The sequence below is a fragment of the Nyctereutes procyonoides genome, unplaced genomic scaffold (assembly GCF_905146905.1).
Source record: "Nyctereutes procyonoides isolate TBG_1078 unplaced genomic scaffold, NYPRO_anot_genome, whole genome shotgun sequence".
Classification (NCBI taxonomy): Eukaryota; Metazoa; Chordata; class Mammalia; order Carnivora; family Canidae; genus Nyctereutes; species Nyctereutes procyonoides.
In genome coordinates, this window is record NW_026575046.1 from 58,900,278 (window position 1) to 58,971,204 (window position 70,927).

At 50.9% G+C, this 70,927-nt stretch overlaps 2 protein-coding genes across 2 annotated transcripts in view; one reads left to right on the forward strand and one right to left on the reverse strand.

The window, feature by feature from the left end:
• PLAC9 (placenta associated 9) overlaps positions 1 to 903 on the forward strand; it is a 14,027-nt gene extending 13,124 nt beyond the window's left edge. The window contains exon 4 of the mRNA XM_055325664.1: positions 132 to 903. Within this exon, the coding sequence (XP_055181639.1) occupies positions 132 to 178 (47 nt within the window). The 3' untranslated portion in view covers positions 179 to 903. The remainder of the gene's footprint in view (positions 1 to 131) is intronic.
• A 9,731-nt stretch (positions 904 to 10,634) lies between these two features.
• ANXA11 (annexin A11) lies at positions 10,635 to 51,000 on the reverse strand. Its single transcript, XM_055325410.1, has 15 exons — positions 50,825 to 51,000; positions 27,023 to 27,085; positions 25,064 to 25,176; positions 23,828 to 24,220; positions 22,500 to 22,587; positions 22,161 to 22,255; positions 21,432 to 21,545; positions 19,652 to 19,742; positions 19,191 to 19,270; positions 18,999 to 19,055; positions 16,869 to 16,962; positions 14,118 to 14,213; positions 13,075 to 13,133; positions 12,760 to 12,882; positions 10,635 to 11,455 (listed from the first exon to the last, which is right to left on the reverse strand). The coding sequence occupies exons 2-15, from the start codon at positions 27,075 to 27,077 to the stop codon at positions 11,396 to 11,398; spliced, it is 1,518 nt and encodes a 505-aa protein (XP_055181385.1). The 5' UTR covers positions 27,078 to 27,085; positions 50,825 to 51,000; the 3' UTR covers positions 10,635 to 11,395.
• Between the last annotated feature and the right edge of the window lie 19,927 nt (positions 51,001 to 70,927).

The window sequence follows — 70,927 nt, forward strand, 5'->3', positions numbered from 1 at the left end:
GGCATCAGGGGGGCTGCCTCCGCTCCCTCCCTGTGCCCTGTGATCCCTGGCATGGGAGTTGTGGGGGCACTGGGAGGGCTGGGGGAAGGCAGGGGACTTTCAGCGCCCCTGAGCCGCCCCTTCCCTTTCAGATCACTTTGGAGCACTGGAGCCAGAGCCGCCCAGCAGCTGGAAGTGACACCTTGTGGAACAGCCATCCTCTGAGAACAGAACCCTGCATCCTGGCCTGCCTTCCTCAACTTTGTGCAAAATTAGAGCTACTCCCTTGGTCCCCGCTGCATCTGCTGCCCGTGACCCCTATAGCCACAGCCCCTTCTCCATCCAGTCCCACCCTTGAGGCTACAGCCTCCTGCAGGCGCAGACCTGCAGACCCTCAGGGGGGGGTGTGCTTCTGCCCTCCTCATTTATCAGGGGCACACAGGGTGGAGTTGGTTCACAGGTGAGGCAGCTGAGGCCCGGCATGGTACGGTGACAGGTGCACACGCCCTCAGAGTAGCTTCCCCACTCAAAATGTAGCCACTGATGAGCAGCAGTGGCATGACCTGGGAGCCTGTCAGAAATGCAGAATTGTGGGGCCCAACCCAGACCTCCTGATCAGGATCCATGGTCCAGTGAGATTCCCCAGGGCATGGATGTGCAAATTTGTGTGCAATTTTTTACAGTTCCCTACTGAGGTATAATTCACACAGCATAAATTTCAAAATGTTTAACCATTTAAAACCACATAAAGTCAGTGGCTTCACATAGTTGTACGCTGATTCCAGAACATTTTCATCATCCCCCGAAGAAACCCGGTACCTATAAGCAGTCACTTCCCATTCCTCCTCCCACCATCCCTCAGATATTCTTGTCTCTATGGACTTGCCTATTTTGGACATTTCATATAAATGGAATCATACAGTATGTGGCCTTTGTGTCAAGCTTTTTTCTCCACTGAGCATAGTGTTTTCCTCGTCAGAGCATGATCACTGCTTCATTCCCTTTCACAGCTGGTGATAGTCTGTCGTATGGCTGTGCCACATTTTACTCAGGCATCAGTCAATGGCCATTTGGCTTGTTTGCACGTTCTGGCTATTATGAATATTAGGCACAAGTTTTTGTGGGGACATGTTTTCATTTCTCTTGGGTCTATAACTAGGGATGGAATTGCTGAGTCAAACACGGATTCCATGTTTAAGTTTCTAAGGAACCACCAGACTGTTCTCTATACCACTTTACGCTCCCACCAACAATATGTATTTAAGGTTTTTGATTTTTCCACATTTCACCAGCTGTCCTTTTGATTATAGCCATCATACTAGGTGGGAAGTGGTAACTCACTGTGGGTTTTTTTTTTTCCACTGTGGTTTTAAGTCGCATTTGTCTAATCATGATGAGCATCTTTGCTTGTGTTTTCTTGGCCATTTGTCTTTTTTTGAGAAATGTCTATTCAAGTCCTTTGCCTATTTTTAAAACTGTGTTGTCTTTTTGTTGTTGAGTGGTTAAGAGATCTTTATGTATTGTGGATACATAAAGGCTTTTATCAGATCTATGACTTGCAAATATTTTGTCCCATTCTGTGGGCTGTCTCTATACTTTGACAGTGTCTCTCGAAATACAAAAGTTTAATCTTGATGAAGTCCTATTAACTATTTGTTGTTGTTGTTTCCTATGCTTTTGGTGTCATATCTAAGAATCCATTGCCAAATCCAAGGTCATGAATATTTATTCCTGTTTCCTTCTAAGATTTTTATAGCATTAGCTGTTACCTTTAGTTCTTTGATCTACTTTGGATTGTTTTTTGTATATGGTGTGAGGTGGGGCTTCAACTTCATCCTTTTGTTTGTGGATGTGCAGTTGTCCCTGTATTATTTGTTGAAGAGAGTATTCTTATCTCATCAAATGGTTCTGGTACCCTTGTCAAAAATCAGTCAGGATAGATGTTTAGGTTTCTCGATTCCATCCCATCTATATGTCTATCTTTATTCCAGTATTACACTGTTTGAATTACTGTAGCTTTGTAGTAATTTTTGAAATCAAGAAGTGTGAGATCCCTGACTTAGTTGTTCTTTCCAAGACTGTGTTTTCGCTATTTGGGGGACCAGTCCTTTGCAATGCCATATGAATTTTAAGATCACCTTGTCCAAGTCTGCAAAAAGGCAGTGGAATTTTTATAGGGATTAGCCTAAAACTGCAGATCAATTTGCAGAGTATTTGCTATATCAATAATACCAAATCTTCCAATCCATGAGCACAGGATGTTTTCTCTTTTTTGTATTTTTCAGTGTACAAGTCTTGTAAGACCTAGTTAAATATATTCTTTTGTTCTTTTTGATATTATAAACGGAATCTTAATTTTATTTTCAGATTGTTCACTGCCAGTATACAGAAACACAACTGATTTTTAGTTTTTTTTAAGCACTTTTAAAATTTAAATTCAATTTGTCAACATATAGTATAACACCAGTGCTTATCCCATCAGATGCCCTCCTCAGTGCCTGTCACCCAGTCACCCCATCCCCCCACCCACCTTCTCTTCCGCAACCCTTTATTACCCAGTCAGGAGTCTTTCATGGTTTGTCTCCCTCTCTAATTTTTCCCACTCAATTCCCCTCCTTCCCTTATAATCCCTTTCACTGTTTCTTATATTCCACATATGAGTGAAACCATATGATGTTTGTCCTTCTCTGATTGACTTATTTCACTCAGCATCATACCCTCCAGTTCCACACAACTGATCTTTGTATTTTGATCATGTATCCTATATTCTGCAACTGTCAAATTCATTTGCCTCTAATAATTTATTTGCATATCTGATTTATGATTTTCCACATAAGATCGTGTCATCTGTGAATAGAAAGTTTGACTTATTTCCAATTTGGATGCCATTTCTTTTTCTTGCCTAATTGCCTTGTCTAGAGTTTCCAATACAGTGTTGACTAGTAGTGGCAAGAGCAAACATCTTTGTCTCATTTCTGATCTTAGGTGAAAGCTTTCATTTTTTCACCATTAAATAATTCAGTGGCTTTTTTTTTAAAAGATTTTATTTATTGGGGATCCCTGGGTGGCGCAGCAGTTTGGCGCCTGCCTTTGGCCCAGGGCGCGATCCTGGAGACCTGGGATCGAATCCCACGTCGGGCTCCCGGTGCATGGAGCCTGCCTCTCCCTCTGCCTGTGTCTCTGCCTCTCTCTCTCTCTCTCTCTCTCTCTGTGTGTGTGACTATCATAAATAAATAAAAAAAATTTTAAAAAAGATTTTATTTATTTATTAATGAGAGAGACAGAAAGAGGCAGAGACATAGGCCGAAGGGGAAGCAGGCTCCATGCAGGGAGCCCTATGTGGGACTTGATCCCAGGACCCTGGGATCACGCCCTGAGCCGAAGGCAGACACTCAACCGCTGAGCCACCCAGGTGTCCCCAGCTGTTGCTTTTCATAGATGCCCTTTATATCAGGTTGATAAATACTTTTAGTTTCTTATTTTTTTATTTTAATCATCCAAGTGGGGTTTTCTCAAATGCTTTTCTCCATCAGTTGAGATGATTGTGTGGTTTTTATCTCCTTTTGTTCTCTTAATAATGTGTATTGCATGAACTAACTTTTGTATATTGAATGATCCTTGTATTTCTCTGATAGATCTCACCTGGTCATGATTTAAATCATGCTGCTAGATTCAGTTTGCTATTTCACTGAAGATTTTTGCACTATTCTTGTGATCTCTGTCTGGCTTTGGTATCAGGGTAATTCTGGTCTCATATAATGAGTTAGGAAGTGTTCGCTGTTCTATGTTTTGGGAAGAGTTTGAGCAGGGTTGGTGTTACTTCTTTGAATGCTTGATTGAATCCACCATGATGTCTGCTGGTCCTGGCTTTTTCTTTGTTGAGAGGGCTTTATTAAAACTGATTTAATTTCTTTTTTAAAATTTAATTTCTTATTACAGGCTTATTCAGATTTTCTATTTTTTCTTGAGTCAGATTTGGGAATTTGGGTTTCTAGGAATTTTCCATTTTATCTAGGTTATCTAATATGTTGACATACAACTGCTAACAGTATTTTCTTATAATTTTATGATAAATTTAAAATAAATAAGATTTTATTTCTCTAAGGTTGTTATTAGTATTCCCACTTTAATTTCTGACTTCAGTAACTGGGTCTCCTCTTTATGTCAATCTAAAAGTTTGTTAATTTTATTGATCTTTCCAAAGAACCACTTTTTTTGTTTTATTGATCCTATTGTTTCTCTATTCTGTTTTATCTGTGTTCTAATCATTTATTTTCTTCCTTCCAGCTGCTTTGGGTTTAGCTTGTTTTTTTTGTTTTCTAATTCCTTAAAGAGAAGGTTAGGTTATTGGTTTGAAATCTTTTTTTCCTTTTTAGTGTTGGCATTTATAGCTATATCCTTCCCTCTGAACATTTTTTTCAAAGTATGTTTAGCTTCCACATATTTGTAAAATTTCCAGATTTCCTCCTGTTAATTTCTAATTTCATTCTGTTGTGGTCATAGAAGATATTCTGTATAGTTTTGATCTTCTAAAATTTAGATTGTTTTGTGGTTTATGTGGAGGATTTTTCATGTGCACGGAGAAAAATGTATACTCTGTTGTTGGTGGCTCAACTGTTCTGTATGTCTGTTAGGTCTAGTTGGTTTATAGTGTTGTTCAAGTTTTCTCTTTCCTTATTATCTTTTGTCTAATTGTTCTATCCAGTAGGAAAATTAGGTGTTGAAGTCTCCAACTAATACTATTTCTCCCTTCAATTCTGTCAGGTTTTCTTTCAAGGTTTCTGGGACTCTACTGTTAGGTGCATGTATGTTTATAATTGTTATCTCGATGGGTTAGCCTTTTTATCAGGATATAAATGTCCTTTGTCTGCCAATCTCTGCCTTTTTGAGAGTTTATGCCATTTATATTTAAAGCAATTACTAATAAATAAAGGCTTGTACCATTTTGCTATTTGTTTTCTATGTTATATATTTTGGGGCTCCTTAGTTCCCCCATTATTGCCATATTTTCTGTGAGATAGATGGGTTTCAAATATACCATTTTTATTTCCTTCTCAGTTCTTTTATTATGTTTTAGTTATTTCCTGGGAGTAAATTAACTTCTTTATTGAAAAAAAAGGAAAGGATTTATTTATTTATTTAGAAAGAATGCAAATGGGGAGGGGCAGAGAGGAAGAGAATCTCAAGCAGATTCTGGGCTGAGCATGGAGCCTGATGTCGGGCTCGATCCTATAACCCTGAGATCATGATCTGAGCTGAAATCAAGAGTTGGGTACTTAACCAACTGAGCCAACCGGGTGCCCCTAACATCTTAATTTATAACAACCTGTTTTGAATTAATACCAAGTTTCAGTGGTATATAAAATCTTTGCTCCTACATAGCTCCACGACCTTCCTTTATGTTACTGTCACAAATTACATCTTTATACATTCTGTGCCCGTCACCAGTTATAATTATTGTTTGGTGTCGTCTTTAAATCATATAGAAAAAAAAAGCTACCAAACCAAAAATCTATATATTAATGTTTATGTTTACCTACGTACTTACCTTTACTGTCTTTTCTTCTGTCATATGTATTTGAGTTACTGTTCAGTATCATTTCAGCTTGAAGGACTTTCTTTAGTGTTTCTTATAGGGCAGGTGTACTAGCAGCAAACCATCTCAGTTTTTGTTTATCCAGGAATATCTTAATGTCTCCTTCATCTTTAAGGAATATACTGCCAGATATAGGATTCCTGGTTGACATTTCTTTTCTTTCAGCACACTAAATATGCCATCCCTTCTGTCCTGCATGGTTTCTGACAAGAAGTCAGATGTTTGTGACAAGATTCCTTGTATATGAAAAGTTGGTTCTCTACTGCTTTCAGGATTCTTTGTCTTTTGACAGTTATAATGTGTCGCCATGTGGATCATTTTGTTTATCCTGCTTATAGTTCACTGAGCTTTATGGACATGCAGATTAATTTCGTCCATCAAATTTGGTAAATTTTCAGCTATTGTTCCTTCAGCTATTTCTTTCTCTCTTCTCTCCGGACTCCCATTACACATTAGTACACTTGATGCTGTCTCACAGGTCTCTTAGGTTCTGTTAATTTTTCTTCATTCCCTTTTTCTTTTGTTTCTCAGATTGGGAAATCTGAACTGGCCTATCTTAAAGTTTGTTGGTGCTTTCTACCTTCTTCAATAACCTCTTAAACCCCTCTAGTGAATTCTTCACTTTTATTGTACTTTTTCAACTCCAGAATTTCTATTTGGTTCCTTTTTATAATAACAGAAATTTTATCTCTTTTGTTTTAATATATATTTTATTTCTATTATGAAATTATAAAAAGGAACCAAATAGAAATTTGCATTTTAAAAACCATTTAAAGTCTTTAAGTCCAATATCGGAGTTTTCCTCTTTCAGATTTCTTGTTTTCCTGTGTATAGGCCCTATTTTCTTGTTTTGCATGCCTCAATTTTGTTGAAAAGGAGGCATTTTGAACATTATATTGCCACAACTCTGGAAACCAGAGTCTTCCCCTTTCCCAGAACTTATTGTTGCTACTTTACTTTCTGTATTAGTTGTAGTTTAGTGAATTTTCTCAACTAATTTTTTATTGTTTTTTGAACTAATTTTTAAAAGTTTGTATTGTCAGGTGAGGCCATCAAAGTCTTTGAATTCAGTTAGCTTAGTGGTCACTAATGATTCAACAAATTTCCTTAAACTTCTGGAACCAATTCCCTGTCCTACACCCCCAAACCTCCCAGTCTTTACGGATGTGTTCTTTTACTTATTTACTTACATTTGTTTTTATTTAAGCTCTATCTGCCAACATATAGTATAACACCCAGGGCTCATCATCCCATCAAGTGCCCTCCTCAGTGCGCGTCACCCAGTAACCCCATCCCTGCAGATGTGTTCTGTATGTGTCGGAGCCAAGTGGTCTATGACTCTGCCTCAGCCTTCACTTCCCACTTGTGCAGAGCCAGAAGGTCAGCCAAAGGTAGCACTTAGAGCCTTCTCAGGTTTTTCCTAAGCATGCATTCTGCCCTGGGCATGTGTGTGGCCTTCTAGATTGCTAGGGTGGGAGCTCTCCAAAACCATTATTCCCCAAAGTATCTCATTGTCAGCCTCTCTTCCCCGACCTTTTAGTTTCCTGTTTGCCCCAACTGTTATCCCTCCTCCAGGCATCAGTGGTGAATACATATGCCTTCAAAGGTCCCCCAGGGCTACCACTACCACCCTGGAAGAGTTCCAAAATAGGTGAGATGAAAGCAAGTCATTTGAGCCAGTCTTTCAGGGAGCAACCAGACAGATCAAAATATCCAAAGTCCTTGAGAACAAGATCCATTTTATTCTCTCCAGTGCTAAGATCCCATACAGGGACTGTGGGATATAGTTTATGAGGCTGCTGCCAACCTGGGATTGGGGGTTGCGGGGGATGGGGCTGGGGTAAGTGAAAATACAACGAAACTGTCACTGAGCCTTCTTTTCTCAAGCATTGTCTGGTTGCTGCAGACTTTCCATTAGTTTTCAGTTTGGATAACGTTGATTCTGAGAGTTCTTGCCATCTTATTGGTTACTTTTGTGCAAGAGGGACATTTTTGGAGGTACCTACTCCACCAATTTTGCTGACTACATTGAAGTTTAAGAAGCTCTGGTCTAGGGATCCCTGGGTGGCGCAGCGGTTTGGCGCCTGCCTTTGGCCCAGGGCGCGATCCTGGAGACCCAGGATCGAATCCCACGTCGGGCTCCCGGGGCATGGAGCCTGCTTCTCCCTCTGCCTGTGTCTCTGCGCCTCTCTCTCTCTCTCTCTCTCTGTGACTATCATAAATAAATAAAAATTAAAAAAAATTTAAAAAAAAAAAAAAAGAAGCTCTGATCTAGTCTTTCCTTTTACAAAGGAACAATAAAGGCCCCAAGGGGTGGGGGGGTACTTCTCCAGGGTCACACAGCAAATCAGTGGTTGACCTGAGAAGAGGACAGGATGCTTGACTTCCAGATTGTGCTCCTTCTGTTTCAGGACAATGTTAGCTCTAACTGTTGGAAGGAAGTAGGTTCAGAGTGGGAACCAGTATCGGGCCAAGGAGAGCTTTCCAAGGAGTGAGGGCTGAGGGTGGGAGCCTCTTGTAGAGCTGAGGGCTTCACGGATTGCATCTTTTACTGAGAGAATTCCTGTAAGAGGCCAGGTAGAGGACTGAGTAATGATGTCCCTGTCTCTTAAAGGAACACAGACAGAGGGCTTTCAGGTATGATGGGGTGAAAATTTAGGCTGTTAACTGCCTGGGGAAGATACCTGTGATGATTTAGCTTGGTTTCTGTTTTCAAGTCTGACTCCACTTCCATCAGCCAGGGCAGGGAGGAACTGGCAGCAGAAATAAGGGGCTAAGTCCTAAGCTAGAGCTAGAACTCCTTGCCAAAGCAAGAGGAGGGTCATGGTATAGTCACCTAGCTGTCACTCTGATCATGGGCATTTGCAAAGGTTCATCTTTTAAATCCCTCTTGCCAAAGCTGGGAGTACATTTGTCCCATCTTCCATCACCTGACTGAATTCCAAACACAGCCTGCCTCCACCTCCCCTGCTGCCCTCTGTGTGAATGAACACCTGTCTCAGAAGTTCTGTCTCAGCCCAGGAGCATTTAGATCAGCATCAGAATGACAAGGCAAGCAGGATAGAGAAGCAGTTTCCTGGCCCCCAGGCCTGCTCAGATCTGTGAGGCTGGGGCCCAGGGACCTGCATCTTAAGCTCCTCAGGTGATTCCCTTGTACACAAGGGTTTGAGAGCCTAATATACAGCAAGGATGATTTCCTCAATTTTGTACCCAAGCCAAGTGACTCACTTGCCTTACCCTAGTCCTGGTCCTGCCCCTAACACAGTGCTCCCTCCAATGCCCCACAGTTGCTAAGAATTCACTCAGTGCTGAATTCACCTGGTATCTCACCCTCTAGTAGCTCTTCTGGAAGTGACATTAGATGTGTAGCAAGAACTGGTCTTGACTAACATCTCCAGGAGGGAGAAAAAGATCCCCTTTGTGTGGGTTTCTCCCAGAAAGATGACCTGTAAGGTTGAAGGTCTCCCTCCTCATCTTTTTTGTCCTGAGCATAATCAACAGAGTTAATAAGGTCCCATTGACTTTGGAAGGCAGTAAATGTCTTCGCCCCTGGTGGGAGCTCAGTGAGGAGCTCATGCTGTCCTCCAGCCTGTACCTATTATGGGTTGAGTCTCAAGGGCATGACCAAGAAGGTGCGTGAGAGACAGGACGGTAGAGAGAAACCAGGACCGGGACCAGGATGAACACTGATGATCCCAAGTGTGTGGACAAGGGCTCTCAGACTCACAGGCCCACAGGGGCCAAATAGGTGACACACAACAGGGAGTGGTGGGGCCTGAGGCAAAATTGAGAGCTCATGAGTACAGGTGCAGCTGCAGCTGGCTCCAGCAGCTCGGCCAGCAGGGCTGCCAGAATCGGGAGTTTTCAAGAAAGCCAGAATTTCAGGTTTTTAAAAAACATAAACTCTCTAAAGAACCTAAATGCTGGCAATACATTCAAATGTCTGGAAAGACTCTTTGGAGACTTAAGTAAGTGCACATAGTCAGATGCAGCCTGACACTGGGCTGCGAGCCCTGGTGCAGACAGCAAGGTGGAGAGCATCTAGGGGGCTGAATATGGGCCTGACACCGGGGTCCGGCTAACTTCACCTAAGTTGTGTCCGCCAGTCAGTCCATCCCACCAGGCAGCGCCCACCTGGCACCCAGGAGCGAGGGGCCTGCCTGAGGGAGGAGCACGGCGGCCAAGCATGCTGGGTGTTGCTCAAGAGGCTGCAGGTACGGATACGAGGGCACCTGGAATGAAGAGCAGGGCCTACCATGGACTCCAGCAATTTCTCTGGCTCCGGCAGGTGGGTCAGCTCATGGCTGCCCCCTCCCTCATGGGACATCTCTCCTCTGTGTCCAGGGGAGAGTGAGGAGCCGGGGGGCTTTCCCAGGCAGGTGTCCACTCTGGGGACAAGTCATTCTCTGGGGCCCCTGCCAGGGTCCAGCTGGCTTGACCTCTCACCTCAGTCTGTAAATCTCCCCTTTCTAAACTTCCAACAACAGAGGTCAGAAGGGAGTGAGTGGAGACCCGGGGTCGGCAAGGCAAGCTCTAGGCTGCTGGACAGAACGATGTTTGGAAACTCTGCTTCTTCTGGACTCACCCTCTCCTAACGACACCGACCAAGGGGCCAAAGGCCCAGCGGGGCCACAGCCAGTGCACCCTCTGGGACCGAAGCGTCCCTTGCCTTGGGGTTGTCCCCACCCTCCTCTCTGGCCTACTCCAGGGGTCATGCATGTGCCCTCCTGCTCGTGCCTGTCCTTCAGGACCTGGATGAAGAACCACACTCGTCCTACCCGTCCTGAGTGGACTGAGCCGCCCTCGCATCCGACCACAACCCACCCTTCAGCATCTGGGCCCGAGCGTGGATTTCCAGAACCTCCCTTCTCATTCCTCTGCGAACGGCCACCTAACCTCACAGTTTCCCGAGCATAAGTCTCTATTCTTTTTTATGCAATTGTAAATGGGATTGTGTCTACTTAAAGTCATAGAAATTTTCACTGGCTACTCAGGCCAGAACCCTGACCTATAGGCAGAATCAAGTGGCCGAAGAAAACAAGCTGGCACCAGGGAAACATTTCCAAAATGTTCCAGAACTGACTTTAATTTCGAAAGTTTTTGGCTATTGACATTGGGGTTTAAGGCACATTCCAAATTACGAGAAGCCCTGTCACTGGCAGGGAGCTGGCTTTGTTCTCATGGTTTTGCGTGGAAGAGGGAACAGATGACTTTCTGGCCTTTTTCTTCTTCTTCTTTTTTTTTTTTTCCCTTTTCTAAGAAAACTCTAAGGAGTGAGTTTGGCAATAACAAAGCTGATGACACATTCTCACCAGACGCAAAGATTACTGTTAAAGGTCTTCCCTTTTACTCCTTACTGAGGACACGGTGCTCTCCCGCCAACCACTCTCACCTGAAATGTGTACGCAGCAAAGGCCTGTATTGTATCTGTCTGGTGAGGACTATTAAAAAAAAAAAGATGCCTCCGAATAAAAATATAGATTACGTGACTAATAGGAAGCTGAGACTCAGCCACAAGCAAAAGGGAATGACTGCACGAGTCGAAAGATAAAATGTCTACTTTAGCAGCAAGCGGCTGTGAGGGCTGGGGAGGAAGAGGCGCCCTGAGAGAGGGACCCAGATCCTACAGCACGAGCATGACGCACGGAGCAGGAGAGGAGGATGGAGGAGGACGGGCCAGGCTCTACTGACGGACGGGCTGCACCGGGACATCTGGGGGGCTCTTTTGTGGATTTGTTAGGAACAGATGGACACTCTTTTGACCTTGTCCTGGCATCGCTGTTGCCGGCAGGTGGACGGAAGCGAGCCACCTTTCACAGCTCAGTCGTTGCCACCGCAGATCTTCAGCAGAATCTTCTGGTAATCCCCCGAAGTGTCTCCCTGGTTGCAGAAACAAGGAAGACATCAGTTAGGGGAGCCGTGGCGGGTTTCAGCCTCCTATCTCCTGATTTACTTCTGCCCCAAGCACGCCTGCAGGGAGGCAGGGCCAGTGGGGAGATGCCCCCCTGCACGGTCCCGGGGCGGGAAGGCCCACACACCCGGCGCCACGGGGCCCCCACGTAGTGCGGTGTGGTTCAGGCTCCCCAGCCTGCTGCTGAGAAAGACATCTGTGCTCACCCCAATGATCAAAGTCAGACCTTTAAACAATAAAAACCCTTAACTCAGGGTGAACTCGTGGTAGTCTTTTCCCCGTGCATTTTCATTGTGCTGCATTGAGACTGCGCGTGATGCACTACCACGGGCGCTCCGGGGTGAGCCTACCGTGACAGGATTATCTGGGCGTCCCAGCTCACCCCAGCCTCTCCTGACCCTATTACACTCACATAGAAGAGATGAACACACTTACCTTCTTTTAAAATATATATGCATTTCTTTATTTTAAATAATTTTATGTAATATTACTTTTTTTAAGTAAGCTCTAGGCCCAACATGGGGCTTGAGTTGCACGTTCTGCCGACTGAGCCGGCCAGGCGCCCCACTCTTAGCTAACTCCTGATTGTTTCCTTCCACCATGACCTTCCTCGGAGGCGAGGCCTACGGCTCCTGGTCAATAGTTACTCCGCCTCTGCATCAACAGTATCGGCTTTAGTTCTCAGTGATAGGCCCAACGTCAAATCTGAGGGAGTCTGGAATCAGAACCTGGTTGCGGTGACTTTGGCTTCAAGGCTCACCCAAGTTTGGACTTTAATGGTCAGAAGGAATTCATTTTGTCAGACCGGCCCTGGCATGCGGTGATACCTTGTTCAAGGCCCCCTGAACTCCTGAGTGAGTACGACTGTTCTCCCTGCCTTGGGGATGATGGAGCTGGGGTTCAGGGAGGGTGAGGAAGGGCTCAAGGTCACACAGCAAGTGGAAGAGCCAGGCGGGACTCCAGGCCCGTGACCCCAGCGCCCTCGCAGTCAAGAGCTTCTTACACTGCCTCTGCCGTGAGGCTGGGTGAGGGGAACCGCGGGACGGGCGTCCTCACCGACCGGTCACAGGGTGACCGAGGACCAAGGTGGGGAGGCCCTGCAGGGTCAAGACCCAGCCTGCCCTCAGCTGCTTACAAGAGTCTGGGGGCAACTGGGCAAAAAGCTGAAGTCGAGGAGAGCACATACGGAGCCCATGGGCAAGAGGCCCGGAGTTCTGAGCAGGGAGGTACAGGGGACCACGGGGGTGGCCCGGGGGACCCCAGAGGGACGTACCGAGATGTCGTGGTACAGCGACTTGCCGTACAGCCGCTTATACTCCATTCTGATGTCCAGGAGGTCGATCTCACTGCGAGACACCATGATGCGAATCAGGGTCCGGTCCTTCGTTCCCGCTCCCTGAAGAGAGTCCACCACGGGCATGAGCAACGGGCCTCCTTACTGTCCCACCTTCCCGCCCGTGGCCCTCTGTCTGCTTGGCTGACAGCTGGCTTCCTCGTGCCTTCTGCCCTGGGCAAGGTCCTGGTCACAGGTGGGGCTGAGACCTGCCCCCAACCCCTGCCCAGACCCCTGCACGTGGGAGGCACGTACCCTCATGGCCTTGTTGAGCCTCTCGGCAAAGAAGGCTGGGGTATTCTTGAGACATTTCACTAGGAGAGAGAAACAGAGCATAACTCGATCTGCAGGAAACTCTCAGTCCAAGGGGCCATCGGGAGAACGAGTGTCCTCGTAGGAGGCTGCAGGTGAAACATCCACCTTCCTCTCCGCATTCTCCTCCCGGCTCAATTATCTGTGACCTTGGCTCCGGCTCTTTGTAACAGAAACATGCTGAGCCTGGACCCCAACCTCAACCTCTTCCTTGGCAACAATGTGGTGAAAGGAGCCATGCAGGGGGAGAAATCTGGCCGGTGGCAAGGAACCGTGTGCTGTACGCAGGGCAAGTTAGGGACTGTGACCCCCATGGACAGGGGACGGCTGAGTGGGGTGAATGCCTCAGGCCACAATCCCTGTATCATGGGGGGACACGCAGGGAAACGAGGAGGACTCATCATCTGCCCCAGCGAAAGCCCCAGGAAAAGCACAGCAAAAGACGGGCACAGAGAGGCAGCAAGGCCTCCGCCGGCAGGCCAAGCCCTCACAGGGGTGGCCGTGGGGCCCGTGAGGCCCTGCTGCAGAGGGCACTGGCGCTGCAAGGGGCGCCCCTCTGTTCCAGGAGCTCCGCCAGCTTTCCTTAGCAAGGGCCTGTTTTGCTGTTGCAAGTAGAAATCTTTCCACGTGTTTCCATCACAAACATCTGACAACTGCCTGCAGGGATGTATTTTTGGAGGAAACTTGGCAGGATATGAGTCATCTTCCTCCGGGGGAGCAGCTGGCTGCCCTCCCACTGGTGCCCACACTGCTGCTCCCTTCCCCAGGGCGGCGCTAGAAATAGAAACCAGACACCTCCAGGGCAGCTGGGAGGTACGGCGCCGCCGCCCGGGCAGCAGGCGGGTTTCCCACCACTGAGGCACAGGGCTTGGCGTCTGTGTGTTCGCTGCGCTGCCCCACAGCCGGACGGTGGTGAGCACCCGGAGGACGGACAGTGCACCCCGGCCCCAGGCGCGCAGGTGGCAAGGCAGGCCCGAGACGCCTACCCACGGCCAGCATGCCCTGCTCCAGGTCCCCGGACATCTCCCGGCAGATGCTCTTCTCAATGTCGCGACCTGTCATCCGCTGATACTCGTTGAAAACTAGTGGGAAGAGAGAAGGGACAAGTTACGGACTGAATTCTGTCCCCACAGAGTCACCTCAGACGGTGACTGTTTTGCACATACAGCCTCTAAAGAGGTGATCCGGTTAAAACGAGGCCCTTAGCGTGGGTCCTGATCCAATCTGACCAGTGTCCTTGTAAGAGGAGATCTGGACACACGCGGGGACGCCAGGGACGCACACACAGGGGAGAGAGCCTGTTAGACACGGCGAGCAGCCGGCCACCCCGCAAGCCGAGGGGAGACCTCAAAGATACGAATCCCGCCCGCGCCTCGGTGTTGACCTCTCAGCCCCCAGCACGGGGAGAAAATAAGCATCTGTCGTGCACATCACCCGGCCCAGGGTACTTTGCTGTGGCCCCGAGCAAACCAACACGGGACACACGGTGAGGAGGCCTCCCGCCGTCGCTCGCCGTACCCCACGTGGCCCTACTGATCGGGCCCACCCGGCTCTCACGTCAGGCAGGTTGTTCACCGCACTCCTGGCAGCTCAGGCTCGCCCAGGTCATGCCTCGATACCCCACCCAGCACCCTCCACACATGGCGCCAGGATTTGCGTTCTTCTCAGACCCCCTCACTTCCGGCCCGTGCCCACCCACGTTCCTTCTCCACCGTTCCACGGGTGTTGCCTATCGGACTGTGCGTTGACACCCATCGGGCCCCCACGGCAGCTGGACTCCAGGCTGCTCGCGAGGCAGGTGGTACCGGGGTCCCTCCGAGTCCTAGCTGCAGCTCTGACCCCGGATGTAAACCCGCTTCCCCTGCCTGGGGCTCAGTTTCTGCCACTGCTCCCTGAACTTCTGCTATCTGCATGGCAGTGTCATGGTTTCTGCTGCGTCTGTAGGAGCCTTCGTCCCTTAGTGTTTTCTTCAGTCACCTCCTTTGCTTTTCTCTTTAGTAATAATACTTGAGAAACCACAGCTTTGAGGAGTGACTTCTATAGTCTCTACTCATTAAATAATGACTAAGATGGGAATGTGTTCACTCACTGCAGTGTGGCCGGAGACCAAGACGTGCTCTGGAGCTTCCAGCTGGGTGACCTGACTCCCCAGCTGCCCGGCCCCCGGCCCCCGCCGCTCCCTCACCCTAACGGGAGCTCGCAAGCACCTGCCGGGTGCAGCACGGCCTCAGTGCGCGCACAGAACAGGTGCACAGGTGTCTGGCTCTCCCCTCCGCACCATGATGCTCAGTGCACTGTCATTGTCAGTCCTCATCGCCTCACGTGCTAGCCTTTCCCTTCCTCTGGCTCCTTCTTGGTCTCCTGTGCCGGCCAGGGCCCTGAGCAACACGGGATCTCTCCAGTTTCCCTCCCGAGGGAACTTCTTATGGTCCCAAGGCCCCAGACACCAATGACCCACCCAGAGCTCCCGAGCTTCCGTCTGCAGCCCAGACTTCTCCTGACCTCTGGAGTCCTAAACCCAGCTGCCCACCTGGACTCTCTAGCCCAAGCCTCCCGATTCTCTCCCCCTAAAGCTGGCTCCATCCACAGCTTCCTGACTTCGGGAGGGACAGATTCCCCTCCTCCGCCAGCCCAGCTGGGAGACAGGCTCATGCCATCCTCCACCTCACACCCCACGTCCAAGCATCAGCAAGCAGGCCCGGAATCGGCCCCTCCTGCCTGCGACCCTTGCCACTGGGTCCAGGCCACCAGCCTCTCCCCGGCACCACTGAGGCAGCCTCCCAGATGCTCTCCTGCTCCACAACTGAACCCTCCACCCTTTACAACACACCAGCCAACAACATGTAAAATCTAAGTGAAATCACATCCCCCGACCAACCAGAACCCTCTAGTGCCTCCTGGTTTTACTCAGGATGAAAACCCAAGTCTGTGCGATTGTCCACAAGGCCACCCACCATCTCTCGCCTCCTCCAGTTCTCACTCATGCCACCAGCCCCAGCCTTACCGACCCCCTTTGCTATTTCTCAGTTGTGCTGGGAACCCCCTGCCCTCCCTGCTCAGGGCCTTTGCACTTGCAGCTCTCTCATGTTTTTAACTCAAACACCATTAGCTCAGCAAGGACCACCCCAAGCACCATCCCTAGCACCATCCCTGACCCCCGTGCCACTCCCTAACCGTCTCTAACTTTACTGTCTCTCAACAAGGGATTTACCATCTGGCACAGATTTTACTTAATTTTTGTTTACTGCCTGTCTCCCAGAACAAGGATATGAGCCTCAGGACAGCAGAGATTCCATAATGCTCTTCCCCACTGCTTCCCCATGTCCACTCCTGGACCCGACACATGGCAGGAGCTTGGTTTACAGATCCTGAATGACTAAACAATGTACTTCTGTACAATGTAGGATGGGTTGTTGTGCTCATGTTTGTCTGCTGCGCTTTGCACGGCGCTGGATCAGGTGCTCTTGAAGGCTCTCTCAACTCTGATTTCCACATTCTGGTGGATAAGGACAGCAGCCGGGAGGAGGCAGCCACTTCTCTCACACCTTCCTTTGCTTTCGCCCAGAACCAGATGCACAGAAAAACTCGAGAAACCGCTAAGATCTTTTACATTGCCACCAGGGGGCTCTTTCAAGGAAGAGTAAACCCCACCCCAGACTTGGAAACTGCCAAGTCTCCCCATCATACCTCATCTGCCCTCATTTATCTGCCCCCAGGGAGGCTGGGGCCCACCTTACCCGCCACCAGGTGGGCCCGGCTCCGGGAGCACAGAATTGCGTTGAACTTGGACTCATCTGTTCCCAGGCGGTTCTCTCCAGCTGCATACAGCTCCTGGACAGAGGGGAAGACGGGCATACAGTGCAGGCCTCGCCCCAGAGACCAGGCCCAGGCCACCTAGGTCAGCCCTGCAGGCCCACCGGGGAGGGAAGCGGGACCAGTGCCCTGGCTGTGCTCCAAGCACCATGCAGAACCAGACACCATCCACACATCTTGCTAGGTAACACAGGATTCTGAGGCAGGGTGGGTGTGCGGGGTGGGGGACGGGGATGGGACACTCAGGACCAGGAGAACCCAGGCCAACTGAGGCCAGGACAGGAACCCAGAGAGGAGGCAGCAGGTGATGGGGAGGGGAGCACAGAACAGGGGCTGGGCCGGAATCCTAGCTCTGCTGCCAACTTGCCGCAGGACCCCCACTTGGAGCCCCACTTCCTCATCTCTGAAATGTGAAGGTCAGATTAGATTCAAGGTCACACACTTGAAGGCCTAAAGGGGTTAGCTGGGGAGCTGAAATGAGGGAAATGGGCCAGCATAAGGCCAGAGGGCGGTGCGGGTGAAGGGTAAGCATGCGCAGGGGTGATCACTGCTCAGCACCTGCCGGGCACTTTCATAGAGGAGCACAGACCCACAGTTGCCCGAAATCCAGATTTCTATGTAAAATTTCCCAATCTTTGTAAGGAGTTTCCCTATCCATAGGAGCAACAATCGATGACAATGAACACCATGACGACGAACAGACTGTAATTGTGGACGTGGGACGGCATGTAGCGGGCACTTCCCCAGTGCCCCTGTGTACACCAGCACGGCGTTTGCCAGCGGGCAGGATTCGCACTTGCCTGTCACATTTTTGCAAGTCTGAGCCCCAACTATTTGCCAATTTGCCACCCTGGCACCAGATGGCCCAGAAGTGCTCTCCAGGCCTCAGGTAGCAGCTCTTGGATCTCAAGGCACCGACGGCCAGGGGAGGAGGGCAGCCACCGGGGGCTTAGAGACAACAGAGAAGTGGACACAGAACCTTGAGAGTGAGGCAGCGTCTTCCTCGGCCAGAGAACGGCCCGGCCTGTCTAGCAGACAGGGAAGCGGAGACAGCATTCCCACCGGGGCGAGGACCAGGGCTGCTGGGACCCTGGGGATGCCCAGCCCTGAGTCCAGACATGGGAGCAGATGCCTCAGGCCAGGGAGCTTCAAAGGCAGACCTCAAAGGAGGGCCTCTGGGGTGCTGCCGGGGCCCATGGAACAAGCCCGGAGTCTGGGCCCTGATCCAGTCCCTGCCTCCAGGTTCCTCCACGCACAACGCTCTACCTTTCTGAGCCTCAAGTTTCCCCACTTGGAAAGGAAACGGACCAGCCCAGAAAAGCAGCTGTCTTCCAGCCCTAAAAAGAGGGACGTCCACAGAGGTCCCGTCCACCTCCCAGACGGCAGAGATAAGGCGACTGCTCGCAGCTCCTGGAGAACGCCGGGCTGGGGGCTGCAGGAGCGACAAAGGCAGAGGACAGGCCTCGCTGGCTCCATCCCACCAGGAAGCTGTGGCCCTCTCCGGCCAGACTGCTGCGGTCTGAGTTCATTAGTGGGAAACCCAAGCTCCTCTAGGGAGGGGCTCAGATGGCCCGTCAAAGAGATGGAACGGTGAGAGACCTTTGCCTATAGTCTACAGTCAGGCCCAGCCGGGCCGAGGGCAGAATCTAAGGCCATGTAACTAAAGTGACAGCTGGTTTCTGGGCTCTGACCTTCAAAAGCCTAACGGGCAAGTGTAGAGTCTGCCCACCTGCAAACACAAGGACATTCACAACCGAATGCAGGAGGAGGACGAGGTCACATGAAACCCCACATCCATAATCCCCTACCGACTCGTGTCATATTGACTGTCACCCAGGTTCACGCCAAGGGGGAGTCAGAAGCCTACAGAGGCTGCAGGATGCTCCCGGCCACGTGGCTGGTAAGCAGCAGAGCCCATCGAGACTCACAGCATCCGGAACCTGCTCCTTATCAGTTGCTCTTCCCACCCCAGAGCTCCTCCCTCGTGGAGCAAGAAAGTGGGGGTGCCCCCTGACTCGGGAAGCCCAAGTGGGGCACCTGGCCATCACACCCACCTGGGCGTCCCTCTGCACCAGCGTCATGTCCACGTTGGTGCTCTCATCCCGGTTTCCCTGAAAGGAAGCAGGCGGTATGGTCAAGGCTGCTGCCTGAGTTGCGGGGCCTCCTCTGTGCCCCTGCCTTTTCCTCAGAGCTCAGGGATCCACCCCTCTCTGCTCTGAGCCCCAGCTCTGCCGTGGTAGAGGTACCTGAGACAGAGAGATGAGAAGCCGCTGAAAGTGCCCTGACGTGTCGCTTCGGATAGCCTCCTCCAGGGTCTTTTTGAATTCTGAAAGGGAGACAAGGGGAAGGCCCACCCTGCAGCCAGTCAGCAGCAGACACAGGCAGGAGGAGGGCCCGGAGCCCCACGTGCGATGAGACAGGTGTTCCACACGCCCCCCAGGGACACAGGGGCTGTGACCTCCAGGCCGACCTGGCCTCTGTCAGGCTCGGTGGAGCCACACCCCTCACCCCCCCCTTACCATAGTCACCTGCCCCGTGTGTCAACAGCAGGCAGGGCTGGGTCAGGGATCAAAGCCCCGCGTGTTGGGGGTGGCAGGAGATGAGGTGATAAGAAGGCCAGGAAGGTCTACGAGGCCGTGGGAGAGGGTGCGGCCAAGGCCAAAAAAGCACAGGAGTCTGGAGGGCTGAGGCTGGGCGCCAGCCTCACCTGTTTTGTAGGCTCTGCTTAACTCCCGGATGTGCTCGTTGCTGCGGGAGGCGAAGATCTCGATCAAGCAGGCTTCGTCAGTGCCGGCCCCCTAAGGTGGCAGAGAACACAAACCGCGGCTCCTCACCGGCACCCTGGGAAGAGCGCGGGTGCCCTATGCCCCGGCAGGAGCCCGGCCGTAGCGGCTGCCAACCCAGGTACGCGCCCCCCACAGGACGGCAGCCGCTCCCCGGGCCCCGGGCAGCCAGGCTCCCCTCCAGCGCCCCAGGCCCGGGCCGGTCCCAGAGAGTGGCGGTGACGTAACCAACAGAGGTCACACGAAGGACCAGGCCCATTCCCCCACCGGGGAACTGAGCATCAGAGAGGTGTAGCGACTTGTCCGAGGCCACACAGTAAACCCGGATCTGTTTTCTTCCAAGTTCAGCTCATGAATGAGACAAGACACAACTGAAAAACGGGTATGAAGCCAGAGTAGCAGTGTGGACGCGTGAGAGCCGTGGACTGGACTGCGGAGTGTCTGAAGACACCCAGGGGCAGCGCCAGCGAGGCCAAGAGAGGGCCACGTGGTAGAGGACACAGGCAGCACCCGGCGGCTAGGCTGGCTTAAACCCGGGCACCGGCCTTCACGTCTCTGCGCTGCTACCACCACCCCCCGGAAAGCCCTGAGGACTAAGGGTGATGCGCGTGAAGCACTCAGAACAGTGCAGTCCCCTAAGAAGCACAGCACGGGGTGGCTACTGTCACGATGACCACAACTGTTAGGGTCCTCGGGGCACCAAGAGCTTCTGTTCGCCGCCTTGCTCAGTGCTCACCACACAAGGAGTGTCCACACTCCCATACGAACGCCCAGTGACAGAGGACCCCAGACCTGTGCTGTTTCTGTTTCCTAAGCCATCCCCTCGTGAAACCGGCGGGGTCAGGCAGGGGTCAGGGGGCCACTCCCTGGGTGCCGTCCCAGCTGCCCCCTGCCCCTCCCGGGAGGAGGGCATGTCTGAGGGTTTCCACAGGAAAAGTCACTGTGCCTATCAGGCCTCTGAAAAATGACGGATTCCTTCTGGAGCACCTGTTCGATTCAGAGGGGTTTCCCCCTTCTGTGGGGGCTACCCCCCTCCCATCCGCAGGACACCTGCTGTGGGGCCTGGGAGCCACAGGACCGTATGGAAGGTAGAGGATCACAAGTGATCACAAGTGACTTGGACTGAGGACAGTCAGAGTCTGCTTCTATTTGGAATCTGGACTGAGGGACAGATCTTCTCCATGGCTGATTCTCTGGAGAAGTAAACGGACGGGGGGGTCCACAGGGATCCTCTGCCCCCAGAGGGCAGAATGAAGTGGGCACTCGGGAAGGAGCAGAGACGAGAGCAATCCTGCCTGTGCCCGGCCCTCCTCAAGCCGGACAGCTCTCCTTTCTCCTCAAAGCCAATTCTGCACCTCGGTTTTCCTGAAAGCCCTCCAGAGTGTTTCTGTTGTGCGCTAATACAGAGTCCTAGATGAAGGAGGATCATACCACCCGCGGCCCCATACCCCTCTTCCCATCACCATGTCACCACCAGCCTCCTCTACCACGCAGCTGCCATGCTTTTAGGACGGACAGGTTCAGATGCCTGCTGATGACGAAGGACACATGTTTTGCCTCTTCCAACCTGGGAGGGTCCAGGGACCACACTTACAACAGCAGCTAATGAACAGGTTAAGCCCCACCGTGCAGTCCAGGCCTTTCTCTGGCCTGTCCGTCCACGTGAGCAAACGAACACACGCATCAACACAAACGTGCACGCACCTTGATGGCATCCTTTATCTCATAAACATCGAAGAGGACGGGGGTCTTCATTAGAGCCAAGATTGTCTTCTCAAAGTTTCCTGACAGTTCAGATTTCAGATCTTTGATCAAATCCTGATCGAATATTCAAACAGACAGACTTATTTGAGAATCTATAGAAGGTGGATTCTCACCTAACTGGGACAATATCCCAGATCTGAGTACCAGCAGCAGCACCGGCATCAGCCAGGGGCTGGCAGGAAAGCCAAATCTCAGCCAGCCCAGACACGCAGAGCTGGCCTGCGATCGGCTCAGCTTCCAGGGGGCCCATGGGGCACCCAAGCTGGAAAAGCACTGGCTTGGGACACCAGTCTGTTCAACTCACCCAGTGTTTTGCCTAAGGTTCACAAGTCCAGAGGTTCAAAATACATCCCCTTGCATTTATGCGCAACTGAGAGACTTTTCCTTCAAAGCTCCTCTACCAGCGACACCTCCTAAGGTGGTCGTGGAGAGGGCAGGGATTAGCAGCCTGGGTCCTGGGGAGGAAAAACCAGCTGGGTGGGAGCGAGCATCTTTTGTGCTAGGGGATGCTGTCGGCCAGGAGGCCACTGCTGGGTGGGCGGCAGGAAATGCCCTCATGGGCCGTAATGCGAAGCCAGGAGACCTGGGCTCACTGGCACCAAAGAAAAGCAGGGGTGAGTGGGGCTGTGCTAGAGGATGTGCCTCAGTTCCCTTTCCTCCCCTACTCACCTTGCCATAAGCAGTCTTGAAGGACAGGAGGATCTGCTGCCGCTGCTTGTTGGAGCGGCTCCCCAGGCAGTCGATGATGGCCTTCTCGTCGGTCCCTGGGGGAAGAAGCGGTGGATGAGGCAGGGCTGGGGGCGTGGGGATGCACTGTGCAGGCAGCTTCCCTGGCCTGGGCCCTCCCATTCTCCTGGGCATCTCACCTGCCCGCCCACATCTACGTCCTCTTCCACCACCACCACCAGGACCTGGGTCCCTCCTCCCAGAAACCCTGCACGGAGCCGCCGTGGAACTGCCTGGCGGTCTGGGGAGCACTTAGGACCTGAGCCACCGGGGGTCCCTCACCAAAGCCCTTCATAGCTTTCCGCAGGACCTCAGCATCTCGCAAGGGGTCAAAGCCAGGAGCATCTGTGATGGTGCCTCGGTTTCCAAACTGCTCGGACAAACAGACTCAGGTGAGATGTCGTTTCCCCCAAGTACAAGACTTCCCCACCCCAGGCTCTGAACGTGACCTTTTTACTACACGCTGGGGTACCTGAAGGAGACAGCAATGAATAATTGAGCGAGCCCACTGTGACCATGACAGGTCCTCATGTTCTGGTGCTGAGGCAGAAGCCTGGCTCGTGGCTAGAAGCATCTCTGAGTCCTAATGCTAAAAATCTGCCCTTGTCCAGGTCCTCCAGGACCGGGCCTGGGTTCCTGATGGGGGGCGGGAGGGCCCTGGGAGCCTCACAGCCCTAGCACGTGTGAGCACATATTAGGGCCGTCCCAGCAGGGTCTGGGTAGTCCATGGAGCACCTCTGAGCAAACGAGAAATAGGTGCTCCCTCCAGAAATGCAGGTGTCCAGGCTTTACCACGGTTCACACCACCTGACTACTCCCGGACTCACACTGCTTTTCCTGGCACTGGCAGCTGCACTCCCCAGCAAATAAGGGATCCGGTCTAAGAGGTCTCCTAGTGGATTAGCTTCTGGGACTACTGGTGTTCACAGAGTTGAGGAGAGAAGCTCAGAGAAGGGCTGAGGGGGAAGGCAGAGGAAAGACGGAGACCAGGGCAGGGGTAGGGGAGAGTGGTGGCAGGGAGGAGAGGGACCCTCGGGCTAATTATAGTAGTTGAGCACATACCACTAGCCCTGTGCTTGGCTGGCTTGGCCATGTAACCATGACAATGAATTCTAGGCACTGCAAACACGAAATGCTCTCCAAAATGAGCCAAGAGCGGCCCCGAAGGAACTGCCAACAATCTTCCCTAGCCAAGGGAGGTTTCCAGAACCCTCCAAGACCAGCCTGAGAGGCACCTGTGGGAATGAAGTCTAAGCCCCATTGGGCACAAGGCCTGAGGCCAGGGGGCCGGGCAGTTCCTACAAAGCACAGGGCCCAGGAGGTAAATGACACGGGAGGAATGACGAGTACCCTGAAACGTTCAGATCCAATGTGCACATGGAACATCTAAACAAACTGCGAGAAACAAGGCAGCTCCCTAAGGTCCCTAAGAACACAAAGCAGGGGCGGGGAACCTGAGAGAAAGCAACTCTGTTACAACAGGAAGTGACAGAGGGAGGACGGAGCCTTTCTCCGTCCGCTGCACCCTCCCTGGCCTTGCTGGCAGAGGACACGGGGCCACGAGTCTCAGGCCTTTGGGACACGAAGGGCAGCGCAGGGCGGGCACTCACCCGGGCTGGAGGCACAGCAGGGGTGACGGTCCCAGACCCCAGGTATCCTGGGTAGCTTGGCACTGGCTGCTGCTGCTGCCCAGGAGGTGGCATTGGCGGCTGCCCAGGGTAGGTCATTGGCGGCTGTCCGGGGTAGGGCCCTGGGGGCTGCTGTCCAGGGGGCGGCATGGGCTGGCCTGGCACAGGGGCCCCTGGGTATGGCGGGTATGAAGGCATCCCAGAGGGCGGGTTCCCTCCAGGGGGCGGGTACATTCCATACGGAGGAACAGGCTGCTGGGCGGAAGGGGGCTGCCCAAAACCCCCAGGGGGCATGGGAGGGTAACCCCCCCCGGGGGCCCCAGGGTACAGGTTTGGCACGTTGGCTCCTCCGAATGTCCCGGACATGTTGGATGCCTGAAAGTGCACAAAGCAAGCCTAAGATGAACGGCCCCTGAGGAACATGGCCACACCCTGTCCATCTGTCCTTCCCTGACCCGAGCCCTGCAGCACAGAGTCCGAGCATCCCTGGCTTCTCGGCGAGGCCCAACCTCATCACCCAACCCAAAACTACTGTCCCCTGTCCCCTCTACCTGCACTCCTGGCCTTTTTATCCGCCCTCAGGCACCCGTATTTGTCCTATTGCCACAGTTTTACTAATGGCAACTGTCTGCTTCCCAGGAGAGAAGAAATTCAGGGCTGAGATTTTGGTTTGTTGTGTGCACATATGCCTGGTGCCTAGAGCAAGCCCGGCACAAATGAGGCCGCGGACTGGCTGCACAGCTGACAGAGAGCAAGCATTTGTTCTTAGGTGATAAAATATATTATTTTACAAGCCAATTAACAAATAGAAGTAGCATGTCTGCCTACGCTCCCAGGCCCGAGCAGAGAGTCATACACACACACACACACACACACACACACAAATATGCACATGCATGCACACTGGCACACAACACACGCGCACACACAGACCCTCACCTCTCTCCTCACCCTATGCAGAGCTCATATCAAAGGTGCGCAATACATAATCTATAAAGGCCCCCATCCTATTCAGAGCTGAAAGGAAACCCAATGTGCGCCCCTTTTACAGAGGATGGTGGGCAGAGCCCTGACGAGACCCCTCAGCAGCCCGATACTCGGTGCCCACAGGTACACACACGGAAACGCCTCTGAAGCCACCGAGGCCAGCAGCCTTCGTCCCTCTAGCCATGCAGGAGTGACCCCCAGGGGCAGCCCCAGCAGGGGCGCTGGACTCACCATTCCCGAAAGGTAGTCCTGGTTGAACTGCCCTGCGTAGTTGGCCATGTTATCCAGCCCGATGGGGGGCATGCTGGGCGGGGGGTAGCCAGCAGCTCCCCAGGCACCGCCACCTGAAAGCAACACCAAGCCCTTCAGCGCCCTGCTAGCACTTCCCACGGGGAAAAGGCACAGCATCAAGCTCTCGGGTGCTCAGGAGGGGAGGCCAAGCAGGGCCTCGGGGACACTGCTACAGACCCCATGGAAAACACTCAGGCAAGAAACTCGAACCCAATCCTGCTGCCAAAGGAAGAGAAGAGCAGGAACCTTCCTCTCCTTCCAGAGAGGAAGGTGGGGTTCAGCAAACACTTGCACGTATTACCTCTATGGGATAAAGGAGGTAGACAGGCCAAGGACAGAACTGCCCTGCTGGGCTCACCATCATGGAATAGGAATACAGACATAAAAACAGGTGTTATTTGGGGACAGCGTGCTGACCCAGGACAGCAGTGAGCTCAGACCACCCAGAGAACCCACAGTGAGGCAAAAGCGTGGCAGGTTAGGGTGGGTGTCCTGCTGACCAGGTTGTTTGCAATCACAGTCTGTGAAGGGCAGGGAGATGAGGACAACAGGGTGGAGGGAGACAGGGCTGGGTCACGCACACTGACACACATCCCTACAAGGGGGGCAGCTGGGGAACAGCAGTAAAAAGCCCCAGCTCTGAACCCAGAGGGACCTGGTGTGTGCCCTGCGGCGAGGCACTCAGCCCCTCTAGTTCAGCATCCTCAGCTGCCACGAGGGGTAATAATTAGTTTGCCTCAAACTGGATGAGGACGAAGGCCTACCGCCTGTGCGGGGCTCCCATGGTGCAGTGGGCACTGGGATAAGTGGCAAGGCAGCTAGCATCGCTGTGTGGGCCGTTGGCCTGTTAGATGCCTTTCTGACCAGGGCAGTGAAAGACCCTGAGGATGGAATCACCGGCCTGCTCGCTCTCTGCTGCCTGGTGTGGTGGAGGTGGCGGTGGCGGTGGCAGTGCCAGGACACACTGCAGGTCCCTACCGGGGAGAGGACCAACCGCGAGGTCAACACTGACAGACCTGGGCCTGGCCTTGTTCAGAGGGCAATGATGGTGGCCGAGCCACCTCCCTGCTCCAGACCTCTTCTCTACCTGTTGAATGGCAAGGTGGGCACCAATGACCTTCAGGGTCATGAGTGCTCAGACTCAAGGACCTTTGCTCTGGGAAAAGAATGTGCCCACAGGTCTCGTGGAGTGAGGAGAGCGCGGTTCAGGCAACCTCAGGATGACCAGCCTGGAATGATCCTCTCGTCTCCCCTGCTACCATGGGGACCCAGTCTCATTTCAGGAACCTAGGAGGGGCCAAGGCCAGAGAAGCTGATTTCTAAGCATGAAGCGATGTGCTGTAGGTGGGGCCGGGATCTGATGGCCTGACTGTGGGTGCAGCCCCAGTGCTATCAGCCCACAGCTTCTGGCAGCTGCAGCAGGAACATGTGACCCTTGGCGACTGCCTCCACTTCCTCCTGTGGCTGGGGGGAACCCTGCTGCTGCAAAACCATGCAGCTCAAGCTCAGGGTAGGAGAAGTAATGGAAGGGCAGTCGTCACCTAACAGTGCTTTGGACGACAGTGCCAAGGGCTTTACTTGGCTATCTTAGTATCTGGGGCAACCCGGTGAGGGAGAGATACCTGAAACCATTTGCAAAGAAGAAAACAGAGTCCCAGAGCAAAGAAGGCATTTGCCTGCTGCTATCAGCTAAGAAAGCAAGAAACTGGGTCCTGGACTTGCCTTGGCTTCAAATCCAGGCCTTTCCTGGCCCCTGGGTCCAGGATTTTCTCCAGCTCCTCCCCATGTACCCCTCGGGGTAGAGAGAGGACTGGAAAGCACTGTTACTCTCTCCCTGTCTGCTCCTGGACATTGAGCAGAGAGGACGTTCCCTCCCTGGCCCACCCCAGCCCCTCTCACCTGGTGCAGCTGGGGGGTAGCCGCCTGCGGGCGGGGGATAGCCTGGGTAGCTCATGGTCCAATCTGAAAGGGAAGAGGAAAACATGCTCAGCCTCTCCCAGGAGCTCCTACCAGCCACAAGCCAGGCCCCTGCAGGGGGACAGGCTGCATCAAGCCTGACCGGGACCAACCCAAGTGACCGTCCATTTGCTAGGCCCCCAGCTAGAGACGGCAAACAGGGGCAGGCCCGTGCCTATGTCCATGTGCACCACACACCCGTAGTTGTGTTTCTCTGCAGACCCCCATCCCTACATGCTTCACTCTCCCTCTGCTGACACAGGTTTCCACGCACGTGGAGCTCAGAGGCGAGCATGCACTGCCTCATTCTCAGGGGCCCAGATCTATTTGTCTTTATTTTCCAGTGTTTTTGTCTCCATCCAGCCAGAGCCCAGTCTATAGACCCCAAGCTATCCACAGTGGCCTCCGACCATAGTGGATCTGCCCCAGAGCTACATTTTTCATTTTCCAACCTCTGGCTCATCAGACATGGGAATGTGGCAGAAGATCACCAGTCCTAGAGACAAGGGACCTCAGGAGCGCTCATGTGATCCAGGATGGGGAATGAGGGCAAGTGAGGTGGCTGGAGCTCGGAAAGGGTAAGTGACTTGCAGATCAGGAGTAGGGAAGGAGAAAGGCCTGGAATCCAGGGCTCTTGCCTGTTGGTGCAGGGTGGGATAGCTGCTCTCACAAAGTCCCTCTGTCTACAGATCCCTCTGCCATGCCCCACGCCAGTTAAACTGCCTGGAGGGACCCAGACCTGCTGCGACCCGAGCCACTCAGACTGTCATGCAACCTACTTCCTTTTGCTCATCAGTGGCTGCTGCAGTCTGCAGAGGCGTCCAGTGACAGGTGAGGATATCAGGAGACCCGCAGGCCCCCTTAAACCATTACACCTGCTGACCCCAGGTGACCTGCTCCCTGCGGTGCATCAGGCCCCAACCTAGTTTTCAAGGTGCAATGTGTGCATCAGAATTGCCATAAGGGCCTGTTAAACACACGGCTGGGCTCCACTGAGGTTTGAGTCCATAGAACCAGAAGCTGCATTTGTAACTCATTTCCAGGTGATGCTGCTGGTGCAGGGACCCCACTCTGAGAACTACTGCTCTCGATGCCACCATTCACCTGTAAGATTTGAGTTGCCCTTCACAGCTACAGTGGGGGTCTGTGCCTGCTCTTTGCAAGGAGGTTGAAGGGCTTCCTTAAGGTACACTGGTCCCCACAGGGCCCACTGAATGAGGGCGTGGGGTTCTGTTTGGGCCAGTGCATCCAGAGGTGACTGTAGGTAAAGCAGCAGAAGCCAGATGATGGCCTAGGGACTTGGAGAGAGCTAGTACTGGCTACCTATGGCACGGGCCAAAGCCCTGTTCCCTTACATGCTGTGGTGAGGGGGTTGGGAGCTCCCGTGGTCTTGCCCTCGGTCTGATTCCTCTCTCTGTGGCTGGCTGAGCCTTCAGCACAAAACCCCCTCCCAGACCCTGCCCTCAGCCTGACCCTCCTGTTAGAATCCTCAGACCCTGCTGATGAGGAGGGCTGGATATCTGAATGATGCGTGGGCCAGGAACCTTCTGATGGAAGAGCCCTGCGTGAGGTCAGCAAGAGCTGCGGTCATGTCCCTGACACCCTTTCTCTGGAGACCACCATTAAGCAGAAACTCTGGCTACCAAAGACCCCTCCCCACTCTTCTGGTCTTTTCCCAGAAGAATGAGGCCAAAAGGCCCCATCCACCAGAAGGGGGGCGGAAAACACAAATCAAAACACCAAAACTAATCTCAGGGTCTCCAGGTGGCTCAGCTGGTTGTGTCTGCCTTTGGCTCAGGTCATGATCCCTGGATTCTGGGATTGAGCTCCACATCAGGCTCCCTGCTCAGTGGGGAGCCTGCTTCTCCCCCTCCCTGCTGCTCCCCCTGTTTGTGGGATAGTGAAAAAGATAAATAAAATCTTTAAAAAACAAAACAAATCTCAGCCAGAGATTTAAATATAAGAAGCAGCCCTGAACTCCAAAGACATAAAATTAAAGTTCTGCACAATAAGAAACAAAGAAAACACCAAAAGAGAAATGACAAATTTAAGAAAAATGTTTTGCAATTAAAAAAAAAAAAAACAAAAACAAAACCTAAGTCCCCATGACCAGTAGAGAAACAAATGATGCAAACTGGGAATTACAGGAAAGGAACCGAAGGTTTTACCCACACTAAGATGCTAAGAGATTTGCCAATTACAAACACAGAGATGTCAAAATGTGAAATAACAAGCTCTGAACCAGAAACTCACCTTCTGGATATTTATTTCCCAGGCACACTTAGACCTGTGTAAAGTGACGGGGACATGGATTTTACTGGGACATTCTGTTATAACAAACCCCTAACTATCTGTCCAACTGCAGCAGGCTGATGAAGTGGATCCAAGCAGATCCATACAGTAAATGCTCTGTAGCTATTTTTATAATTAGCCAATTCTATATACGGGGATGTGAAATCAAGGTGTACACTGTGTGTTTACTAAGCTAACATTTTTTAAAAAAGAAAATGTAGACAAACTCAGTGGTGTACACACACACACACACACACACACACACACCCCATCCCTGGAACGATAAACAAGAAACCTGGTGACACTGGTTGCCTTTGGAAGGGAAAACTGGGGTTAGACATGAAGCTTACTGTTTATATTTGCATTTTTTTGGCCACATGCATGTACTGCCTATTAAAAAAACAACTTTAAAAACGGCCCAATTCAGGCGGGGATTTCTGAGCTCAGCTGAGGCCACGGTTGTTCTTCCAAGATCTGAATAACTCACATAGGGTCTATTCAGCCCCGGGCAGCCCAGCTCCAAGCCTGGGGTTAGCAGTACTACATAAACATACGGGGGACCCAGACCCAGAGGGTCCACTTGTCTCCGCGCCCAGGGCAGGCGCCCAGGGCAGCCTCGGGCTGCTCCCAGGGTGATGGCACCCTTCCCAGGAGGGCTTCACAGACTTCCCAGCAAGAGTTAAAAGCTGTCCCTCGGCAGTGAGGGCAGAGCCAGGTCTAATCCCATCCAAGCAGCAGGCCTTCATCCCTGGGTCTCCCCCCACCGCCCAAGACACCACCTCCAGTCTGGCCCTCCCGAGAGCGGCCTCATTTCCCCACTTCCCGTCTGCAATACACTCCCTTCTGGGTCTCGGAGCTCTCCTCAGAACCCAAGGCCCCAGCTGTGGTCCCCGAAGAGCACGGGGCAGGGCCGGACAACCCCCCCTCCCCCCGCCCCAGGTTGGGACACAGTGTTCTGGACAAGGAGCCCTGGTGCACATCCGGTTAAACTCCTCCCGCACATTCTACCTGCTGCTCGGCCCGCTGAGGTGTCCGACGCCCCAGCACCCAACATCGTAGTGCTCAGCTTTGCTTGGTAAGCGTGACATTTGCTTTCTTCCAGGTCACTGGTAGGAAAAGGGCCAAGGACAACACTCCTGAATAGTCCCTGCCGACCACGCCCCAGCCCACGACAGCAGGTGCAGCCATTCTCTCCACGGCACCACGCGCGTTTCCCACGCACTTCTCCACGGTTTAGAGAGGGGCCGCCTCCCATGAGGACTCTAACATACGGCCCGGGCCTGCGAGCCCTCCAGTTGGTTCAGCTGCCGAAGGATTCCCCAGGAGCAGAGCCACGGCAGCCGGAGGGCCTAGGGCACCTCGGGGTGCCCCATCCCTGCCCCTTGGGAGGCTGCTTGGATTCAGCTCTCCCACCCACAATGTCTGCGTGCTTTCCCCTTTCTGGACATGAAGAAATCTGCTCATGAGCCAGTCATGGGTAACCGCCGCCTCCACTTTTGCTCAAAAGAGGTCCCCACCCGGGCCTGCCGTACTTGGTGATGGTGTTCCTGGCACCCGGGGGCCACCATGTCCCCGCTCAGAGGTGAGCTCAAGCACGGCTTTTTATTTTGTATTTATTCATGAGAGACAGAGAGAGAGAGGCAGAGACACAGGCAGAGGGAGAAGCAGGCTCCCTGCAGGGAGCCCGATGTAGGACTCGATCCCGGGTCTCCATGATCCCACGCTGGGCTGAAGGCGACGCTAAACCGCTGAGCCCCCCAGGCTGCCCTCAAGCAGGACTTCTAGGGGCTCCTCACCTTCCTCTCCCCGCGCCCGCCTGCCCAGCACTCACTCCCCACCACAGAGAACACAGGGAGTTACAACCGAGCAGACTGGCTTCCTCTTCAGCGTCCACAAGTACCACACCTTCTGCTACGACTGTCCTTTAGCAAAGAAGAAAGGTACCCGGGCAGGGATGCTTCACATCGTTGATGCCATCTGGCAGGCCTGGCACACCGCCCGTTCTGCGGTGGCTCTGGTCAGGATGGTGACACGGGGGCTCCCCGGAGAGATTTATTCCACATGGTAGGCAGGTGGCTTCTGTAGGGATCGCTCCAGTTCTTAGAGACCAGCCCCTGGGGATCTTCCAGCCTCCAGTCCTGCCACTTTGGGGCCTGTATGGTGTAGCCACCACCCTTGCTTCCTCCCTGGGGCCATCCACCTGCTGCTAGGCACTCGATTTCATCAAGCTGTGGCCCTCTCAGGCTTCTCAAACTTCGGTCTGCAAAGTAATCACCTGTTGGACTTGTTACACCTCAGATTGCTGGGTCCCTTCCCACACGCTTGGAATTGGGAGGTTTGGGATAGGCGCTCAAATCGGCGTTTTGCACACACTTCCTGGTGGTGCTGATGCTGCCTGACTACGGACCACACTGCTTCATCTTTCCTGAGAAGCATCTGGACAGCTCGCTGAAAACACCTATGCACTGGCCCCAGTCATGCAATGGGTGGGATGGGCCCAGGACTCTGAAATCTAAACAAGGACCCATCCCCACCCCCAGCGATTCTGTGCTCTGCACTCCAGGAAACACTCCTTTGGGACACTTGCCGGTGTTTACCATCCAGCCTTGACTCCCAGTAGTCAGCTCTGAGGGCAAGCGAGCACAAGACCTGGGCGTCCCAGGATTCCATCAGAGCCAAACCTCGGGGTGCCAAGTGAAGGTATACGGTGGGTACACAGGGGACTTGCCAAGGGCTGTAAGAGGGCCTGTTTCCTAAAGCTGTGTGTACACACACGTATACCGTTAACTTTCAAGGGCTCCACAGGGCAGCAGCCAGAGTCCTCAAAACACAGGAATCTAGAAATGATGTGTTGGCAGAAGGGCAGAGTCATCCAGAACAAGAAGAACCTCACTTCTCCCACTCACTCACCTCCCTCCCCCGTAATGGAGAGCTTTGTCGTTTCCCCACTTCAACAAGGGGAGATGGACACGGGGGCCTCTGGGAGTCCAGCCTGACTTCCATGGAAGGGAAAGGAGGGGTGGGTGGCGGCATGCCATGCCCAGCCCGAGGATCCAGAAGCCTTTTCCCCAGAAGGCCGGTGAGGGACACGGATGGGGACAGGGCTTGCAGCAGGGTGGCGCTGAGCAGAGGCTGAGGCCTGGAAGCATCATCCCTGAGGTCTCCCGCCCCTGTGTGCCTAGCAGCACACGGAGCAGGCCTGGACTAAGTGGAGGCTGTTGTGGGAGGACCCCCGCACTGCCTTCCCCAGCCCGGGGGCTGGAGCACTCATTTGTATATTCATCTCTTAATATTAAATCCTCAATCTGTCTTTATACAAGAATTTAAATATAGAACTTAAAAAGTCATGCGGCTCAGATGATTCTCTGCTGATATATTTTTAAAAACAAAGAGAAGACGAACCACCAACAGGGAGAAAAAGTCTACAAAAGACACATCTGATAAAAGAACTGTTCTCCAAAATAGAGAAAAGAACTCTTCAAGACTCAATGTTAAGAAAACAACTTGATTAGAAAAATGGGCAAAAGACCCGGACATTTCTCCAAAGAAGACCCACAGATGGCATCTGGGCACATGCCAAGATGCTCCCCATCGGACATCATTTGGCAATTGCAAATTAAACAATGAGGTACCACCACGTACTTATCAGAATGCCAGAGTCCTGAACAGTGAAGACACCAAGTGCTGGTGAGTATGGGAGCAGCGATAGAACTCTCGCTCACCACGGGTGCGAATGCAAAACCTCCCGATCCTTTGGAGACAGTCAGGTGGTTTCTTATAAAAGTAAACACAGGGCAGCTCGGGTGGCTCAGTGGTTTAGCGCCTGCCTTTGGCTCAGGGCATGATCCCGGGGTCCTGGGATCAAGTCCCACATCGGGCTCCCTGCATGGAGCCTGCTTCTCCCTCTGCCTGTGTCTGTGCCTCTCTCTCTCTCTGTGTCTCTCATGAATAAATAAATAAAATCTTAAAAAAAAAAAAAAAAAAGTAAACACATTCTCAGCACCTGACCCAGCAGTGCTTGGTATTCAACCCAGTGAGCTGAAAACTTGTCCATGCAAAAACCTGCACACACATGTTCACAGCACCTTTATTCATAATGATCTACATTTGAAGGCAACCAAGATGCCTTAAGTAGGTGAATGGATAAATACCCATGAAACATTAGTCAATGTTAGAAGACGTGTGCCATCAACCCATGAAAAGACACTCGGGGTGCTGAAGTGCAAACGAGAAAAGGCTACACTACAGGCTGCGTGATTCCAACTCTCAACAGTCTGGAAAAGGTAGAACTAATCCTTGGTAAAAAGATCAGTGGTTTCCAGGAATTACAGAGCAGGGAGGGTGAACAGGCAAAGCACAGAGGATGTTTTTTAGACCAGTGGAACTATTCTGTATGATATTAAAGTGGCGGGTTCATTCGTCAAAACCCACGAACATACGACACCAGAAGTGAACCCTGAAATAAACTATGGACTCTGGATGTGACCACGTGGGTTCATCAATTGCAACAAATGTCCCGCACCCCCCCCCCAGCCGAGGGGTGCTGATCATGGATATTGATGGTGTTGATAGTGATGTACTTTCCACTCCATTTTGCTGTGACCCTAAAACTGCTTTAAAAATAAATTACATGGGATCCCTGGGTGGCGCAGCGGTTTGGCGCCTGCCTTTGGCCAAGGGCGCGATCCTGGAGACCCGGGATCGAATCCCACATCGGGCTCCCAGTGCATGGAGCCTGCTTCTCCCTCTGCCTATGTCTCTGCCTCTCTCTCTCTCTCTCTCTCTGTGACTATCATAAATAAATAAAAAATAAAATTAAAAAAAAAATAAATTACATTTAAAAATAACAATTAAAAAAACAGAATAAAGGAATAAAATAAAAAGATTAGAACACACTGGAGGGAAATTCAAACACAACCAGAAAGGCACAAAGAGAAAACCAAAGGTCTGACCCTCTACCGCAAGGTCTCCACTGAGCAGTTTCTAATGTGTAACTCAAGACCCCCTCCAAAAGCACCCATGTAAATGCACGTGCATGTGTGTGTGTGCGGTGTATGTTTGTTCATGTGTTCATACAACTGCTTTAAAGCAAGAGATCCGCTTATCTGCAGACTCTCCTCGCTGCACTACAAGGCCAGGTTTGGGCGGACTCAGGTGTAATTAATGGCACACATTCCTACCTGACATTCCTCCTGGCACTGTTTGGGGAGATGAAGAGTTAGCTGGCCTCAGCCAGTCTGGGCAGCCTCTGGCCTCCATACACCGCCCTGGGAGTGGTGGGCATTCCTCCCCAGGTCACTGCGCCGGACAAGAGGAGGCAATGATCCAGACACGGTGTGAATGAGGCCCAAAGCAAGACAGAAACATCCACTTAAAATAATCCACTTCCTTGGGGCACCTGGGTGGCTGAGTCAGTTAAACATCCGACTCTTGATTTCAGCTCAGGTCGTGATCTCAGGGTCATGAGATTGGGCCCTGTGTCAGGCTCTGTGCTGGGCACAGTCTTAAGATTCTCTCTCCCTCTCCCTCTGCTCCTCCTTCACCATGTACGTGTTTTCTCCCTCGCGTGCGCTCTCTCTCAGAAAAAAAAAGTAAGCCACTTCCAAGAATCTCCTACGGAAAAGGATCCCGACCAATGACCTGGAGCCAGGTCCAGATCTCCCCAGACCCTGCTCTCCCAAGGGTGTGAAGGGGGGATGGAAGGGCTTCCCCTCTCAGGGCTCATCCTTCCTTTTGCATTTTAGGACTCCTAAAGGGGACACCTCTTTAGGTTTTTACCCCAATCCCAGGTTTACAGACTCACAAATGTTTGCATTGGAATTAGACTGTCTAATTTCCACCACCCCCCCTTAGTTCATTCTACAGCTAAAATACACCAGGGACCCTGTTTACTGAAGCCAGAAACACACCTGGGGGGACAACCCATGGTAGAAGCCTGCCTGCCACCTGCTTGGTCCTAACAGGGCCATGCTGCACAACCCGCACCCAGCTGGCTAGTTTGGGGGTCCAGCCAGTCCCGCCACAGGTGGCCTACCTTAAGACCCCTCTCCCCAGGGCAGAATTAAGGGCAGTAAATACGCTTTGAAGCAGGGTTTGCCAAGGCCATTCGTCCTGGCAGGACAATCCAGAGATCCTCGGGTGTCTAGGCTCACACCTCTTCCCTCTCCCCACACCTACGGGCAGGGGGCAGGAGGGAAGCCAGGCACAGCCAGAGCTCTGCCACATACAGTCCCTAGAGCTGGCTCAGCAACACCCTGGACCCCACTCCCAGCTCAGCCGTGGCAGGCACAAACAGCCTGATGTATGTACAGATACAGCTCAGTGCTTCCTCAATGGTGTTCTCAGATGCCAGCTTAGCATCTTGCAAGTTGAGAATTTAGACAGAAAAAATGTAAAAGGAGAGATTAGTTGTCCAAAAACTTTAGAAAAATGCTGCCCACTACATCCCCTCCCCAAAGTGCCAATTCACAATAGCATGGTAAAGGCTCTGAGAAGTCCTGTAACAAAGGAGCCTGCTTCAGCAGCCTGGGTGGCTCAGCGGTTTGGCGCCGCCTTCAGCCCAGGGCGTGATCCTGGAGACCCGGGATCGAGTCCCACGTCGGGCTCCCCGCATGGAGCCTGCTTCTCCCTCTCCCTGTGTCTCTGCCTCTCTCTGTGTGTCTCTCATGAATAAATAAATAAAATCTTTAAAAAAAAAAAACACAAAAAAACCAAAGGACCCTGCTTAACATTATCCCCAAATTTCCCAAACTTATTAGGCAATCATAATAATAGTTAACATTTATTGAACCCTTTAATACGTGCAGGCACTTTGCTAAGTGCTTTACATGGAATTCAATTTTACAACAACTCTATAAAACAAACACTAAGATTATGATCCCCTGTTAGAGATAAGGAAACTGAGGGATGGAGAGATTAGGGGACTTGCCCAAGGTTACGGGCAGTAAATGACTGAGCCAGGATTCACACCCCGGCAGCCAGGCTCCAAAGCCCAGGACTTTCACCCCCATCTTATACTACACTTCCTCGTGGAGCCCACTGGCCGCAGAAACAAACATCTCAAAAACTGAAAAACACCCCTGACGGAATAGCCTGGGATCAGGAACCGAGTCATCAGGCCTCACTGCGACCCCAGGTACTCCATCAAAGGCAGGAGAGGGTGGTGAGAAGCCCATGAACTCTGAAGCTAGTGCACAGGCTCAAATCCCGTGCTGCTCTCCACCAGGTGTGACCCCAGGGCAGGTCACCTAACCTTTCCCGGCCTCAGCTTTCCGCATGTGTGAAATGGGCACAGTCACAGTTCAATATCAAGTATGTTCTCCTAATATCGCTTAACCCATCCTTGTATCAGGCTGTCCAGTATAAAACAGCAGAGGGCCGCAAGCCATGAGAACTCTCGGGATGAGAAACGTAGGGGCAGTGGGAGTGGGGGCAGAGATGTGAGGGGTGCACCCCGCCTCCGGGGCCTTGTCCCACACCGAGCCCAGCCCCTGAGCAGCAGGCCCAGGAGGGGCTGTGCTCCCATTGGCCGGGAGGACGCGCCAACAGGGGTCGCGTGGAGTTGCCCGCCTGGAGCCCCGGGCCTGGCGTGGGGAGGCAGCCCCGAAGGCCTGGGACAAGGGACGAGGGACGAGGGGGAGCACACCCACACCAGGACCCCGCCGGCAGCGGGAACCCTGTCCTCCCCTCCCGGCCGCCTTTCTAGCCGCGGTCCCTAAGCCAAGCAGGGGGGAGCAGGCGCCCCAGACCCCACGCCGAGCCCCCCCCCCCCCCCCCTGCAGGAGCCGCGCTTAGTCGGACGCCGGCCCGGGACCTCCGGGCAACGGGAAATGAGGCAGACCCGTCCGTGGCACCAAGGCCCAGCTCACAGCCAAGCCCACGCCACCGGGCGGCGGGCCGTGGAGCTGCCAAGGCTCTTGTGACAGTCACGGTGGTGGTGACAAGTCCGATGTGGCCAGGACCTCAGGAAACCCCGCCCCACCCCAAAAAGGGCAACTGCGGGTTGTGTTTCTCAGCGCAGCTCAGGCTGAGGAGAGAGGGCTGGGCCTCCCCGCTGCGCGGCCCTCCAGGATCACCTGGGCCCCGGGGGGGCAGCACACCCACACGCTGCAGAGGCTTGGCCAGGAGGGAACTGGGGGAGCCCCCTCCCTGGACCCCCGCTCCGGGTGGGGAGGGGCAGCCCAGAGACTCCTCCCAGGGCCCTTGAGCCTGAGCCACACCACGCCCAGCCCCACATCCCCTGCGGTGTGACTCGCTCCCACACTCTACACCGTTCACCGTCACATGACCACACTCCCCCATCAAGTCTCACAGCACGGTCACAGGAAGCTTCTCGGCTCTGCTGTATTTTCCCCCAGCCCACACAGCTCTGATAGCATCTTCGACACTGCTCGGGAGGAGCCAGGTTGACACACGGGGCTTCAAGTCCACGGATGACGATTCCAGTCTGGCCCTACCACCTGCTGGCTGTGTGGCCTTGGGCCCGCTGCCACAGCTCTTTGAGCCCTTTCCTTACCTGTAAAATTGGGGAAGACGCGTCTGTCGGACTGCGTGGCTGTCAGGAATGGCCACGTAGCCCATGAGCAGGTGCTCGGTGTGTTCTAACCTACTCCCTGGGGAGCATTAGCCTGGAGCCTGTGGTCTGGGTCCTGGCTCGGCTACTCACCGTGTGCCCTTCCCTGGGCAACTTTTCACATCTCTGGACTTCTGCGCTGTCTACAGATATGACCTGCCCACCTACCCTGCAATCACTGTGAGAACTGAATGAAGTAAAAAAGGAGAGACCTTGGGGATCCCTGGGTGGCGCAGCGGTTTGGCGCCTGCCTTTGGCCCAGGGCGTGATCCTGGAGACCCGGGATCGAATCCCACATCGGGCTCCCGGTACATGGAGCCTGCTTCTCCCTCTGCCTGTGTCTCTGCCTCTCTCTCTCTCTCTGTGTGTGACTATCATAAATAAATAAAAATTAAAAAAAAAATTTTAAAAAAAGGAGAGACCTTTGTAAAGTTTGGGACAAGCTCTCACCTCTGTGACCAACTCACATGACGCTGGTCTCTCCCAAGCAGCCAAAGAGGACAGGCTCTGATGTTTGTAAAAGGTCATCAAAGCTGCTGTTCAGAGCCTGGTACCAGGTGTCCAGCCCCACCGTAGGGGCGGCCTAACCAACTCTATATATGATTATGGGGTTTCTCAGGACCACGCTGGTAAGGGGGAGGGATGGAGGGGAGAACTTTTCAAAGCCCGAGATCAAGGCGCCATGGGTTCCATGATGAGGTCCTGCAAAAATATCCCAGGGGTGCCTGGGTGCTGAAGTCAGGTGAGCATCCAACTCTTAGTCTCAGCGCAGGTCGTGATCTCAGGATCATGGGATCCAGCCCCGTGTCGGGCTCCACACTCAGCACCGAGTCTCTCTCTTGGGGGTCTCTTTCCCACTCCCTCTGCCCCTCCCCCTCATGTTCTCTCTTTCTCAAATAAATAAATAAACCTTAAAAAAAATATCCCAGATGGTCCATACCCTGGCCCCCCAAAACCTGTGAACGTGTGACCTTGCATGGCAAAAGGGACTGTGCAGATGCAATTAGGATTACCAATCCTGAGATGGGGAGTTTATCCTAGACCATCCAGGTGGGCCCAGTCTAAATACATGCGTCCTTTCCTGAGCAGAGACCCTTACCAAGCTGGGTTAAGGATGAGAAGAAAGAACGAGGAGGAGAGAACTGAAGCATGGGAGGGATCCCAGCCGTGGAGGAAGCGGCCACCAGCCAAGGAACACAAACGGCCTCTCAAAGCTGCAAAGGACAAGAGTGCATTCTCCTCCAGGAGAGACATCACCCGACCAACAAAGAGCAGGAGACTCATGAGACAAGAGTGTGAGACAGCAGTTGTGTGGAAGCAGCGCAGCCTCTGTGGCCAACAGTACAGCAGGTGCGCTTACCTGAAAGCAGGGCCCCAACCCCACGAGGAAGCCACTGCTCGCGGCAGCCCTACCCACCAGAGCCAACAGGTGGAGACCACCCAAACGTCCATCCAAAGAAACAGATGAACGAGACGTGCTGTAGAACACACGGTAGAGTATTATTAGGCCTTGAAAAGGAAGGAGCTTCCAACAGGCGCTGCGACAGGACTGAGCACTGACGACACCACGTGGAGCGGAAGGAGCCCATCACAGACAGACACAGTGGGACTCCTCCTGGGAGGCGCCTGGAGCGGCCTGGCCACGGCCACAGCGAGAGGACTGTGGTCGCCAGGGGCGGGGAGGGGAGCGGACTGGGAGCTGCTGCCTCAGGGACCGAGGCTCAGCTGGGGCAGGTGGAAAAGCTCTAGAGAGGGGCGCTGGTGACGGCTGCACAGCAGCGTGGATGCACTTAGTGCCGAGGAACGACACACGCCTTTGAAAACGTGCTCAAGATGGTGCGTTTCATGTTATGTCTATTTTACCACCAAAATAAGTTGTGTGGTTTTAAGCCACTAAGTTTGTGCTAATTTGCTATGGCAACAATAGAAAACTAATACAGACAGCGATCTCCTTCCTTCCAGATCCTTCTAGAGTGTTCTCTTTGAAAAGGCCTCTGCTCTCCTTGTGTAAGAGATCCGTGCGCAAGTCTACGTAACCCAGCAAGCTTTCTTTGACAAGGAACAGAAGCCGTAAACCAGAAAGACCACAAATACGCTATTCCAACCGAGAAGGAAACACCAGGGGCTCGCCTCTCCCGCATGCCTGGGAAGCAGAGCTCAATAAAGCTTTGCTCCCTTGTATCCTCAGTCAACATGAATCACCATGGTGAGACTCGGGCGCTGAGTGGCTTGCTGAGTGGCTTGCGTGTGGCCAGGCCAGACACACCCAGCCAGCAATGCAAATGCTCTGGGGAGGGAGAAGGCACAGGCAGGGCAATCACACCCCAACCCGCCAGGACCATGCAACTGGGGCACCAGAGCTCACTCAGCCCTAGCAATGACTCAGTTCATTCCTCCCCTCCCCACCTCGGCTCTCTCTTTCACAAATGGGGAAACTGACACAACCAGAGAGGAGGAAGTGACTTGCCAAGGTGACACAGCAAGATCCTAAGGGGGCTGGCCCAGGACCCCTACCTCCTGCCCCCCAAATAAGAGCTCACTGTCCAGACGATAGGATGTCAGCCAGCTGCTGCAGCTACAGGGGCCGGTCCCGGTTTTGTGGGGCCTGGAGCTTACACAATTTTCAGGGCCTTCCTTAAGAGGATACACGGCATTGCTAGGACTCTATGAATTCACTGCTGGGGTCCCTCCCTTAGAAGGGCCAAGACAAGTGAGGTGGGGGCGAGGGGGTCCCCTGAAGCTTACACTCCATTATTCTCACGGTAATTCCACTTCTGGGCTCAGAGAGGCTACCCAGGGCTGGGCTAGACTACCTGGGGAAGCAGAGGGAAGAACCAAGGCCTGGCCCACACCAGGCTTTCCTGCCTGGGGAGATACACAGGAGAGTGAGAGCGCAGCTGCAGGAAGTTACCCACAGGGGGTCTGAGGGCATTCCTAGAAGAACTGAGATTGTAGCAGAGGATCATGAAATGCATTCCTTGGGAGAGGAAGGTGGGAGAACAGTCTAGAGAACCAGCTTCTGTCTGATAGGCCTTGGTCAACCTGAGGCTTTCTGGGCATCTTTCTCCCTCACTTAAAAAATGGGTGAGCCTGCGAGGGGTCATGGTTGTGGACCCTGGGGCCACGGGAGGGTTCAGTAGTTCACATTTACTTCCTGGTGGGGAGTGGAGGGGCTGGAAAAGAGACTCTGGGCCTGACTTCTTCTTCTTCTTCTCCTTTTCTTCTTCTTTCTTCTTCTTCTTCTTCTTCTTCTTCTTCTTATTATTATTATTATTATTATTATTTAACGGAAAAATTGGCAATGCAGCAACACAGGTCCTACCTTTCCTCATGGCGGCACACACCTTCGGCTAGGTGTGCCCACTGTGTCCCAACCTGGGCTGTCCCTGCAGACACCTGCACGTGTAGTCAGAGGGACAGATGATGTCACCCAGGGCCCTGCCAGTTAAGAGGCAAGGAGCCTCATGAAAGCCCACAGCCCAGCACAGATGCCCTCTCAGGGTGACCTGGGGGGAGAGGGGCGGTGGGTAGGACCAGGATGGGAGGCAGCAGGGAGCCAGCACCTGCTCAAATGGCTTTGGAGAAGCTCGCTCCCCTCAAACCTAGAAGACACGAGAGAATGTCTATTCTAGCACCATATGGCTGAGGCATCCCAGCCTCACCTAGAAGCCCCAGGAAACCTCTCCTTCAACTAACACTTACCAGCGGCTTCTCTTCTAATGGTGACAACGTCCCCAGCCAGCCTTGTGCTGCTGGAAGTGGAAAGAAATCCCCACAGATCACAGCTCACAGCAGAGGAGAAGGTTCTCTTTCAGATCTCAGGTACAGGCTGACCCCGGTGCAGGTGGGATCCTAAGCTCTACCAAAGGGCCTGGGCCAAGAGCCATACTGTGCCATGGCAAGAAAACAGCAGCTTCCCAGAGGTATTTGTGTGACAGAAAGAAGCACAGGAAATACATGCTTATCCTGGCACCTTCTACCTTCAGGGTCTTTCTGCTCAGATAGTTCCCTCCACCTGGTCGGTCCTCCTTGACTCCTTTATGCCTATGTCAATTCCAGCCTGCCTTTGGCCAAGATGGAGCTCCACCTCCTTCAGGAAGCCCACCCTGATGTCTCTGCCCCTAATGATTGCTCTTCTTGGAACTTATCAACACTTGGCCTAAAATAGTTTTCTACGTCCTCTAGCATGCTAATAGTACTCCCTTTTCCCAGTACCTATGATCGAGACACATAATCCCTCATTATATCACCTTATTCATCTTCACAATATTCCTACAAGACAGATATTATCACCTCAAGGGAAGCGGGACTCAGAGAGGATTCTTTTTTTTTAATACACTTTTTTAAAGATTTTATTTATTTATTCATGAGAGACACAGAGAGAGGCAGAAACACAGGCAGAGCGAAAAGCAGGCTCCATGCAGGGAGCCCAACATGGGACTCAATCCCGGGTCTCCAGGATTGCACCCTGGGCTGAAGGCGGCGCTAAACCACTGAGCCACCCGGGCTGTCCACAGAGAGGATACTTGACAAGCCAGGGTCACACACCCGACTGGTGCCAGGGCCAGAACCCCAGGCTGTAGGACAGGCCTCTCCTCCTCCTGCTGCTAACTAGCACAGTGCTGGGCACGGCGACGTCCTCACACTTTGCCAGGACACCAGCGGACCCTGATTCATCTCTTCCACATCCTGGGTGGCACCTGTTCTGACGGCCTCTTTGGTTGGAGCTCTGGTGCACAGGCTCCAGGAATTCCGGGGGCAGAGAGGATGACACGTCCGTCAAGGACATTCTCTTCTCTCCCTCCCACACCAAGGCAGGGCCGCAAGTGTTTGGAGAGGGTACGTGAACATCCCTAACTACTGGGAAGGGGGTAAGTGGCCTTACCGTCCGCAGGGACGGCGGAGCCCCAGGGCCCTGCCCTCAGCTCTCAGGTGTGGGCACAGTACCATTAAACCCCAGAAACAAGCCAGAAAGCCCCAGGGCAGCACTACACCAGTCCTGGCCACATTTTCCCAGGCACTGGACAAAAAACCTGCACAAGGGACTGTTAAACATTGAGCTCCCCACCCACAGGCCGTGGATTACCACCAGCTGGAGCCCATGTCAATCATTAGCCAGGCAGCGCCTCAGACTGTCCTCTGAGGGCTGGCACGTGGGGCTGAGCAGCCCGGGGATGTTCCGGACAAAGCAGGCTGGGCCGATGGCAACGGGGTAGTGTTTGAGCCTTACCGCAGGGCTGGACTTGAGCAAGCCAGTTCTGAAAGACACTTCTTAGAAATAAAAAGTCAGTTCCTGGCGTACTGGTGTTGGATCACATAGGAACCCTAGAATCCTGGACCTGGAAGTGGCTTTCATGAACTCATTTGCCTCAACTGGCCTATTTTACTATGGGGGGAGCCGAGACCCAGAGAGTAGAAGGGTCTGTCTGCCTGACGTCCCAGAACTGGGGAGGGTGGGGGGCAGACGCCAGAACCAGGTCTCCCAGCTTCCAGGCCGATGCATTCAGGGCCCAGGCTGGCTCCCCTCCACTCCGCACACCTCTGGGCTCCCCCACCTTCCCCGCTGGAGCAGGGGCTGTGGAAATGTAAAGGTTACCCCGGGGGCCCGAAGAGGACAAGACCGACTCCCAAGGCAGCCTAGAAGGAGTGAGGATTTGCAGAGCATCAGCAAAGCCACACCATTCCCGCTCCCCCACCTAGGGATACTGGCTTAGCCAATGGCAAGACTGGCATTTCAAATTAAACGCAGCAGGAGTTTCAAATCAAGGCCAGCAGTGGGTGGTGTCCCAGGAACTTCTGGTTGTCCCCTTCAACCATCTGCCCTCTCTTACTTCCGTCACAGATCACAAACTGTTGCCTGGCAGCCTCAAATAGGGACTAGTTACCGAGCCTCCCTGGCAACCAGGCAGGGCCCTGCCCGGAAAGACAGCTGTCCCGGGCCACACAGGTTAAGGGAAGCACCTGGAGCAGTCAATGCAGCCGGGGTGGCCGTCAAAAATGAAGATCCCCAGGCCTCCCTCACCCCAGACCTCCTACATCAGAGCCGTTAAGGGTGGAGCCCAGAAATGTGTGTTTTAACAAACCTTCCAGGTTATCCTTACATATGCTCACATTTGAAAACACAGCCCTAGAGAATGCTGGGAGCAACTACGCACAAGGAGCCTGGTGCCAGGACATCCTCAGAGAGCAGACACTGACCCCAACCTCCAATTTCTGAAAAGAGAGGGGGGGTTCCTCTCTTAATCCACAGCCATACCTGAATGCTAATGCAGGCGAGGTAGGGAAGAGGGATGATGAGAAACCTACCCAAGTCAGCAGGAATCAAGACAGAAATAACACTCAAGTGTAAGGAACAATAAACAGAAAGCAAGATTTGAGGAATAAATTGAGAATACCTTGTATGTGAACAGTCTGAATTCTCTATCAATGACAGAAACCACCTAATTCAGTTTGTCCTTTTTTTTAATTTAATTTTATTTTTTTTATTTACGATAGTCATACTTAGTCATACAGAGAGAGAGAGAGGCAGAGACACAGGCAGAGGGAGAAGCAGGCTCCATGCACCGGGAGCCTGACGTGGGATTCGATTCCGGGTCTCCAGGATCGCGCCCTGGGCCAAAGGCAGGCGCCAAACCGCTGCGCCACCCAGGGATCCCTCAGTTTGTCCTTTTATCACCGCCTTGTGCCCTCCTCCCAGCCCAAACCCCAGTCACATGCCGAGCACAAAAGAAACTTTCTTTCCTCCTTTCCTTTCTTTCTTAAGATTTATTTATTTGAGAGACATGCAGGGCTTGAGTCCGCGACCCCTGAGATCATGACCTGAGACCATGACCTGAGACAAAACCAAGAGCGGGACGCCCAGCCATCGGGGCTGCATCTGACATTTGGCCCTGGGACATTTTTGCGTACTGTTTTGTCACATCCCTTGCAGGATGGAGAAAGGCCATGTGCTGTCGCAAACAAGGAAGAAACAGGGTAATTGCCAATCAGAGCTGCCCGTGTCTTTGGACACAAAGGAAGGGGCAGGAGTCACCAGCGCAGAGAAGCAGCAGCTGGGCTCACTTTAACCATCACTCCTAAGAAGTCGGCTATTGTGGGGACCACTGGGACCGGATTATTTCATGATAATCGGGGAGCTGAGAAGCAGGTGGGGGAGACCTGAACACCACCTGCTGAACATAAGCCTGAACCGAAACAGGCCCCAGTGCAGAGCCCTGGGCTGATGTCTGCCTCTACATTTCTCGTCTTCCTTTCACCTACTATCTTACAAAATGCACTTATTTATTAATTTTAGGTAAAGAAGAAAGGATTCTCGCATATCCTCGGCCATATATTCTCCTAAAATGCAGATAACGTGGCGCTTAAGGCCAAAGGACAAAAACATTAAAATAAACAACAAATGACACAAAGTACAATCCGCGAAGGTAAGCTTGATACACCTGTGTACAGCCAACACGGATGTCAGCGTACTACCCCTAGAACAAATGTAAGTACAGCCTGACTCAGATCATAGTGAGAATTTTTGGAACATCTCTCAGAATGTGATGGGCCAATAGGGAAATGCAGGCAAGCTCAAGTTAACAGATGCAGCTACAGTCTGTGTCCCACAGAGAATACAGTCCTTCCTATCCATGAAATCTTCCGGTATGGATCATGTAGTTGCCACAAAGAAAATCGTAATACGGCCCAGCAAGAAGAAATTTTCTGATCACATTCACTAATCATAACCCGATAACACCAGCAGTCAACATTAAAATATGACCATACTCCCCACAAAACTACTTAGAAATATAGGATGCTGTCTTTTAAAATATCCTCGGATGGCGAGCCTGGGTGGCTCAGTAGGCTGGGCATTTGCTTTCGGGTCAAGCCCCACATCGGGTTCCCTGCTCAGTGGGGAGTCTGCTTCTCCCTCTCCCTGCTCACCCTCTCTCTCTCTCACTTATCTCTTAAATAAATAAAATCTTTAAAAAACAAAACAAGAACAACAACAAAATCCTTGGATCAAGATTGATCTACATGGTGTGGCAGCTGGCTGGCTCAGCTGGAAGTACCTGTGACTCTTGATCTCAGGGTCCTGAGTCTGAGCCCCGTGATCACTTAATAAATAAATTAATTTTTAAAAATCCTGATCTACATAGTAACCATAAAGAAACAGAAAGGTGAGCCTTTCAAAGGCCCACCAGCTAGAGCAATATAAACACAAAGCCAAAAGTAAGAAGGGATGAATAATGATAAAGGTTGATATTAATGACCAACGAACAGAAAAAAAGTGGAAAGGATACAAAAAAATTTTTAGCCAGTTAGCAAATCCAGTTGGAATCCCATTCATGATAATCTAGTAAAGATATACCACAAGGCCTGTACCCTGCTCCTGATTTGGAAAAGATAATGTCATAAAAATGTCAACTCTTCCTTATAAATAAATACATTCAATGACATTCCAATCAGGGTCCTCCTATAGGTTGTTTATTCCAACACTACTTCAAATTATAAAAATATCCAATGGTCTCAATACCCATCAATAAGGGAAAGGTGGTATAAATTATGGTCCCTCTGCACCGTAGAACATTCCGCAGTGGCTACTGGCCCAGATCAACACTAACCCAGAGTTACTGCCCCTGATAAACTAATCAAACCACAAGCTGCCCAGTAAGGTGTGCAGCATAAATCCATTCTGTGAAACAAGCAAACCTTTACAGGTGCCTGTGTCCATATGACATGGAGGGACGCGGGGCGGGGTGGGGGGGTGCCTGGCTGCAGGCCACCCACACTGCTAACTTCTCAGGGTGGCTCGGGAGAAGGATGAACTGAGAAACAAACACCCCCTCAGTGTGGGCCTCCTCTAGCACCACCAATCCCTCCCGTTCCCTGCAGAGCTTGTCTCACTCAGCATCACCAGATCTGCACCTCCTGCAACTCCCCCGCCCATTCATTCCCATCTGGCTTCTGCTCCAACATCCCAGCAAAACAGCCACAGCTAACGCAGCTCTGAGTATCCTCCTTGTCACTTCCTACAGCAACAGCCACCGCTGGCCACTCCCACTGAAGTGGGCTCCCCGGCTTCTGTGATCGGACACTGTCCTGCCTTTCCTTCCCCCTCATGGCTCTTTTCATAGCTCCTTCATGGGGCCATGTTCCTTTACTCAAATGCTCAAAGTGAGTTCCTCAATCTCATCATACCCTTTACGGCAGATACAATCTAGACAAAATGTCTCTTTAACCCAATTCCTCCAAGCCCCAGACACACCCGCCTTCGTGGTACATCAACGACACCTCAAATGCTACATGTCCAAAATGGATGGTTTTGATGATGGACATGATCTTGCCCACCCTCCAGACCTGGTGCTCATCCAGTATCCCGCGTCTCAGGGGAATCCAGGCAGACAACCTAGGGTGGGGTGGGGTGGACTTTGCTTTTATGCACATAGCACAGGGCTGGGCAAACAGTGGGTACTCACTAATGCTGGTTCAACAGAAACATGCTTTGTCACCCATTTCCTAAAAATAGCCGTGACCTTTTAGGTGGACACAGCGAGCTCACATCTATCACCAACCCCCCACATAAACACCCTTTCCCCCCAGAGATGCCACTCCCAGGCTTAATCTTACATGTGCTCCCCCCCCAGCCCAGCTAACCCCCTCTTGGGTTTCTCCTCCCCACCTTCATTCAGACTCCGCTCAGCTCATTGTCCTCCCAGCCAGCCTCTCCCCAAGGCTCCAGGTGTCAAAGGCTGGGGACAACAGACTTTTCTGGCAAATTCAGGAACAATTCTTCCCTTCTTTTCTGCTAAGGCAGTGGGACTTTCAGGAGCACAAGCCCCTGGAAGACCAGATACTAAGGGATCACAGAGCCAGGCATCAACCATCTACACTCCATCCTGTCTCAAGAGTCCTTGCAGTAATATACCCAAGAGATCAACACTGTCATGACCACACCCCGATTGATCTTAAACCCCCTTTGCAAACATCTTCTCACCAGATTCTGCAAACAACCATTTGAGGTAGGAATTTTACTATCCAGCTTGTCCCAGTGACCCAAAACGGATTAGAACTGTCTCCTGAGTCCCTGGTTGCCCTTAGCCATTACCTTCTCACATCGGTGTATTTGAGTCACTGTTTGGGCCCTTGTACTGTTAGGATCCTCCCAAACACAAACCACTGGGTGACATCAAACCTCTATTTCATAGGGTGCAGGGGCCAGGGTCAGTGGGCCCACTGTGGCATGGTTTCGGCCGTTATTAGAAAGCTCCACTGAATTCCAACACCTCCTTTCAAAAATGCAAATCCCCAACAAAGAAACTTCAGTTCCTTCATTTCCCCTAAGAGCTTTCCTATCGAGAAGCACTCAAATTCCTGATGGTCCGGGCACAATGGCATTGGAAGGTGTTGTAAAGAAAAGTCCAGAAAGACCTGAGTCTGCTTGCTTGGCTGTGATTGTGAAGCACACCCGCACACAGACTCTTCCCTGAATGTTTCCCCATGGGATTAAGTGCCAGGAGGTACTTCAGGCTCAAGGAGAGAGGGAAGAAGGAGGTGAATCCAAGAGGAAGGAGGGGGGAGCTCCAGAAAGGCCCTGGGTCCTCTGTATATCCAGCTCTCCACACAGATTTCATTGCTACACTCACCTCCTGCCTACATCAGCTTTTTTTCCCCCTCCTCTCTCTGTTCTGCAGTGAATTCCCAAGAACCCACACTAACCTATTCTGGCTGGATTCTTACTCCTGACACTCCAAACTACCCATCCTCCCCTGAATCACATGAGCAAGGCATCGCTAATCGATCTGGGCCTTCTAGGTACAACAATCCAGGCCCGCCTGTCACCCCTGCCCAGGCTCCATCAGGGAGTCAAAGGGGCCTCTCAGCCAGCCCCCTATCTCATCTCTCTGGACTATTTCCGTCTTACGGTCTCTTTTGTTGCCTACCCAAACCCAGCCTTCGAGGTCGAAGATCAAGGAAAACTTTACTTCCCTGGCCTGACTCACGCAGCTAACATCTGCAAAGCACATATATTAGACAAGGCCCATCCTGGGTGCTATGAGACCAGGAGAGGAGTAAGAAAGAGCCACTGCCCTCCAAAGACAAAGAACAGGGAAGAGATAAGACAGTGGCCATACAAACACTAAAGCAAGGCGAGTGCTGAGAAGTGGTGCCAAAGGAGTGAAGGAGGAGGAGGGCTGCATGGGCTCAGAGTATGTCTTGTCCCTTCCTGCTAGGAGCAGACCCCTGGGTGGCTCCCAGGAGGGTGGGGACTAATGGGCAGAGATTGTGAAGGAGGGCATTCTAGGAGCCCAGAATGACAAGAACTAAAGCTGAGGAACGGGCAGGAGCAGTTCAGTTTGACTGGACCCCCAGCTGCACAAAAGAAATGACCCCAATTATTACCGTATTATTACTGTTGACAGTTACAGATGATTACTTCTGTCCCAGGCCCTGCCGTAAGCTTTACCCAGCGTGGAGGACACTCACCTGGAGCACACAGGTAGGGTGTACCAGTTGCCAGTTCAGGTCAGTGCCTGGGCTGTATGGTTATAACATATTAACTAATTTAACCCTCACGAGGACCTGGTGAGGTGGGTATTACTCCCCCCCACTTTAAAGACGAGGTAACCAAGGTACAGAAGCTAGTAAGAGACTAGTAAGAGACAAGATTGGGGAGGGATGCGGGACCCCGAGGTACTGAGCACCCAATGCCAGGGCGACAAGTGTCCCTGGCATCTCACCTGGCCTATCTTGTCAGAGACCACCTAGAAGCACAGGGCAGGGCCTGGAGGGAAGGAGCACTGTTAATCCTCCTGGAATCTCCAACAATGGACTGAAGCAAGGAAGCAACAAGGAACATAATGAGAGCCATTCAGGGGTGAGCAAGAGAACACACCCTGCCCGTCCAGCTCCTGGACTCAGCCCTGCCCTCCCCTGCAAGCTTTTTGTTCCTGTTGTGTGAGCAGGGAAGAGGCTCACCCCTCAGGGCACCACTCCAGGCCTGGTGGGGTCCGGGCAGCCAGGGGTGGAGCAGGGGTCTGGGAGAGAGAACAGAGTGGCTGGCTACCCTGGATACCCAGAGTCTGTCTTAACACATCCAATCCCGGAAGCAAGGTCACTGATTGGGGGAGGGGGGACGGACAGCAAGGTCGCAGGGGGCCAAGTGTGACCTGCTTGCTCGAGCTAGAACGGGCTAGCTTCATTTCTCTCCCCCGAAGGGGAATTCAACCAATAAGCTTGGTTTCTGCCTTTTTAAGCCTTCAAAGGGCAGGAGAGAGCCCAGGGAGAGAGAAAGGTTCAAGAATCCCTCCCCGAAACTGTAGCTCAAAGGGGAAAGGCGGTGAGGGTAAACACAGGTGACCTCGGGCCGGGACGGTTCCGCATTCTCTCTAAGCGCCTCGCAAATGATCTCCGCGAGCCGCAGCTCCCAGGACTCGCGTCCTCCCGAACCGGAGGAAAGTTCCTGAAGCCAGCCTGCTCTACGAGCTCTCCTAGCACTAGCCTCTCCCGGAGGGCACCCAGGCCCTCGAGGGCTCCGCGGGTCAGCGGGGCCGGGGCCGCCGGCCATCCCCGCACCGGGTACAAGGTCGCAGGCCCACCTCGTGGTCCCCGCGGCCACCGGGACCCGCCGAGCCCCCGGCCCCGGCCCCGGCCCCGGCCCCGGGGGGGAGGCTGTGCACCGCCCGCCCCGAAGCGAGGGCAGCCAGGCCGACGCCGCCCGTCGGGGACCAGCCGGCACCAGCATCCTTCCCCCGCCCCCCCCGCCAGGCCGCGCTACCGGGAGGCGCGGGGCGGGCGCGGGCGCTCCGGGCTCCCCCGCGGGGGGAAGCGCTCCGGGCCACCTGGTCCCCGCCGCCGCCCCGCCCCGCGCCTCCGGCGGGCCGGGAGCCCTCACTCACCGGGCGACCGACCGCAGGGGTGGGGGCCGCGAGGGGCGGACGCGGGCGGCGGCGGCTCTCTCCGCGTGCGTCCCGGCCGCGGCGCCTCGGTCGGCCCGGAGCTCCGTCCCGCTCGCGCTCTCGGGGCGCTCGGGACACTCCCGGCAGGAGCGCCGCAGCCGCCGGGGCGGGGCCGGGGGAGGGGCGCGCGGGGCGGAAAGCTGCCCGGGCCCCCGCGCGCCCCGGGGCGGGGCCCTGGAAGGGGCGGGGCAGGCCCTGGAAGGGGCGGGGCCGGACCTGGGAGGGGCGGGGCCAGGCAGAAGGCGGGGCGGGGCCGGGGGAAGGGGCGGGGGGCGGAAAGCTCGCCGGGGCCCACGCGGGCCCCGGGGCGGGGCAGGGGGCGGGGCAGGGCCTGGGAGGGGGCGGGACCTGGGAGGGGCCTGGGAGGGGCCCACGGGGCGGAAAGCTCGCCGGGGCCCCCGCGCGCCCCGGGGCGGGGCAGGGCCTGGGAGGGGGCGGGGCCGGGCAGGGGCCGGGGAGGAGCCCGCGAGGCGGAAAGCTCGCCTGGCCCCCGCGCGCCCCGGGGCTGGGCCGGGCATGCCGCGGCCCCGCCCCCAGGTGATTGCCGGGAGGGCTAACGGGCCGGCCGTGGCCTCCGGGCCCCCGGGACAAAGTTGCAGGCCCTCCGGCTCCCGTGCGCGCGGAGGGGGTTCCGCGGGCGCCCGGAGGTCAGCGAGGAGCCCCTGCCCCGCCCGCCTCCTCGCGGGTGGCACCCTGAGCCCCGTTCTTGGGGAGGACATTCTCCAAGTCCCCTCCAGCCCTGCCTACTGTTGTTAGCGACCCTTCTTCGGGGAAAGGATGCTTCCCACACTCCAAAAGGTCACGCCACAGTATGGAAAGGACTTGGGAGAGCTCCTGGGTAGCTCAGCGATGGAGCATCTGCCTTCCACTTGGGTCGTTAACCCCAGGGTCCTGAGATCGAGTCCTGCATCCAGCTCCCCTGCAGGGAGCCTGCTTCTCCCTCTGCCTGTGTCTCTGCCTCTCTCTCTCTGTGTCTCTCATGAATAAATACATAAATCTTAAAAAAAAAAAAAAGAAATGGAGGTGGGGATGGGGAGAGTAGCTTCCTTAGAGGAGAAACCCAACAAACCCACTTAGCCAGGTGATCAAGGTTTACATCAAGAGAGATAAAGCGGCAGTGATAGCCTGTCCCTGTGTGGTCTTCCTCCCAAGAATACATATTCCCAGTCTGTGAGAAAAACGGGAGCAAAACCCCAGTTGAGGGATAGTCTACAAACTACTTGGGCAGAACTCCTCAAAACTGTCAAGGTCATCAAAGCCAAGGAAAACCTGCAAGGCACGTTGTTATAGCCAAGGAAAGCCTAAGGGGATATGGACAATAATATAGTGGGGTATCCTGGCTGGGATCCTGGTAAAAAAACATTATGTAAAAACTAAGGAAATTACATAAAGTGTGGATATCGGTTAATCATAAGGCACCAATTGGACTCATTCATTGTAGCAAGAGCACCATGCTAATAGGAGAGGCTTATAATAGAAGAAACCAAGGGTCAACTTCTCATTTTTTCTATAAATACAGAACCGTGCTAAAAAAAAAAGTTTATTTTTGAAAAAAAAAAGTTGACACAGATACTATATGAATATATGGTAGTTCAAAAGCAATGTTCAGAAACTGAGATTCTCTCTTTACCCTCCCAGCGTGCTTTTAGGTGTGCCCTCCACGTCTATTTCTCTGCAACACCCTGAGTGTATATATTCCCCTAGATGTACTACTTAGAAGGATGGCGCTGTGTTTTTCTGCGACGTGCCTTTTTACTCACTACCTCTTGGCGGGGAAGGGGTCTTTCCATGGAAGCGCACCTTGATCTACGCGGTTCTTCCCGAGGCCCCCAGGGGTGCGCAAGGGTGCCTGCCGGTCACCTAGGTCCTTAGGGAAGGACATTTAGGTTGCCGCCGGTTTGGGGCTCTTGCAAACAGCTTTCATGGTCCCGTTTGCATTTGCAGAACGCTGGGAGCCGGAGGAGCCGGAGGAGCCGGAGGGACTGGGCGCCTTAGGCCGAAGGGGAGACTGCGGCCTCGGCTCTGCGGGGGCGGGGGCGGGGGCGGTGCGGAGGCCGCGCCCTCGGGCCGCCCGCCGCGGGCCAGACTACGAACCCCAGGGACCCAGTCATTTTCCGCGGCCTGTGCCACACCCCCTTCCCGCAAGGTGCGGCCCTTTTTCGGGGCTGAGCTGCATTTTTTAGCGATGAGTGGGCGGGAGCGTGAAACTCAGGCCAAAGGCTGCAGGGCGCGCGGAGGAAAGGCCCCGCCCCTCCCCCAGCGGGAGAGGAGCGAGGGCCGGTGGCGCCGGGAGCCGCTGCGGGGCGCGGGGTGCCCGCGGGGGGGATGCTCGACAGCCCCCACCCCCCCCATCCCCTGAGCCCGCGGCCTTCCCAGGGAGGCCCTGTCGCCCGGCGCACGGGGCTGGGGGCTTCGTCGGGGAAGGTCACAGCGGGCGCCCAGGGCTCTGCCCGGACACTTGCGCCGCTGCCGGTGGCCCGGGCTCCCCGCGGCCTCAAAGACAAGCTTCTTGGAATAGTCAAAAAAAAAAAAAAAAAAAAAAACACCCAACCAAGCAGAGGGAATTCCTTCGGCGTGCAGCACACACTCTCTGCTCCGGGCTGAGCTTTGCAAGGCCCGGAGAGCAAACGGCTGCCCCTGGGCTCGCCCTTCAGTGACTTTCAACCATTTATTCTTAACAAACGTTATGTTGAGCTCCGACTCGGTAGGGACACTTGTGTGGGGGGAAAAGACTCTGAGGTTTGCTGTGCAAACACCTGGGTTCTGTCACTTGGAAGTGATCCGTTCTCTGGGCCTTGGTTTTCTCGCCTAGAAAATCTTCAGAATGATCTATGAAAATCTGCAAAGCAGCCACTGCTTCACTGCTGCTAGGGGCTGATTCAAATATCAAATGAGGCAAGGGAAAGTCAGGTGCTGGCTGCACAGCTCTGAGTGGTACAGGACCATTATAATCTTCCTTACATTGAGTCATTGCACAGACTGCTTTTTAAAATGTTTATTTATTTTGAGAGACAGAGAGAGAGAGAGAGAGAGAGAGAGAGAGAGGGCATGAGCAGGGGGAGGAGCAGAGGGAGAGGGAGAAGCCGACTTCTAGCTGAGCAGGGAGCTTGACCCCAGGCTCATCCCAGGACTCTGAGATGACCTGAGCCACCCAGGCGCCCCTGCACAATGTTTGAGTACAGCCAATGTGACCAGGCCTGTGCTGGATGCCACAGAGAACGACAATAAACACACACACACACACAAATAAAACCCCAAAACCCAAACCAAAAAAACTCTAAACATAGCTCTTTGCTCTAAACATAGCTCTTCTCTAGTGGAGAAACAAATAAATCATAAATACCTCACAAAATAATAGGCTTGTAAAAAGGATCCTTGGGGACACCTGGGTGGCTCAGTGGTTGATGGTCTGCCTTTGGGTCAGGGCGTGATCCCTGGGGTCCTGGGGTTCAGTCTTTCATGGGGCTTCCCCCTCCCCAGAGAGCCTGCTTCTCCCTCGGCCTATGTCTCTGCCTCTGTGTGTCTCATGAATAAATAAATAAAATCTTTTAAAAGAAAAAGTGTTCTGGGGTGGATGAGAGGCAAGTGTAGAGGATGGGATCAGAAAGGCTTCTTCTGATCAGTCTGGCCAAACCTTATAATTAACTTTTAATTTTTTAAATCACATTCATTCTTTCTAAAAAATTATCTACTGCTTTCATTTCTGCTTGTATCTTGGCAGGTCTGTTCCTTCTCTCTTTGGATTTGCCCTGGTATTCTTTCTCTGGTTTCTAGAGTTGAACATGAAGGTCACTTATTTTCCAAATCTCTCTGGTGTTGTTCTCTAACAAATGTATCTAAGACTGTAAATCTCCCTCTACAGCCTGCTTTAACTACATATCCCAAGTTTTAACATGCCATGCTTTTGTTATCTCTCACTTATAAATATTTTGGGTTTTTTTTTCCATTAGGATTTCATCCTTAATTCATGGATTATTTAGAAGCTTGTTTCCATGGCTTTAAAAAAAAAACACTTTGTCGTAGATTTCTGATTGTAATGCTTAGAGATGAGAAATGTGCTCTTTTTGGAATTTGTTGAGACTTCTTTGTGGCCTGATAGACTTTTTTTTTTTTTAATGCCCCAGTTTTTGTGAAGGCACAAGCTTCTTTCCATGTGTTTCTCTATCCAGTTTGTTAATCTAGTTATTTAGATTGTCTATACCCCAGGTTTTTTTTCCGATCTATTGATTTATGAGAGGATTGATTTAACGTTTTCCACTTTTATTGTACTTTGCCAATTTTTCCCTATAATTTTTAAAAAGATGTTATTTATTTATTCATGTGAGACACACAGAGAGAGGAACAGACATAGGCAGAGGGAGAAGCAGGCTCCCCAGGGAGAGCCTCATGCGGGACCCGATCCCAGGAACCAGGATCACCGCCTAAGCCAAAGGCAGACACTCAACCACTGAGCCACCCAGGTGCCCTCTTTCCCTATAATTTGATCTTATTTTGCCTTATAATATTGAGAACAAATTATTAGGTTCACATAAATTCATAACTGGTTTATCTTTTGGTGACTTTTCTTCTTTTATTACTTTTCTCCTTAAAAAATTATTATACCTGCTCTTAGTATTGCTATCTAAGACAGAATTTGTCTGGTATATGTTTTTCCTCTCTTATTTTCAGACTTTACTCTTCTTTAGGTTTCTCTCTTGGAAAAGACACATTTTTTTTTTTTTTTACAAATTTTAAAAACTCCATCTGAGTATCAGCTTTTTTTTTTTTTTTAAAGAGAAGGATTTTTTTTTTAAATTTTTATTTATTTATGATAGTCACACACACACAGAGAGAGAGAGAGAGAGAGAGAGAGAGAGGCAGAGACACAGGCAGAGGGAGAAGCAGGCTCCATGCACCGGGAGCCCGACGTGGGATTCGATCCCGGGTCTCCAGGATCGCGCCCTGGGCCAAAGACCGGCGCCAAACCGCTGCGCCACCCAGGGATCCCTGAGTATCAGCTTTTAATTGGTGAGTTTGGTTTATATTAGTAATGATTACAGAAATATTTGGACTTATTTCTGTCTCTTTTTGAAGATATGCACACACATATACACACACTCAGGGTTGATACTCACCTAAAACACATTGGTAAAATGCTGTAAATTATAAAAAATCAAAATTCTTCCATCCTGCTTAGTAAATAGCTGTTGCCTTGAGATCTCACAGTGCCCACACCCCTGACCTTCCCCTGATCTAGCAACACAAAGGGGCAATGCTTACCACAGCTCCAACCCCTCCCCCCCAGCACCTTTTCCAAGTCTCTAACTGGTCAGCAAACAGGCCCTGCAGGGGATTAATATTTTGAATATTATGTGAAATACGATTTCTCTTTGTTTCTTTTTTCTCTTTTCCTAGTTCCCTTTGGATTGTGTGACTTTTCTTTGTTTCATAGGGATGATACTAGAATTAAAAGCATATGAATAAATAACTGCTTACTAGACACCTTTACCATAATATCCCTCATAAAACTCCAATTTGTAATGCCAAACTTTGAACTAACCATCTTTCCCTCCCAACTTGTTTCTTCTCCTGGATTCTATATCTTCAGCTGAGATACCACTGCAGGGCCCCTCACTTCTCGGGGCTTCTCATGGGAGAAGCTTACCAAACTTTTCTGTGGTCTGATGTTTTTGTAGAGTTTGCAAAGGTGAGCTATGTTAAGTACAAACAACTAAGACATCTGGCTCTTTCTCCCAAAATGCCTCATGTCAGGGAACCCTAGGCATTTTGGGGACTTAGCTGAAAAAAGATGAGCTAGAGAGTTACTTAGGATTTCGTGGAATATGTTTATGCTATTTGCAGTCATTTCCGTGTGTAGCTACATTACTGCTCATCTTGTCATGTAGAAATGGTTTCTAGGAAAATGGATCTGATTCAGCCAGCAGAGTTGGAGATGGCTCAATAATAAACATACATGTCCTATAGCACCTGTTTTCAGAAATACGTAGGCAGTGAAGGAGAAACAAGATTTGATATGTTTGGAACCAGAAACTAGTCAATGGAAAGTTCTTCCAACCATTGTATGTATGAAGTTTTGAGCATATAAGTCTATTCTCACTCATGCCCATTTATTTTTTGTTTTGTTTTTTAAATATTTTATTTATTTATTTGAGAGAGAGAGAGTGCAAGTAGGAGGATGAGCAAAGGGAGAGGGACAAGCTGACTCTGCACTGAGCATGGAACCTGACAAGAAGCTCCATCTCATGCCCCTGAGATCATGAGGTGAGCCAAAATCAGGAGTTGGTCACTTAAGTGGCTGAGCCACCCAAGAACCCTCATCCACAACCATTTAAAATGGAAGTTCTCTTTCATGGGGAATATGCTTGATAAGGCAACATATGCAATTATTACATACAAACCTATAGAAATAAATCTTTCTAAAAATAATTTCAGGAAACATATTTTACCAGAACTGCATAATAAGGCACAAACTGAAGGAGCGCTGCCTGCGTGTGAAATTAAATGCTTTCTTTACCTCATTGTATTGCATCTTAACTTATACCAGTGTGTTTTGTACTGATGGAATGTATAAATTCTAGATGTACACATCAAGAAAGATGACATTTTATGATGACCTTATATGAACTACATTGGCAAGAATAACATAAAACTCAATTCACCACTACAATGAGAACATCCATGACAGGCTGTAAAATACCTGTATCAATTAAAGAAGTATTTAAGATTAGACACAGCACAGAAAAACTTAAAATACCCAGAAATCTCTTAGTCCGTACATGAAACTTGCTAATAATATTTCCAACTTTGACAATAGTGATACAAATGTACAGTATAGGAAAGAAAAAATTCCTCTTCTACCTTTCAAGTTCTTACAGTTGGACTAATAATTTTTTTAATATGTATTCTTTTTTTTTTAAAGGTTTTATATACTAATTTGGGATAGAGTGAGTGAGAGAGAGAGAGAGCATGAATGGAGGGAAAGGCAGAGGGAGAAGGAGAAGCAAGTCCTCTGCTGAGCAGGGAGCCTGACAAGGGGATTGGTCCCAGGACCCTGAAATTATGACCAAGCTGAAGGTAGATGTTTAATCAACTGAGCCACCCAGGCACCCTGGACTAAGAATTAAATTTACGTGAGACAGGTTAATAGGAAAAAAAAAACAGAGTTTTATTATGTGTGCACAGAGGCCCAATATTGAAATTGAGACCTGAAGAAATAACCAAGTCAGGCAGTTTTTATACTTTTTAGACAAAGAGATGATAAATTATGAGGAATTGACAGGATTAAAAAATAGTAGAGAGCTCTGATTAGTAAGGAAGCAGATTTTGGGCTGGAGTAGTAGACTAGTAAAAAAAAATAACAGGGTTTATTTCTACAGCTTTCTTGGCTTTAAAGTTCCTATCTGGTGATAAGGATGTCTTTTTATTTCTTAACATGGGAAGGGTACCTTTTGTACAGGAGATTTGTTTCCTGCTTTCTGGGGGACAGAGGAAGGGCTTAGTGTCTTGCACCTGCTTTTCCCCAAGTAGCGTCAATTCGAAATAATCAATACATTATTGGGGTTCATTTTGGGCAGCCTGCCTCTGGCCCCTACAACATGATACTATCAGCAGTATTAATTGTTTGCAGCTCAGATAGCTTACTTCTGCAAATTTTACAGAACCATATGACCATACTGGAAGAAGACTGAAGTCTCTTTCTATTCTGCTAAACAAATACAATACTATTAGAAAATCCTCCTTATCTATGGATTTTTCTTCCTAAATATTTCTTGCTTCTGACTCCTACTCTCCATTGCTTAAGTACCACTGTTCTAGTTTCCAGGCCCTTATGATTTCTAACCTGGACTCCTGTAGCAGCTTTCTAACTGGTCTCACTGGCCCCAGTCTCATCCCCCTCAGATTTGTCCTCCAGGGTGGTATAAGATGCACATCTGACTGTGTCACTCCTTTAGGACCATCCTGGGCTCTCCAGGTTAAGACTAAGCTCTTAGCCTGACACAGAGGACCATTGCCCTGCCTCTCCTTTCACAGTGCGTGCAAATCTGGCCTCTCTCAAAATGTCAACTTGCTTGTAATCCATCCTCACCTCCACACCATGTCATGTCCCCATACCTTTGCTCATGTTGTCCCCTCAGCCTGCAATACCCGTCTTTTTACTTTTCATCTTGGGTGCTCCTACTCATCCTCCAAGACTCTGCTTAACTGTCATCTTTGCTAGAAGCTCTCTGACTTCCTCCTTCACGAGAGTGGGCTGAGCACATGCTGTAGTCTCTCTCCTCAGCCCCAAGCTCCAGAAATGACAGGAAAGGGGGGAAAAATGGTATTTTTAAAAAGGTGACAGAGAATGTTCAGGGAATTAGAGGCACTGAAAAATTTCTGAGAAATTGAAAGCAGACAGAAAGATATATAACATTTCAACCTAGCGCATGAGCATACAGTACATATATTCTTCAATGTGTATTCTATACTGTATGCTACAAAAGCAGGAGCAGCAACAAGGACACTCCATGCCCGAGGTGGGGGAGGCTTGGAACAAGAGGGAGCTAACAGGTTACTGATGGGAGGGTGAGCTATGCTCACTATGGGAGCAGCTGGATGAGTAGACCCCTGAACATCTCCTCAAACCCCATCTTTGGAGGCAAGAGGGCCAAGATAGGAGTGTTGGTCTCCACATATGGGGGAGTGAAAGACAGGGCAAGGCCCAGATGGATGGTAAAGCCAAGAAGAAAAGGGTAGCAGCTAAGTCCCAAAAGATCAAATATAAGAGCATCCACGCTGCCCATCCTGCCCATTCTGAATGTGTGACACACACATTTGCAAAGTGGTTATCATTGCTCCATCAGAGGGAGTTATGCAAACAGATTTTTTGCAGGAAATCTCATGTGCAGACGTGAGTTCACTGCCAAAAAAATTAAATACCATCTGAGAAGTACCAACACCATGAAAGGAGGATTTATGACTGAAGAAACATCATAATCATTGCTGACATTTACTGAGCATTTATATGCTGGACACTATTCTAAATATATGGCAAATATTTTAAAAAATTTAACCTGACCAGGAATCTTTTGGGGCAGGACTATTTTTATCCCCTTTTACAAAAGAGGAAGCTAAGGTGTAAATGATTAAGTAACTCCCTACAAAGCCATACAGCTTAGGAGGCCTAGTTCTGTCATCCCAGGCTGTCTGCCTCCAGATTCCAAGACTAAACAGAGCAAATAGGGCTACCAGTACTGGGCTTTGAGGTATAATTAATATTCTCAAATAAGAAAAGATGAAAAAGAACCAATTAGGGATGTTGGAAATGAAAAATATATTTATAATTAAAGAAAGAAAGCTGCCCCAAGTGGATGAGCTAAGCTGTAGAATGTATGCAGCCAAAGACCTAGTGAGCTAACAGATTGGACCAAGCAATTTTCCCTGAAAACAGAAAGGGATAAATAAATAGAAAGTAGAAAAGAAAAGGTAATAGACATGGAACATAGTTCCAGTACCATCCATCCATCAACTGTTACAGAAAGAGACTAGAACAATGCATATGTCCAGTGAAACCTGGTTGATTGGCAACACAAGTTTATTTTCTCTCCCTCTCTGATTCCCAGTACTGTGGCAATAGAGGAATAGCATAGGTGAAAACTTGCAAAGGCAAAAGGAACAAGAGAGAAGAAAATGGTGGGCAAATTTCAACACTTTTTTTTAAAAAAAAAATATTGAAGTAGGTTTCACAACCAGCATGGAACCCAGTGTGAAGCCCAAACCCACAACACTGAGATCAAGGCCTGAGATCAAGAGTCGAACACCCAAACGACTGAGTCACCCAGGCACCAGGCGCCCCGAAAACATGTTTTGAAGACAGAAAACACACGGAGGAGTGGTAACTGCCTAAGTGGAAGAGAGAATGCTTTAACTTGGGTGTCCTAGAGGGAGAAATAAAGGAGAAGCCAGCTGATCCTCCCCACCCACCCCCAGAGTCAGCAAGGCTTGGCCTTCCAGATGGAAGGTAGAGTATGAGGGTACAAATGGGAACAGACATAGGTGAAAGCCCTTGTCACTTTTCTAGCCCCTTGGGCAGAAGTTCCCTCCACCTGTGGAAAAAAGGAGACTTAATTTGTCACGTAAATTGAATTGTGGGGACTGAAGAATAACATATGTGAGGCACAGTGAATTTGGGAGGAGATGGTAGGGTATGGAGCTACAGAAAGATTAAGCAAAAATCTGAGTATTGAACGACGGATTCTAGTCCCCAGGAGGTGAGCAACCTGATTTACAATTTACAAGTGGGGAACTGGAGGATTCACCATGAAGAAAATGAGCGTCCCAGGCAAATGTCCTCCAGTGCCCCAAAGTTACTGGTTCTCTCAATGCGAAAGCTGACTGAGCTTGAACACCCTGCAGTGAACATCATCAGTCACAAGCCCCAGTGGCATGAGAGATTCCAGTCACCGTTTTGCGCCTCATCCCTAAATGCGAACGTCCAGCTTAAGATCACCAGACTGGGAGGAAGGCCTCCGGAGAGAGTGGCCAACCATCCTGCTTTGCCAGGGACCAAGAGGTTTCCCGGGACACAGGACGTTCATTACTCCGGCCAACCAAGATGAACTGGTCACCCTACTCCAGCATGAGCAAGCAGGATCTGTAAGCTTGGCTTTCGCTAAATAACTTGCAAGTCTGACCTACTTGCCCAGCTCCCAAGCTGTGAGCATAGTCATCTGCCATAATTTGTAGGGCCTCATGGCAAAATCTGCCAAAAAATTGTATTAAATAAATGGTTTGTGACTTTTGCAGATCCCTTTCCAGTTTTGACTTGATATATCTGGAAAGATATGGACTACGCTATTCATCATTGCCAGGGGGGAAAACACAGTGTGTCAAAGATAGTTCCTTTAATTTTTAACTTTATCTTTAAGCACTGGACAGCACTTTGGGATGAGCTACAGATATGTTGTTTGTGTTGAACTCAGCGCAGCTCACCAGCCAGTATCGATTCTGAAGTGTCGGTGTCTGTCCCAGGCAGGTTGTTTAATGTGGTAGCCGCATGCCATCCCTGCCCTGTACTAAGCTAAGCATTCTCCGGGATGCAAATTATCTGATTTTGATATCATGGGCTCAGAAAGGTCTTTTTTTTTTTAAAGATCTATTTATTTATTTTAGAGAGAGAGCATGAGTGGGAGGGGCAGAGGGAGAGGGATAGAGAATCTCAAGCAGACTCTGTCTAAGCACAGAGCCCAATGTGGGGCTCAATCCCACGACACCAAGATCAGGACCTGAGCCAAAACCAAGAGTTGGATGCTTAACCGAGTGCACCCCTGAGGTGCTCCTGAGAATGGCCTTAATAGACATCAATACTACTATCTTATCACATCTAGAAACAAGGGCTACCAATTCTGGACCTGACACAATCATTTTTTAAAAATATTTTTTAATTTATTTATTCCTGAGAGACACACACACTCACACACACACACACACACACACAGAGAGAGAGAGAGAGAGAAGCAGAGGGAGAAGCAGAGGGAGAAGCAGGCTCCATGCAAGGAGCCCAATGTGGGACACGATCCTGGGTCTCCAAGATCACGCCCTGGACCAAAGGCAGGCGCTAAACCTCTGAGCCACCCAGGGATCCCCACACAATCATTTTAATAGATATCCTCTAAACTTAGGGAATTTATAGAAAATAATTATGAACAGAAAGCTACCTTGTGTCATTACTTTGGGAGTGCATTTCACAACCAGTTTAACTAGCAGGACGAGTTGTTCAAAATGAGATGTGCTGCAGGTATTTGCACATGTGGCCGAGTAGGGTATGTGGTTACACACCTGCTTTACTGTTCCTCCAGGCTGATTTTTATTGCCATTTCAACAGTATGAGGTGGAGCTGTGGGACCTCAGTTCCCTATTTGTGGCATTGTTAGAGACCTCTCAAAGTTTCTCCTAAAGCAATTCTTGGTTCTGCCAGTAGGGACTCCCTTGATGCACTTAGGAGTGGATGTGTGTCAGCCTTTGCTTTAGAAACATGTACTTGCTGGCGCTTGATTTTTCCCAAGAGGATTGAATCGAAGCCCTAGTTTATGATTAAGGCATGTGGCTCATTTCTTAAATGGCACTGGGAAGTATCAACATTTCAAGTAGAATCTCAGCCTCATAGCCACAATATCCTTTTAAAAAGCTTGGCTAAAAGAAATGCTGCTTGTAGACAAGTGCCTATAAAGTATGTATTTTATTCAATCTCTAGATCCACATTCTTTTTTTTAAGATTATTTATTTATTCATGAGAGACAGAGAGAGAGAAAGAGAGGCAGAGACACACGCAGGCTCCATGTAGGGAGCCTGACATGGGCCTTGATCTCAGGTCTCCAGGATCATGCCCTGGGCTGAAGGCAGTGCTAAACTGCTGAGCCACCTGGGCTGCCTTCTAGATGCCTATTCTTAAATACACTACCAATTCAGCTGGAGCAGCAGAATTGTGTGCTTGACTGCCTCCCATGGCTTCTTAAACTTCCTTTTAGTGGATTGTGTTTTGTTTGGTGGCCCTCAACCTATACTGAGGGACATCATGCAAACTATGGCTTTGAACATTGATCCCTTGTCTGTTGCAGGGATGTTGTTGAGCACGATGCTTGTTATGTCCATAGTGACCTCTCCAGGACAACTTGTAGAAACGAATATGTTATTTGGTCCCATTATCTGGAACAGTTGCTTTTTTTTTTTTTTTTTTGTAAGCAACCTGCAAATACTCTATATCTTATAATAGATCATATTTCCCTCTCCCTGTCTGCTGCTAGGGCCTTAGAGCTAAACTGATAAACAAGCATGAGACTGTACAAAGGGGACTAATCACGCAGGTTGGCACAGTTGGCGAAATGGAATCAGAGCACGGGGTGTTGGCAAGGTGTTGTAGGATCTGTGCCTGCCACGTTGAGTGTCAGGGAATCCCCTCCCTAGAGAAGGGTTGGAGACCAACATAGATTCCTCCAAACCAGTCCCATCGAAGTGTCTGCAGATTATCTCTCTCACATAGAGCTGGGGTTAGGATCGGGTATAGCAGGCTGATGAAACGGGGAGAGAGGCCTATCTAGTCTTCTATCCTTCTCCCTTACTAGCTTCTTATCTTGCGTCATATGTGGCATGGCTGGAAATGAATAGGCACCATATATGAAGTCAAGCACATGTTCTTCACCCAGTGCTTCACTCATCGTGGTATCCAGATCCAGGTACATTCTGCCCCCAACATTCACTTCCGTTATGTGAGCCAGGGAAGCAAGACCCTGTAGATATTAAATAAAAGTGTAGCTCTGGAGTCAGAGGGCCAGTTTCAAATCCTGCCTCCATGCTCACTAGCTGAGTGACCTTGGGTAAGACATTTAGTCTCTTGATCTGTATGACAGGAACCCAAACACTGCTTGCCAAACACAGTTGTTATGGAGACACATTATATAACTACTGTGAATCATCTAGCACAGAGCTTGACACAGCAAGGGATGTTTGCTTTGAAGAAAATCATCATGGTGGTTAAGAGTTTGGGCTTCGGAATCGGATATACTGGGGTTAAAATTCCAGCTCTTCTTGGACCAGCTGTGAAATGTTGGGCAACTTTCTAACTCCTTTAGGCCTTAGCTTTTTTCATCTGCAAATGGGACTAATAATACACATAAAACCCTTGACACACCACTTAATATGAACTGTGTGCTCTGTAAATGATAGCTCTACTTTCCTGTTATTTTACTGCCGCCCCTGGGGAGAAAGCAGCTCAAGCTAAACAGGCAAGAGGAAGTGCCTAAGACAGATTCTCCAGAGCTGCCAACTCTGGTAACCAGGGAACTGATCTCCATCTCTAATATGGAGTAGTAAAATAGCCACTTGGATTTATTGTTTTCTGTGTGCTTAGCAATGAGCTGAGAGTTCTATATTTTTGTTTTACCTGGGACTAGGTATGGTGGATCTTTTGGCAGCCACAAGTACTGTATCAGTCTGGGTCCAATCAGGAGAGAGGAACCAAGTAAGGGCTTAAGCAATGGGAGTTTATTTATTTTTATTTATTTATTTATTTTTATTTTTATTTTTAGCAATGGGAGTTTAAAGAATGGCATGTGATGATAAAAGAGTAACTAGAGGACGTAAAGAGAGCCCTATAAGGCTACTCTCCCTACAACTGAGAAAGGGAACCAAGGAAGGGGTATAGTCTCAGAAGGAGGCTGCCTCTCAGGACTATGGATCAGATCTTGTTGGAGAAGGTATCATGGCAGCCCCTTGGATGGTGGACAAATTTGCGGGTACCTTGGCCAGAGCTGGTCTTCAATTGCTAGACAAGGATAAAGCAATCTGCCAGAGCACAGGTGAGTCACAACCTGGTGGTGGGGTCTGTGGGCATGGAAAGGGGTCACACAGCAGTGTAGGTGGGTGGCAAAGACATCACGTCCGTGTTGGGGGAGGGCGGGAAGGTGATCACCAGGCTGCACAGGACTCTAAGGTCTCCAGGGGACCCCCAGACACACAGCTGGGGCAGAGCACACACGATGTGTCCTATGCATGCCAAAACCAGCAGCAGAAGCCCCATCCTCCTGCGCAGTTCTCCCAGCATGCTCTGCTGAGAAGGCTTACGAGTAGGCTCAATGTAGAGGCAAGATGTTTATGGGGATTCCGTCCATTAGCCCACAGCAGCTATAAATTAATAACTAGCATAGACACCTTAGGGGCATTTGAAGAAAGCTGGATACACATTTGTATGGATCCATATATTCATGCATGTGTACATGCATATACTAATCCACCCTACTCGGGGGATAAACTACTAGAATGTTCACAGACCTCGAGTGAGGAACATGATTCATAGTTCCTTGGCAGCCACAAGAAAGCCTCCCTAAAGCACTGAACTCTGTGGGAGAGGTGGGGCAAGTTGGCGTGAAAGAATTGGCCATGGGATTTCTAAACTCCTGTCCTAGGTGTGGAGGGTGACATTTCTTCCTCCTACACTCCCCTCCATATTGCTCATGCACCCAAGGGAGACCTGAACCCTAGCATGGCAAGCCCATTTTCTTTCTTTCCTTTTTTTCTTTTTTTAAAGAGTTTATTTATATGAGAGAGAGAGCACGCACAAGCTGAGGGAGGAGCAGAGGAATAAAGGGACGAGCAGACTCCATGCTGAGCAGGGAGCCCAACATGGGGTTCAATCCCAGGACCCTGAGATTGTGACCTGAACCAAAATCAAGAGTAGGATGCTTAACCAACTGAGCCATTCAGGAGCCCCAAACCCATTTTCTTTTTGCATATTTATTTCCCCCCAAACCTAGCTGATCTGTCAGCCTGGGTACACAGAGGGCATTGTGCTCTGAACAGGCTTCCCGGGTTCCTACTGAACAGGCTCATGGACAGTCATTTTCCTCCACCAACTAAACACCCAGCTACTTGTCAATGGTGACGTACACCAGTTTCTATACTTCCTCCTGTTCGAGGCATGGTAAGTTTCTCCTCGTGGCCCTGCAGGGAACAAGGGCCCAGAGGCTGAAAATTCGCCTTTCACCCTACTCCAACCCCATCCACAGGGCCAGATGTTGGTAGTAGTTGGAGACCCCTGAAGAATGAAATCTATTCCATTAGGTGCTCAAATATTGTATGCTGCACACGTGGAGCTCTGCCTCCATCCCACACCTACCACAATCAGAACGGGGCCAGGGAGCTGGTGTATTCTGGGTAAGACTGCCTTTCCCCCAGGCACCTCACCTTCAGCAGAGCGAAGAAGGCCTCTGGAATTCCTCATATTGCTGTCAGGCCCCGCTCTCTCCTCCCTACAAGTACTCCTCACCACCATTATTTACCTTGAGACCATCAAGATCCACCTCATTAGGGCTTGGCCTTGATTTGCCTCAGTCACTCCAAAAAGCTCAGGTACCCAGGCCATCCTTTATCTCTCAGACTTGAAAGCCCTTTGAGCTCTTTATGGCTCTCTCCACCCTTTACTTTCCCCATAGCACCTGGCACATAGTACAGTTGACTTACTTATCTCTTTGAGGGTGGGGTGTCTTGTCTCTTTTGCTAACAGCTATACTCTCAGCATCTAGAAGGTATCTGGCATATAGTAGGTGCTTAATAAATATAAATCAAAGGAATGCTTGAGCAAACAAAGCATCTTTGATGCCCTCTGTTCTCTGGGACTCAGTGTCCACTGCAGCCCCATTAGTCTTGTTACTACCTTCCCATTGAGAGCCTAAACCACAGCCCTTCTCCCATACTTATAGAACTCTCTAGTTTCAGAGCATGGGCTTTGGAGACACACAGGCTTGAGTTTGCATCCTCGTGCTGCCACGTGGAGGCTTTTTTTTTTTAACTCTGCGCCTCAGTTTTGCTTATTTGTAAAACAGGGACTTTGTTGTGCAAGTGGATTAAATGGAAGGTGTGTATAAAGGACTGTGCACAGCTCCTGACACCCACTAGGTGAAGCAGTAAAAGATAGTAAACAAGCAGGCAGACTGCAGAGCAAATAGCCTTTATCTGCTGTGCCATATGCTTTGGATTGGTGGGGCTGCCCAGAGCCTGGAGCTGGAAAGGATTCTGGGCAGGCCCTGAGCTCAGGCCCAAAGAACCCCACAATCGATTAGTGATGTCTGCCATGGGCAGGGGTACTGAAGGGTGTGAACAAATAAAGAAAGTAGGGACGCCTGGGTGGCTCAGTGGTTGAGCACCTGCCTTGGGCTCAGGTCGTGAGCCCGGGATCCTGGAATCGAGTCCCACATCGGACTCCCCGCAGGGAGCCAGCTTCTCCCTCCCCCTATGTCTCTGCCTCTCTCTGTGTGTCTCTCATGAATAAACAAATAAAATCTTAAAAAGAATAAAGAGAGTCACAGACCCAGGCCCCACACTGGCCAATCTGATCTACAGTTTCCACCACTGCTCCTTTTCTTTAGTGCATCTTGACTGCTTTCAAGGGTAAGAGCTCCTTTCTTTCCAGGGGCTCCTCCCTGACCTCACAGTCTTACACACCCCCACTCTGAAGAAGATACAGTCTGCCCCTCTGGGCCCCCACACCTTTTCTATGCTGTTCCTTTATTATTCACCACATGGCATTTTGTATCGTGTTCTGATTTTCAGATCTCCTGTCTGTGTGTATAGGTTGAAAACTGCCTTCAGGGTAGCTTTTGCCTGTGAGAACTAACTTGGTAAAACCGACAAGGTTCACTGGATCAGGAGTCAGAAAAGCCCACCTTGCTGGGTGGCTTTGAGCACATTGCCCTGCCTCTCTGAGCCCGTCTCCCCAGATGAAAAGGAGAACTTGCTGGAAGCTGCCTTCTCAGCCCACTCGGTCCCAGCACTGCCAGGGGGACCAGCATTTCCTAAGGCTCTGCAGAGAGTAAGAGGGTTCGGGTTCATGTCGCATATCCCTGTGTTCTCCTCCTTCCGTTTCTAAAACTGGAGCTTCTGCAGATGCCAAGTACATTTTTGTTTTTTTTGTTTTTTTTTTGGGGGGGGGGATGGTTTCCAGCGAAGGAAGAGGCAGATGAATGGTTCCCAAGGGAGCAGTGGGCACCCGGATGGAGGACCAACAGCAGAGTTTGGAGATGGGCAGAGAAAAGCCAACTTTTCTCCCTTTAGGCTTGCGAGTGGAAGAGTGAGGAGCCAGGAAAGGTAAATGCTGTCATCTGCTGGTCGTTTCCTGTGTAGCAGCATCAAAATAAGAGTTTTGCAAAGCTCTTGTTTAGACTTAGCCAAGGACCCAGGAAGGAGGAGGAGGCATTTGCAGAGCACTTGCTGTTTATAAGGGACCATCTTCAAGGATGCTCTGAGTACAGACATGAATTGGCCTCGGATGTTGCCAGTAAAGGGGGCGCAGACTCCAGGGAGCCAGAGCCGCCTCCCTGTACCTGTGCGCCTCAAGCACATCCTTCAGCCTCTGGACTTCAGGTTCCTCATTGGGTGTGTGGACCAGGGTGGTCTCCAAGCCTCCAGAGGGAGGACCTTGAAAGATGAAAAGAATGTTACAGATGGGTACTGAGGAAGAATGTAAGAGAGAAAAAGTAAGCCCTGGGAAAGCCTGACACGTGTCCTCTTCCCTTGTCCCCTTGTTTGTGATCCGGGTCTCTAAGCACCTGCCTTCTTCTGACCTCTTTCTGCTCAGGGGAAGGGACAGAGGAGTTGGAAAGACTTCTTGAGTGAACAATGGAACCAACACCTGTGTAGTCTCCACCAATGTTAAGAAATAGAACCATATTGTTGCCTCCGAAGTCATCTATTATATGAATATAACCTAATTTATTTATACATTCTACTGTGGATGGCATTTGAATTGTTTGCTCTTGTCTCCAGGTTTTGCTGCCTTGGACATCCACGAGCATCTGTTTCTGTCAAGCGTATACACAGGGGGTGGAATTGTTGGATTGTAGACCAGGTGCATTTTCAACTTTAGAAATAATTACAATTCATTATCCCAAGAGGTTGCATCGATGGAAACTCGCATTAGAAGTGTGTGCAAGTTCACATTAGTTCAGATTCACTGCAGGTACTTGATGCTCTCAGATTTTTTATTTTATTTTTTTAAAAATAAAGGTTTTGCTGATTTGGTGAGGGTGAAATGATGTTTAAGATTTTATTTATTTATTCAAGAGAGACACAGAGAGGGAGAGAGAGACACAAGCAGAGGGAGAAGCAGGCTCCCTGCAGGGAGTCCGATGCGGGACTTGATCCTGGGACACCGGAGTCACCCCCTAAGCCAAAGGCAGAAACTCAACCTCTGAGCCACCCAGGTGCCCCTTTACTGGGTTTTCACTTGCTTTTCCCCAATTAATAGTGAGCACTTTTTCATATTATTTGTTATTTTGTGTTCCTTCTGTGAAATGCCCGTTTATGTCTTTGTCTGGTTTTCTATTGTTTTGTTTGTTTCTCATTAATCTGTAGGAGTTTTGAAATATATTTGAGGTACAACTCTCTTATCATCTATGTATATTGGTAAATTTTTATCCATTCTGTATCTTGCCTTCTCATCGTCTTCTACGTATCTTTTGAAGAATAGAAGTTTTTTTTTTTTTAAGATTGTACTTATCTATTCAGGAAAGGCACAGAGAGAGAGAGAGGCAGAGACACAGGCAGAGGGAGAGGCAGGCTCCATGCAGGAAGCCTGATGTGGGACTCGACCCCGGGTCTCCAGGATCACACCCTGGGCCAAAGGCAGGCGCCAAACCACTGGGCCACCGGGGCTGCCCAAGAAGAGAAGTTATTAATGATAGTGCAGTCCTAATAGACAGAGCTCTAAGATGCCTGCCATGCCCCTCACCCTGGTATAAGGTCTCCCCCCCCCCCGAGTGTGGACAAAACCCACAAATATGACAGTTATCATTGGTGACTGTGTTATGCAACATGGCACAAGGAATTCTGCAGATATGACTGTGATAGTGAATCAGTTGAGTATGGCTTCAGTGGGAGATTATCCAGGTAGGCCTGACTAAGTCACGTGGTCCCTTCCAACCCTTCCCTCTGAGATCAGAAACAAAGTCAGAGATGCAAAGGAGGAAAGAATTGAGGTACCATTGCTGATTTTGAAGATGGAGGGGCTCCGTGGTGATGCAGGTGGTCTCTAAGAGCTGAGAACAGATTCTGACTGGCAGCCAGCAAGGACCCAGGGACCTCAGGCCAACAACCTCAGGAGCCTGGACCAGGACCCAGAGTTCCAGATGAAATCACAGCCCAGCCAACCCCTGGATTTTGGCCAGTGAGACCCCAAGCAGGGAACCCAGCCATGCCATGTGTGGGCTTCTGGGCTACTCCTCTGTGAGCCCACAAATGGAGGCTGTTTTAAGCTCTTCTGAGTTTATTGCACAGCAATAGGAAACAAATACAGTAGTTGTAGTACTTAGCAACATTTTCCTGTATTTCTTTCACTTTCTGAGTTTAAAAAATCATTTCTCTCTATACACGGACGTCATGAAGATACTCTGTTCTAAAATTATTCCAGTTTTGCTTTTTCACAAAGTATTTCAACTTCCTAAAATTGATTAGTTTTTCCCTGCCTTGGTGTGAAGAAGAGATCCGACTCCATTTCCCCCCCATATGGATAAGAAT

Bases quoted from the DNA above. Each gene is read 5' to 3' on its own strand.
- ANXA11 (XM_055325410.1), bottom strand. From the start codon at position 27,077: ATGAGCTACCCAGGCTATCCCCCGCCCGCAGGCGGCTACCCCCCAGCT. The intron at 25,177-27,022 runs GTGAGAGGGGCT...TGTTGCTTTCAG, and splicing joins CTACCCCCCAGCTGCACCAG to GTGGCGGTGCCTGGGGAGCT. The intron at 14,214-16,868 runs GTAAGGTGGGCC...TCTTCCCACTAG, and splicing joins CCGGGCCCACCTGGTGGCGG to TTTTCAACGAGTATCAGCGG.